The following is a 72,089-nucleotide window of genomic DNA, read 5'->3' on the forward strand; positions in this document are numbered from 1 at the left end:
AATATAATGCAACATTACTTAATTAGAATTGAAAGGTCGATATCCTTTAACCAATTTTATTTTTCAAAATATAACAATGAATATTTATAATAAAAACATGAAATCCTTTTCTTAGAAAATTAAAGTACATGTTTCTTAGTTTTATGATATGATAGCACATGTTTCTTAGACTCATGAATTCGATCACTAGAGATGGACATTTTTCTTTCAATAACTAGCAAGGCAGAGAAATGCATAAAAAGCAAGGGAACAAAACCCATGGAAAGCACAAATGCAACTACATTTATTGAATATTTATGCAATGAAACAAAACCCATGGAAAGTATAAATGCAACTACATTTATTGAATATCAATTTATGGAGCATTTATTGAATCTCAATTTATGCAGTATTGTTAGCAGGACAGAAACAAAGCCCACATAGCATGGAAATTTAATTGAATGGATGCTCAGAGAGATGATAAATCCAAAGTTGAATCAAAAGCTGGGATCCGACTAGCAAGTGCACTCAACTTCATCGTTTGGATTTGATTGAGAACAATTGAATATACAGTTTAGGTCCAAATCTCATTATGCAAAGTTTTTACTGATGAAACAATTTTTTGATGTCCAAGATGTCTGAAATCATTTCTTTCATGGCATGTTGCAAATTTGAAAGGAGAATTGGTTGTTGGAGTTCTTGAAACCCCAGTATCTTTACCTTACCTTTGGGAGAGAAAGTGTGGCTACCTTCTGCCTGCTACTATAGGGCTCAGAAGCACGCGAGGTTGGGTGGCTTCACCACAATCTCACACTCACGGATAAAGAAAGGCATAAGAATCAATTCCCTTTACTATGGTGGGCACAAGGACTGACCTGTTTTAAAGCGTCGCGATCCTTTCAGAGACAGATATTCATTCTGATTCTGTCCCCTCTCGAACCTTATTTGCGTGGGAAAAACTACACTTTGCCCTCTCTTTCTGAGTCAGGTGGGTAATGAAATAATGAAAATATAGGTTTCCTTAATAAAAAAGGCTAAGGTGGACTCTAATGCCTGTGTGTTCAATCTTACGCTAGGGACAAGAATCCACTGATTGATGGAACATGAAATATAAATGTACTAATCATAAACGGATGGCTTCACGCTATGTTCCCATATATTAAAAATGATATATTGTTGGCTTTTACATAACACTGACTCTATATGCAGAAGTATTGATGCAAAGTATCGATGACGCTCTGTGTATATTATATATAAAACACGGACTTTCATGAATGGAAATACTGCTTATCAATTATGTATCCATAACCGTTTAAAAAGGTGGATTTAATGATTAAATTCCATTTTAGAATTAAGATTTATAATAATAAAATACCTTCTACTTGGGAAAGTAATCCAAGCACTTGAATCTAACTTTACATTATGATGACTCTATTTTTAATATTTGTGCAAAGTATGAAACTAAAGTCAAAAATGGATTTCAAATACATACATAACAGCTACAGGAAATCTATAAATTTGCTTATCTTAGGCAAGTACTGGCAGCGCTGCTGCTATTTACTTTGTTTATCAAGGTTCAACATTAGCAACCCACTTGGCAATATCCTCTCTCCAACCCATGGTTTACCCAAATTCATGTCCAACTCCCCATATTGAAAGAGTAATATAACTACCTTTCGCAAAATACACAGATAATTGGTTCAATGTTTTTGAACAATAATAACAATGAAACAAAACAGTCAAAGATATTTATAGCATGGTGGGAGCATTCCATGCTTAACAGGTAAGGTCTCATTCTATTACATTGGGATAATTTCAAAAAGATATCTTATATCAATATTATTATAATAATAATCTAATTTTAAGGTCACAGTCAAGCCAAACACCAAATTGGTGTATAGGTCTATGAAGTTGCAAGGCTGCTTGGAAGCTGGAAGCGGGAGCGAAGAGAGAGTGTGGAGCGACAATTTTCAGAAGCTTCCAGGTTGGGAGCGATTTTGTGAGTGTTCTTTATATAATATATATTTTTATATATTTTGATGCATATATGTCAACAAAAGCATGTGGAATGATGAATTAGTTATAAAAAACATGGATTATAACATCAATCATCTAGTAGTTATAATCTCCATCAACCCACAAGTTACAACATCTCGATTCTCATCAGTTTCAAAGTTTCAAAATTCAATATATAACATTCTTTTCTCGTGGTCCATGAACAATGAACAATGGGAATCTATGAAAAATGGAAGTCTCTTCCGACATAGTTGGACGGCCACATCCAAAACCAGAAGGCACATGACCTCCACGCAATGCTGCAAATGGAGGTGGTGGCAAAGCTGGTGCAACTTGTGCCCTATTAGTGGATGGGGGTGGCATTGTTGTCATTGCTTGTTAAAATTGGCAACTAGGGCCAAATTCCACTTTGGATAGCTCATTTGATGGAGAGAATTATTGCATTGAATTCCTCTTTCCAAGAGGATCAAAATCAACCTAAAGATCACTAAATTTGGACAAGGAGAAATATGTTTTTGAAGTGAAGCCCACATGTGCAAATTGTCAAGGTTGGCCACATCATCATGTAGGCTCATGAAGCCCAACAGACATGTCTTTTGACCCTCATCAATTCATATAAATAAGAGAAACCTCCACCCTCATTTGGCATCATCATCTCACGATACATTCTTCTCTCTAATCATCTAGTTGGTTCATACACCTCATTGGGCAGCTGTTATTTTCACGCGTGTGGCAGAAAGGAGCGCGAATTTCAAGAGGCCGAAAATCTGAAGCTGTTTGCAACATTGACCAGCGTTGAACAGCGTTGAGTTTGACTTTCTGTGCAGAATTTCAGTTTGATCTTTTGGGCATCTTTCTGTTTGGGCAGGCCATACTATTTGTCACAAAACCGAGATGATTTGGGCACTTTGACTTGGGCTGGCCGCAGATATAAATTGCAGATTTTGACCACATAAATTTTCTCTTTTGACCAAGTTTGACTGGACTTTGGAGGACTGTTTTGGGCTGACTTTGACCAGCTAGAGAGGCCGAGTTCCTCTCTCCTTTGACCAAGCTGTTTTGGAGAAGTTTGACCAGACTTTGACTGCTTTGACTTTCTGGTTAGGGCTGATTTGACCGCTGTTGACTAGGGGCGGAATTTCAGATTTGACAAGGCTGTTTTGGACAGTGATTTGGCAAGTCAATTTTGACTTTGACTTTGTATTATTGTACTCTCTCTCTGCTGAACATTTTGTTAAGTTGGTATGTTCCATGCTTAGAGCAATTTATTTCAATTTTCACAGTTAGCTCAATATCTTTTCCAGATTAGCAATCACATCAGCATTAAAGTAAACTGCAGATAGAACATAAACATAAATCGCAGAAGACAAGCCAAGACAAGAGGACACAAGATGTGGTGCTAGCCAGGTACAAACACCAATGTCGGGAAACCCTTAATCAATTCTTCTTATATGTTCTTCAATAGTTCAGCAGAGAAAGAGAGAGATAGTACATTTTCAACAGAAGTCAACACTTTGACTTGACAAGATAAGAACATAGATCTTCTCTAAGAAGATGTCTCGTGAGGTAACTGATATGGACTCATGTGATTCCATCACCTTATCATAGTGCTGCACCATCATAGCATGTCCATCATCACAGAGTTGCACCATGCTGCATCACTGCTGAGTTGTACCTCATCATGTTGTACCCATCTTGCTGTTCTTCATCATCATGTTGCACACATCATGCTGCTGCACCGTATCATCATGCTGCACCTCCTTGTGCTGCATCTTCAAACTGTACCTTACTGTGCCCATCATGCTGCATCCCCTTGTGCTGCATCTTGATACACTTATGTTGCACCTTGATTATGCTGCACTTTGATACACCATGCTGCACCTTGATACACTTGTGTTGCACACCCTGATACACATATGTTGCACCTTGATACACTTGTGCTGCACACCCTGATACACATATGTTGCACCATAACTTCTGTCATGCTGCCATACTGCCTTAGTCATGCTGCCACGCAGACTTAGCAGCTGCCACACAGTCTTAGTAGCTAGATAGACTATGATCCCACAATCCTTGGAAATACACAATGTTTATCTAGACTGCCGATAAGAACCTTTTGTGACAGCACATAGGATCTCCTCATCTGAAGAGACCTCTCTCTTTAATTTGACTGGTCTTTAGGACAATGGACAAGATGTGCACCTAAAACACAACAATGTCTCTTTCTTACAGCAGATAGGAGGTGTAGAAGATTGTGTTTGCTGTTGTTCCTTATTGTGACTGGTTAGGGCACCCATGTGCTACAACAACCCTCAAACAGTCACCTAAAACATCCCTCAAAAACTGCGGCCTTGTCAAGGGAGGGTCTCCTCCATTTGTGTCACTGTTCTGGGTACTTTTCAGCCCAAGAAGCCTCCACGCTATCCCTATTTTAGTTAGGCAAGGCCTGCAGCCTACCACAGGGATTGTTGTCACCTATTAGCCAACCAAACAGTGTCACCCTTACCTTAAAGCTGCCCACAAACAGTCTGCAATTCTCCTTACCTAACTCGGCCTCTTTGTAGCATGGAACAACCCTTCACGCAGTCACCAAGAGGTTCTAACAGCCCTAAACCACCCACGTTGTCCCTACCTTCTTTGCTGGTTAGGGCAGCGAGTTTACTGCCTCTTTTCTAGCATCTAAGGGTTGTCTCAAACAGCGTATAGATTAGGGCATCTAGGGTATGATAAGACTGCGTTTAGGGTCAGTTGTTAGGCCTCCTTCACCGTGCTAGATCTCCCTTTGAACTGCGGCCAAACCTTCACAAGACCTGCAGCTAGGGCATCCTTTTACAGCGAATAGGGTCTCCTTCTAAACCTGCGTTTAGGGCTTCCTCCTCTTAGACTTCTCTTCCACTAAAACCCAAAACAAGTGGAGAGAAATCAAGAGTGAAGTGTGTGTACAAATGACAATCAAGTCACCTCTTTTTATACTAAAACGTTGAGCACATGTGGGGTTTATTTGGTTGTTGGCCGACCTTGACGAATTGTCTTATAACACAAATAAATTCATAACTCCATGAATACTTATCGGAATCAGATGATCTTTAGATCAATCTTACACCCCTCGATGAGAGCAATCCAAGAAAAATATCAGCTGCCATAAATAAGATGACCCACATGGAGTTTGGCCCTAGTTGCCAATTTTAACACTCCCTCTCAACTAGGGAGAACTCCATCCACTGATTCATCTGTCCGACTGTACTATCTCTGCCATCAGTGCCCTGCATTGCTCTGCTCTGCTGAACCATGAAGAAAAAAATTGATCAAGAATGTCTCATACCATTCTCTACTGACCCGAAGTCAGTTTCATATGAGGAGAGTGTGTCATACCACTCTTACTGACCCAAAGTCAGTTCCATTGATCCTAGATCAATATCACAAGAGAGTGTCTCAAACCATTCATACTAATCCAAGATCAGTTTCATTGATCCCAGATCAATGGAGGTCATCCTAGCATAGGGAGTACGGTAGATACAACGATGCGTCCATCGATAGTACTACTATGATCCCTAACCCCATTTCCCTACTCATTGATCAGATGAGAGGTACTTCCCATGAGTCCCAGACTGCATGGGTAGGATGCCTCAACAGGAGAACTAATCATCCTGTCCACAGGAGAACAAATCATCCTGTCCCACAGTGGCCACGGAAGAACTAATTATCCTGGCCCATAGGAGAACTAATCATCTTGTTCCACAGTTGCCACGGGGAAACTAATCATCCCGGCCCATAGGAGAACTAATCATCATGTTCCATAGTCGCCACGAGGTATCACAGGGAAAGGTTGAACATGTCACCCTGTACATAGCGCACCACCAGGGGAGGGTGAGTCGCCCAGTGGTCATATGTCGCTCCGGTAAGTACCCCAAGCCCCCCAGAGATCCCAGAGCTCAATGCATGCAACATGCAGGACCCTTATACGAAGGTCTCTCAACGACTCCAAGTCGTTCAGGAAAGTCACAGATTTGACCTTTCCTCGAGGCTTTGACAAAATGTTTGCGACTTGTACATCAGTCTCAATGCGATGGAGCCTCCTCGCTCATCGACTTACCATATCCCAGATAAGGTAGTATCTGATGTCTATCTGCTGGAGCAATCATCGAATACGGGATTCCTCAACAATCGAATCCCCCCTGGTTGTCACAGAGGATCACGGTGGTATTCATCATGTGTACAAACAGCTCACTGAAGAGCTTCCACAACCAGGCAGCTTCATACGAGATCATACTCGTGGCTATGTATTCGGTCTCGGTGGTGCTTCTAGCAACCGACTTCTGCTTCCTGCTCATCCATGATATCGAAGCAGAACCCAAAAGAACTAGCACTGAGAAGTGCTCTAGTGATCCTCGATACTGCCAACCCAGTCAGCATTCGAATAATCATGCAGCTCCATATTTCCGACAGTGTATCTCAATTCGTGAGAGATTGTGCCACGAAGATATCTCAGAAGATGCTTGACACCAATTCAGTGAGGCTCAACCAAATATGAGCTCACCATGCTAGCTGCAAAACATATATCCAAACAGAAGTTCACCAAGAACATCAATGCAAATGATTTATGAAACTCAGAGGCATTTCCCAAATCTGGTCCAGCATCACCATCATATAATTTCTTAAAGTTAAGATCCTCGAGGTAATCTCGGGCTTGCAGTTTACCATTCCATATCCGGAATCCAACTCCCTCTTACTTCTGCAAGTGAGAGGGTCTGCACCTGTCAAAAATAGGTCGTTCTCAGAAGGTGCCGGTATGAGAGGTTTATCATCCACAACCTTCAAACAATGGTTTGTGTCGGCTTCACTCTTAGTGAATCTCAGCTTCATTTGACAGCCATCAATCCTCTCATATCAAAACCAGGGTGATTTGCTTCAAGCCATAGAGGGCTTTCTTTCATCTGCACACATGAGATTCCCAATCATGAATCTTAGACCTCCTCGGGTTGTTCCAAACCTGTGGACCTGCTATATGAGAGGAATGGTTCCCTTGTAAGATTTTCCTTCGGTACATCTCAGACATGTACCTTCATGCTCCTTTTGAATTCAGGCATCTCTGTCATCATCTGACTCACAGACCTCCGGTGCTATGTGTCAACTAACATGGTCCCCAATGGACTTTCTACAATTTGATACAAATTACCAACCCTAAACCCATGAGTAAAAGAATCTTTGAAAATTTCATTTTCAAACACCTACCTTTCCATCGATGAATGCCACCCTGAAACCTTTGACTTCCATTGTCGAAATGGACACCAGGTTCTTCTTGCGATCAGGTACATAAAAGAGATTATGTAAATGAATCGAGTTACCCTCATTCAATTGAGGGGTAACACCCTTTCCGAGGTAGGTGGCATCGGCCCCAAGTATGATCCCACGAATGTTTCCATCTCTACCAAATTAAAGAGAGAGCCCCTTCTATCCGATGGAGTGCCTTGAAGCACTACAATCAATAAGCCAGATTCCCAAAGAATCTGAAGGAGAGGGCCAATACAAGATAACATTTCTTTATCTTATCAAAAACAACATTTGATTCTTCATACCTAGGGTTCCTTGCTTTCTCTGAAGAGTCGGTTGTTTCCTTGATGACCTGCATTATCATTCCTCTGATCATTGAAGATGTCCCTAGAATGATTGTTATCATCGTCAAGCGATGTGTCCCTGCCATTCAGACACTCCTTCGCATAATGGCCGAACTTATTTCAACCAAGGCATCTGCCTTTTCTTCCTCCCTTAGATCCGGACTTCACATAGAAGTGATCTTCAGGTAGGCCATTAGAAACTTCCGTTGCGCCATTCTGATAATATTCTATACTTAGAATTCACCCTTGGTGAATTAGAAGAGGGATGAGGAATCCATTGATCCTTTTGTCCTTTCCCAATTGCCTTCGGTGATTGTCGTTTCACTCTTGCTTGGGCTTTGTCTTCACCTCAGCTCTGATACCATGTTAAGTTGGTATGTTCTATGCTTAGAGCAATTTATTTCAATTTTCACAGTTAGCTCAATATCTTTTCCAGATTAGCAATCACATCAGCATTAAAGTAAACTGCAGATAGAACATAAACATAAATTGCATAAGACAAGCCAAGCCAACAGGACACAAGATCTGGCGCTAGCCAGGGACAAACCCCAATGTGGGGAAACCCTTGATCAATTCTTCTTATATGTTCTTCAATAGTTCAACACAGAGAGAGAGAGAGAGATAGTACATTTACAACAGAAGTCAAAACTTTGACTTGACAAGATAAGAACATAGATCTTCTCTAAGAAGATGTCTCGTGAGGTAACTGATATGGACTCATGTGATTCCATCACCCTATCATAGTGTTGCACCATGTTGCACCATCATACCATGTCCATCATCACAGAGCTGCACCATGCTACATCACTGCTGAGTTGTACCTCATCATGTTGTACCCATCTTGCTGCTCTTCATCATCATGCTGCACACATCATGCTACTGCATCGTATCATCATGCTCCACCTCCTTGTGCTGCATCTTCAAACTGTACCTTACTGTGCCCATCATGTTGCATCCCCTTGTGCTGCATCTTGATACACTTATGCTGCACCTTGATACACCATGCTGCACCTTGATACACTTGTGCTGCACACCCTGATACACATATGTTGCACCTTGATACACTTGTGTTGCACACCCTTATACACATATGTTGCACCATAACTTCTGTCATGTTGCCATACTGCCTTAATCATGTTGCCACACAACCTTAGCAGCTGCCACACAATCTTAGTAGCTAGATAGACTATGATCCCACAGTCCTAGGAAACACACAACGCTGATCTGTGTGTTATAGGAGCTAGGTATAGGTAGCAGTTCCTTTATCTAGACTGCTGATAAGAACCTTTTGTGATAGCACATAGGATCTCCTCATCTGAAGAGACCTCTCTCTTTAATTTGACTGGTCTTTAGGACAGCGGACAAGATGTGCACCTAAAACACAACAATGTCTATTTCTTACAGCAGATAGGAGGCGTAGAAGACTATGCTCACTATTGTTCCTTACTGTGACTAGTTAGGGTACCCATGTGCTACAACAACCCTCAAACAGTCACCTAAAACATCCCTCAAAAACTGCGGCCTTGTCAAGGGAGGGTCTCCTCCATTTGTGTCACTGTTCTGGGTACTTTTCAGCCCAAGAAGCCTCCACACTATCCCTATTTTAGTTAGGCAAGGCCTGCAGCCTACCATAGGGATTGTTGTCACCTATTAGCCAACCAAACAGTGTCACCATTACCTTAAAGCTGCCCACAAACAGTCTGCAATTCTCCTTACCTAACTCGGCCTCTTTATAGCATGGAAAACCCTTCACGCAATCACCAAGAGGTTCTAACAGCCCTAAACTACCCACATTGTCCCTACCTTCTTTGTTGGTTAGGGCAGCAAGTTCACTGCCTCTTTTCCAGCGTCTAAGGGTTGTCTCAAACAACGTATAGATTAGGGCATCTAGGGTATGATAAGACTGTGTTTAGGGTCAACTGTTAGGCCTCCTTCACCGTGCTAGATCTCCCTTTGAACTGCGGCCAAACCTTCACAAGACCTGCGGCTAGGGCATCCTTCTTTTACTGCGAATAGGGTCTCCTTCTAGACCTCCGTTTAGGGCTTCCTCCTCTTAGACTTCTCTTCCACTAAAACCCAAAACAAGTGAAGATAAATCAAGAGTGAAGTGTGTGTACAAATGACAATCAAGTCACCTCTTTTTATACTAAATCTTTGAGCACATGTGCGGTTTATTTGGTTGTTGGCCGACCTTGATGAATTGTCTTATAACACAAATAAATTCATAACTCCATGAATACTTATCGGAATCGGCTGATCTTTAGATCAATCCTACACCTCTCGATGAGAGGGATCCAAGAAAAATATCAGTTGCCATAAATAAGATGACCCACATGGAGTTTGGCCCTAGTTGCCAATCTTAACACATTTGATATTTATAATAAGAAGAATTGATCAAGGGTTTTCCCCATCTTGGGGTTTTTCCTTGGTATTAGCCAAATTCTTGTGTTCTTCTGCCATGGTTTGTCTTCTACATTTATTTTTTATGTCTATCTACAGTTACTGTCAATGTGAATTAATCGTTTATTCATTGGGCTAATAAAAGGGCATTGAAGTAATTGTCGCAAGCATAGAACATACCATTATTATCTAAAAATAACATGGTATCAGAGCCTAGGTGAAGACAAAGCCCAAACAAGATGGGTTTTATCTTATTTTTACTCTATCTATTACCTCTCCTCAGGATACTTTAGATCATTGGTTAATTGATAGTGGAACCCCAAGGGTTAGCTCAACTGGTCAAGTTCCCGTTGCTAAGTACCTTGCCAATCGAGAGGTCACATGGTCAATTCTCCTTGACGCCTTTGGGGTTAGGCCCTACTAGTTTGGCTAGCGAGATGTGGGTCCCTTTAGAGTTTATGGTCTCTATCAAGTTGGAGGAAGTCCTTTGGGAGCTATGGCAAGTGATACTTCTCTTCAATGTGAGCTATGGCACCAAATATTTGCTCACTTACATTACAAAGCCTTACCTTGGGTAAGGAAGATGGTCACAGGATGCCTGACTTTAATATGAACCATGAGGAGTTTGTCAAGGTTGTGCAGCTGGGAAACCTACAAAGGGACCATTCCCTTCTAGTGAAAGCAAGACAACCGATATTCTTCAATTGGTCAATACTGACCTATCTAGTGCCCTGCCCATAACATCATTGGGAGGATACATATAATATGCAATATTTATGGATGACTACTCACGCAAAACATTGATCTATTTCTTGAAGAGGAAGGATGAAGTGTTCAAATGGTTTCGTTCTTTCAAAGCATTGGTGGAGAATCAAACAAGGAAGAAGATCAAGAAGTTGAAGATCGACAATGGAACCGAATATGAATCAAATGAACTCAATGACTTTTGCAGAGAGGCTGGCATTAAGAGGGAGACAATTGTTCCATACACTCTTGAGCAAAATGGCGTTGCTGAAAGGAAGAATCAAACAATCATGGAAGCCACCTGTGCCATGATATGTGATCAAGGTCTATCGAAATTCTTGTGGGGAGAAGCTCCCAACACTGTCGTATATGTTCAAAATAGGAGCCTGCATCAAGCTTTGAACTTCAAGACACCCAAGGAAGTCTTCACTGGTAAGAAACCCGATGTTTCTCATTTTAGAATCTTTGGTTGTCCAATATACTTTCATGTTCTAAAGAGAAAAGGAATAAGTTGGAAGCTTTTGGGAAGAAAGGTATATTCGTCGGATACAATGAAATTCAAAGGCATATAGAATCTATGTCCCTGGTCAAAGAGATGTGGAAGTAAGCCATGATGTTACCTTTGATGAAAACACGACCCTTGGGAAAGCCAGAGATCTCCCCATCTCAAGGAAGGACAATTATGATCATGCCGAAAAACAAGATGAACCTCCGATGGATGAGCCTATACCCAAGGTTGATGGTCTGATGGATCCTATTGATCCACCTCATATTGATCCCTTTACCTCAAGGAAAAGACCACTATGGCTCAAAGATACTCTAAAAGATGTTGAAACACATATTGCTCCAAGAGGGACATTTCGCGAAAGTAAGAAGCCGAATAGGTATCAAGGGTACTTGGCTGCCATGAGTATTATTGTTCAAGCAAAACCTTGCATGTTTGAAGAAGTTGTAAAGCACCAAATATGGAAAGATGTGATGAATGAGGAATATGAGTCAATCATGAAGAATGATGTCTGGGACGTGGTGCCTAGACCTAAGGACAAGTCTGTGGTCACCTCCAAATGGCTTTACAATATTAAACATGGAGCTTATGGAAGTGCTGAAAAATAGAAGTCCAGGTTCGTAGCTCGTGGCTTCTCTCAAAAGGAAGGAGTGGACTATAACAAAATATTTGCATCGGTTACCCAATATACCACTATCCAATCTATTATTGCTCTCGTTGCCAATCAAGGATGGAGCCTACGTCAAATGGACATCAAAACTGCTTTCTTGCATGGCTTTCTTAAGGAGGAAGTCTACTTGGAACAACCTCAGGGATTCTAAATCCAAGATAGAAGGACACATGTCTGTCCACTGAAGAAAGCCCTTTATGTGTTGAAGGAGGCCCCTAGGGCTTGGTACGAAAGGATTGACAGTTATCTCGTGAAGTTGGAGTTTACTAGAAGCTATGCTGATCCAAACCTATACTTCAAGGTTGAAAATGACATGCCGCTTATTTTGGTCCTTTATGTTGATGATCTCTTCCTGACTAGTGCAGACCCTCTTATTTATCAATGCAAGAGGGAGTTGACTTCCGAGTTTGAGATGAAGGACCTAAGACTAATGCATTACTTCCTAGGCTTGGAGGTCTGGCAAAAGCCAAGCGAGATTTTCCTTTCTCAAGGAAAATACACTGTGAAGCTACTAGAAAAATGTGGGATGGTGGAATGCAAGTCTGTGTCTACTCCAATGGAACTCAACTTCAAGAAGCTATGTAGAAGTGTTGTTGGGCCCGAATTGGCAAACCCTTCTGAATAGACAACTTGTGGGGGCCCTGATGTTCTTGGTAAACACCTGACCAGACATATGCTTCGCTGTAAATACTTTGAGTCAATATATGGTTGAACCTCATCACATACATTGGGTTGCTGCAAAGAATCTCTTAAGATATCTTCATGGCACTATCAACTATGGACTAAGATATACTACTAGGAATTTGAGGCTACATGGATATTCTGATGCTAACTGTGTTGGTAATGTGGTGGATAGAATGAGCACGTAAGGATGTTGCTTCTCTTTAGGATCTGCTTCAATTTCTTGGATGAGCAAGAAACAGAAATTGGTTGCTCTAACCACCGTCAAGACCGAATGTATTGCAGCGAGTATGCCCTGTTGTAAAGTTGTTTGGTTGAGGAAGCTCTTTAGTGAGCTATTTGAGCACGTGTTGGATACCACCGTGATCTATTGTGACAATTAGAGTGGGATTTGCCTTTCATAGAATCTCGTGTTCCACGACTGCTCCAAGCACATTGATATCAAGTACCACTTTATCTTAGATATGGTACAACAGGAAGCAATAAGGCTCCAATACATAAGGACGGATGAGTAGGTTGTTGACATCCTCACGAAGCCCTTGGGGAAGGTCAAGTTCTTGACCTTCCGAGAGAGACCTGGAGTCATGGAAGACCCTCCCATGAGGGTCCTGCTTGAGTTGGACTTTGAGCTCTGGGAGCTCCTAAGGGCCTAGGGTACTTCTTGGAGCTATGTGCAACCATAGGGTGAGTGGTTCACCTTCCCCTATAGGTATGTTGTGTACAAGGTGAGTGGTTCACCTTCCCCTGTGAGTATATGCCCTAGTGGCGGATGTCACATAAGGTGAGTGGTTCACCTTCCCCTTTGAAGGTTGACATGTGAGTAGGGTGAGTGGTTCACCTTCCCCTACGATTGATGATATATGCATAGGATGGGTGGTTTACCTTCACCTATGGCATATGAGCAAGATGAGTGGCTCACCCTATCTTGCGGATGCCCAACATGCATGGGACTCATGGGAAGTACCTCTCATCTGGCCAATGAGTTGGGAAAAGAGGATATGGACCATAGAACTACATATCGACGCATCGTGTATTGTCGTACTCCCTATGTATACGTTGCATGATGTTCAACAACTTGATCACTCCGGATCAAGTCAGATTGGAGTTCTACCCTTGGTTATGTGGACTGACTTTTGTCAGTGGAGAGTGGTAAGGTCTTGTGACTCACTCTCGATCGATTCTTCTTCATTATCTATATCAATGTTCAGTAGAGTTGAGATGAGATGCAGAGATGGTTCATAATGACAGGATGGTATGATGATCAATGGTCAAATATTGGCAGGTGGAATTCTCCTTAGTTCAAAGGGAGTGTTAAAATTGGTAACTAGGGCCAAATTCCACTTTGGACAACTCATTTGATGGAGATAATTATTGCATTGAATTCCTCCCTTCGAAAGGACCAAAATCGGCCTAAAGATCACTAAATTTGGACGAGGAGAAATATGTCTTTGAAGTGAAGCCCTCACATGTGCAAATTGTCAAGGTCGCCCACATCATCATGTAGGCTCATGAAGTTGAATAGACATGTCTTTTGACCCTCATCTATTCATATAAATAAGAGAGACCTCCACCCTCATTTGGCATCATCATCTCACAACACATTATTCTCTCTCCTCATCTGATTGGTCTATACACCTCATTGGGTAGTTGTTCTTTTCACACGTGGCAGAAAGGAGGATCAATTTTAGGAGGCCAAAAGTCTGAAGTTGTTTGCAATTTTGACCAGCGTTGAGTTTGACTTTTGGGGCAGAATTTCAGTTTGATATTTTCGGCATATTTCTATTTGGGCAGGCCATACTATTTCTCACAAAACCGAGGTGATCTGGGCACTTTGATTTGGTCTGATCGCAGAGATAAATTGCAGATTTTGACCACAAAAATTCTCTTTTGACTGAGTTTGACTAGACTTTGGAGGACTATTTTAGGTTGACTTTGACCAGCAAGAGAAGTCAAGTTCCTCTCTCCTTTGACCGAGTTGTTTTGGAGAAGTTCGACCAGACTTTGACTATTGTTGACTTTCTTGTTAGGCTAATTTGACTATTGTTGACTTTCTAGTTAGGGTTGATTTGACTGTTGTTGACTGAGGGCAGAATTGCAGATTTGACAGGGTTGTTTTGGACAGTGATTTGGCAAGTCCATTTTGACTTTGACTTTGTATTATTGTACTCTCTCTCTCTGTGCTGAACATTTGATATTTATAATAAGAAGAATTGATCAAGGGTTTTTCCCTGGCATTAGTCAAATTCTTGTGTTCTCTTCTCTTGGCTTGTCTTCTACATTTATTGTTTATGTTCTATCTACAGTTACTATTAATGTGAATTAATGGTTTATTCATTGGGCTAATATAAAGGACATTGAAATAATTGTTGCAAGCATAGAACATACCATTGTTGTCTAAAAATAACAGCTTCATCCTCATCGTCCAAAAGTTTTGCTTCTAACTCTTCTAAATATAAGGCTCCATCCTCCAAATTACCCTCCTCCAAGTTGTTGTCCCAAGTGATATATGCTCTATCAAATCGAGCTTGCTCACAATAACATGTCAACAACCTCAAGTTGTAGTGTACATAAACCAAGCTTTCTGCATGGTTTTCATTGAGGCAGTTTCTTTTGACATTGTGGATGAAGCTATAGGTGCTCCAACACCTCTCTACAAAAGAAGTATTAACCACTTGTGAAAGCACTAGGGAGGGAGCGAATTTTTTTCGCAGGAGCGTGCTCTCAAAAATCGCTCCCTAAGCGCTTTTGTTCGGAGTGCACATCAAGAGGCTAGGGGGTCCTCCCCCGCAGCCCTACAAAAATGTATGTACTCTACCCCCTTTCAATTTGAACTTGTCACCTCTTACGAAAAAACATATATTCTTAACCAGTAGACCCACTCACCTTGCCTATTATTTCCAACTCCCAAATTAAGTGTTTTAAAAAAATATATAGCTATCCTAAATTTCTTACAATCAATGTCATTTATAAATACATCCACACCCTAATAAGCGAACTTACATCATCATTTCATTGTAAAATCTCATCTGTATGTATCTAAGAAGTTAACATATACAGTTTTTCAATTTTACATGAAAATCCAATTATACTGCAACCATAATAACAATGTAAAATTGAGATGAAAATATCTTAGAACTATGTTAATCGAGATTCATCATTGACATATCACTGAGATGAAAATTTTCTTAAAACTACGTTAATTAGGATTCATCATTGGCATATCATGCTGAATTGTGTCTTTATAATTTCCAAAATGACATCACCTTTGTGGTTGTCAATATTTGTTTGATGGCTAAAAAAGTGTCCTACAAAGATAATTTGTCATCCTAGCTGAACATGAATACAACACATATCGCAACAATGACACTAATTACACCTCAATCTCTATTAAACATCAATGTGACACATGGCTGCAATTATTTAGAGTGCAAATAGTTGTAGACAAATGAAGTAGGTCTTGTTACAACAAAATCTAGCACCCCCAACTCCAAATGACGTAAAGTTCCGAGCATCAAGGGCTAGGCTTTTGCAATCCAGGAAGGCTACCAACTACCCCCACCATAGCTCTTCCTCTTACTTTTGGTTGGCTCTTTTCCAACTCAAGGAAGGCTTCCCTGAGGATAGCTAAGGCTATAGAGTGCAGGGGCAACATAATTTTAGTGAAAAGTAAGCCTAAGCAAAATGAATGGATGTAGTAGACATGGAATAATGAGTGGTGTCAGAAGGAACCTGAACAAAAACCCCAAGACCAAATGTCTAATCACACCTTAGGTAAATGAAGTCAAGGAAGCATAGATCAAAGAGGGAAAATGCATGAAGATATAAGGCAATAAGGGCCATTATGCATGCCAAAAATCAGCCTTAGCTTATTGACTTTTATAGCAAAAAATTACTTTGGAAGACTAGAGGTGCCATACTTAAGTTGTCATGAATGTGAAGCTACATTAATCTAGCAAAAATTGGGTTTATTAGATGAAAGTTTAACACAAAAACAATAGCAATAAGAAGAATAACATCCTCACATTAGTCTATCCAAATCAGTGTTCTTAGAATCGGATTGAACTAGCCAGTCTGACTGGTTTCAAGCAAAAAAAGGGTCCAAATGATTGTCACAAATCAGAAAAAGTTGATTTCGTACCAAACCGGCCTTTTAGCATCAAAACAACCAATTATGTACAATGTCATACAATGCAACTAGGGTATTACAAACATAATAAATATTAATAATTAATAAATTAATCAACTTTTAATGAAAAGTCATAAGTCAAACCTATTCACTCTCATCACCTGTCAATGTCTATAAAGGTATATTGTGAATTTGTGATGAGAGCAATATATATATATATATATTTACATTGGTATTAAAGATGGCTTTAAGGCTACCATTATGTTTTTAGATCATGAAATTACGGAGACTAAGACATTTTTCATTGAATTAATGGAAATCAAGGAATCAAAAAAATAATTGCAAAGAATCAATTAAAAAATGGCCAAAGGATCTTATGATGATGGATTTGGCACCTGCAATAGAAATTGCCATCAAAGAAAGGGAAAGAATTGCGAAGAAAGAAAAGGAAGATACTGCAAGTGCAGGTTTAAACGATGCTAGTAAGTGTTGAGAAATCTAGGGCATCAATAGCTAGGTGATTTCTCTATTATGATAATTGCTTGTGAGTGTCTTTTTACTTCTAGTTATGATCTTCTCTTCTTGTGTTATTATTGTGTTCTTTTCATCAAGACAATTACCAACTCATGAACAATAGAAAGACAAGAAACACAGTGTATAGGTTATGAGCCAGGGCCAAAACCTCTCACTCTTTGAGAGGAAAACCCAAACAAATTCTTCTTATAGAATTTTCAATTGACGAATACCAAGACCATGACAAAGACCCTTGACACTAGAGCCCTTCCAAGACCAAGTCACAAGCCTCCTCTTCTCCCTTAGATCAACGTTGCTCTTCTTCTTCCTCTTCTCAGCTTCCTTCAGAATTTCAGCCTCTCCTTGTAGGTCTGCAACTCCTTTCTTCACAATAGAAACCCTAGATCAGTTTTGCTTCTTGAATAGTCTCCTCAAGAGGGAGACTCTTTTCTCTCTCTTACTCGACTTCCTTCAGTGAAGTTTTTCACCCAAACAAGATCACTTTTTTATGTGACTACAATCTTCGTCCTATCTTTGCCAACTTCAGAGCTACAATCTTCGCACATGTGAGGGTAAATTGGCCCAAGAACAATCCACAACGATGACTCTTTCCTTCGCTATCCTTCCTTCTTCCCTTGTTGACTTTAAGGCTCCTTCTAGGATGATTTGCGCACTTGATTATCTCGGACTTGATTCACCGAATTCTTTTCTCCAAACTTTTCTCCAAATGAGGCCGAGCACTGCTATATATAGTGGTTGGTCCATGACAGTTAGGCCGACATGATCACAAGGGTAGGTCGACTTCATCTTTCTCAAATCATCCTTTCCTTGTAGGCCGACTTGAGTGAGGGCTAGTGACAAGGTCTTGGAGGGTGACTTACAAAACAAATTTGACATTTTACAATGTGTAACATGCCTTCAATACATGACAATGACTCTTTAGATTTTTATGACTAGATGACAAAAGCCATGCCTTCAATACATGACAATGACTCTTTAGATTTTTATGACTAGATGACAAAAGCCCTAAGGGCTCACAATGGGAGCCTTAACTAAAAATAAAATCTCTTGCTCATGAAACCCATGATGCAAGCATTACAATAATTTTATTTTTCTTCTTTACATCTTCTACATAAAATCACAATTTCATGTCATTATGAAGACCAAACCTAGTTACATTTTTCAACAGTAAGGGCCATGTAGACCACTTCACCAAGGATTGGGTTGCAACAATGAGTAGTGAAGATCAAAATCAAAGTGATGACAATGAATAGTTTGACGAGGAGGAGAAGAATCTAGTGCTACTAGAGGATGATGAGGAGCTAAAAAACATGGCATAGAATCTACTAAACAAGCTAACTTCAAAACCATTTAGAATGGAGAGAAGAGTTACAGAAATCGAACAATTTTATGGGACAATGGCTTTTTTGAAATGGATAAACATCACGAGGAGAGCCTCCTCTCTTATTACCAAGTCCACCATATTACAATCATGCCAGTATTCAAGAACAAAATACTTTAGCCAAATTTTTGTGAATTTTTCTGAAAGATGAAGTTGCTAGGTGGCGAGTATTGTGAGGTCACTCAATTTCTATTTCATTCCATGAGTCACTTAAAGGCAAAAAAGAAGAAGAACAAGTACAATTCGTACGAGTTGATTGAATAATTGTATCATATCACCAAGAATATTGTGCCTTTCAAAATACCCAACATTAAGGTGGCCTATTCTCATTTCTACACCAGAGAGGACCTCAAAGATATTTTATGAGTTACAGCGTTTTAACGAAATGAAATTGAACAGCATTATCCATTAAAGTGTAGAAGAAGCTACAAACAACGTTGCTTATGACACCAATCTTAATCAGTTTCTTGGCATCTTATCTTCAATCTCTTTCTTTTTGCCACAATCGGTAACATTTGTGTCCCTAAAGTTGTCAGCCATATCTACTTAGAGCTACTGGAAAAAGTTAGTCATTTCTAAGATGGCAACACTGCCATCCTTACTTTAATCTACTGTGGAAGGAAGAAGTCTTGCCAATTCTATCCTCATCTAGCCCTTAATCAGTACACCATTTCTACGCCTAAGCCACTATGTGTCGTAGAGGAAAATGATTTAAATTTAACGAAAGCAAAGATTGTTTCATCTCTGCAAAGCTTGTGAAGCCGCCTCAATTTCTTTATTAGTGGATGCAAAATACACAATGGTTCAACCTCCCATTGATTACTTAATTTACAAAGAATTTTTCAAATTCAATCAATCACTAGGGAAGCTTGTTGTTTAAGGGATCATGCATGCTTACTTGAAAGACTCGTTCCCCAAATTAATTGTAGAAACATAAGAGACCAAGAAGCAAGGCTTTAGAATGGGCCGAAGCTTGAATGTGGTGCCTATGTGAAAGTAGAAAATAGAGTGGCAAAGTCATTGTGCATGCCTTCCCCAATACATTCTTCCATTATGGAGACATGGGGTTGTTATGACAACTACACTTCATTCCTATTGAAGAATGTTGCTACAGGCAAAGTAGCACTGCTACTCACTACACACAATCTAGAGTCTATGAAAATGGTTGTTGCTAAATCTAAAAGATTCGAAAAGATTAAACGAAGTTGAAGTTAGTGGCGACCTAAAATTTTATAAAGCCAATCAAGTTAATTTCATTTTCAAAGTAAAGAGATTAACATAAAATTGGTACATCAATTACTATTAGTTCAAGAAGAAGATTCATCATGGCAAACAGAAAATTTTCACCAGCGATATCCTTATTACCCTTGCATTGAGGACAAAGCAAATTTTAAGAAGATGGCAATGTTACAAATATAATAAATAATAAATAATTAATAAACTAATAAATGTTTAACAAAAGTCATAGGTCACACCTATTCATTCATTTATGTAATATATATATATATATTGAGCAATTATATTCTCGGTGTTTCCGCTACATCGAGACAAAAATGTCAAAATTTTCAAAGAAATTAATATTTTTAAAGGGGTGGCCCACCTCCAAAATAACTCTTGGCCCCCTAAAACCTATTTAAAAGCATCCCCCCCCCAACAATTTCACTTACACTATTCTTTAGAACTTCTTGAAATTCTTGAGCTGAGTTTCTTAATTGGGTGTGGAAAGATATTTGCAAGGTTGTTTTGGGCAAATTTGGAGAGTTGATTGTGTTGAGAAACCAATAGGGTAGCAAATTAGGATGATTTCTCTTACTTGATAATTGTTTGTGAGTATTTGTTGGCTTCTTATTCTTTTATTATGTTCTTCTTCATCAAACAATTACCAAAACATAAAACATGAAGATCACAAGAGACAAAGAACACAAGATATAGGCTCCAAGCCAGGGAAAAACCCCACAAGGGGGAAAACCCAAGCAACCTCTCTTCTTATAGAATCAGATCAAAGTGAAATATCCAAGACCCAAAAACCAAGACCAGGTCCTTCCACAAGCCTCAAGTCGACCCTCCTTTAAACCTTCCTCAACCAAGCCAAATCCAACAAATTCAACGCTAGTCAACAGTCTTCAAATCTGGTCAAACTCTAAATTTTCAGCCCCCACAATAGTTCTGAAATTTTTGGCCCCTGCAATACTCTGAAATTTTGCACGTGTGACAAAAATAAGGGCAGAAATCTCGCATGTGTGACAGAAATAAGGGCAGAAATCTCACATGTGTGGCAGAATTCTCTCCTTTGACTTTCGCTCTTCTTCCTTAACTTCTAGCTGGTTTTCTCTCTCTTCTTGGCACAAAAATCGAAGTTGTGAATTGGTGGTCAACTAAGGTCGAGTTGCATTGTTTATATACACATCCAAGAGGTTGAATAGGTGCCTTTCTGGGCCGACTTGTCCAGGAGAGCTGACTTGGCCTTGTGCAGGATAAATTGACTATTTTGACTCAAATAAAATTCTTCTTCGTTTCTCTTACAAAATTCCAAATGGGACTTGACACAAATAATTTCTTTTTGACTCATGACAAATTATCTTTTGACTCAAATAACCCTACAAGCATGAAAAACATGCTTTGACTAGTAATAAAAAATTAATAATAATATAATTTATTTTTCTTCTTATTCTTTTAGCTTTTACATGAAATACATATTCATACAAGTACAATGATAATTGTGAAGACCGAACCTATTTACATTTTCAACACTCCCTCTTAACTAGGAAGGTATTCATAATGACACAATAGGATACGAGGATACTCTCAAATTGAAATATTCTCATAAGAAGAGTTTGTATTGATAAGCATTATCATCATCATCATAACCAGCATTGTCAAATATAGCAAGGCCTTGACTAACAAACTCTATCAGAGCACAACGTTTGGAAGCATAAATTTGGACATCACCACCGCCTCTCTTCAAGCACATACCCCATCCAAATGTTCATCAGGTATGTCCTCACAGGAATATTCTTATCTTGGATTCCCCCAATCATCAAATAATATCAATCCTCCTCAAGACTACTCTTATCATGGATAACCTACCCTATCCTCAAAGAGTATCGCTTCTTGGGACTACTTTTGTCTTGGATACCATTCCTCAAGAAGTATCGTTCCCAAATGCTTATCCAATCCTTTGTTTCCAAAAACGGCCGGCTCGGAACCGACTTGACCGAGTTGGTCCGAGCCAGACCCTCCAGATCACTCGAACACAATGTTCAGTTGAATGCAGATCCACTTGTACCAACCTCAGGACTAGCCCCAAGTCCTCCAGTTGCAGGCGCTTCCTCTGTGGAGCCACAACAGAAGTGCATATCTCGTCTATCTCAGCTTGCAGCTGCTGCACAACCTACTAGTGCTACCACTTCTACAGTTGCAATTGGAGATGATGAGGAGGAGGAGCCATGGGGCCCCCTGTCTGACTTTGATCCAGAGGTTGATCCACGTGATCTTGGCTCCTCTAGCAGTAGCCAGCAGTACTGGTCACAGTTTACTTTTGTTGTAGAGGCCATTTCTAGCCTCCTTGGTTATGTGTTTTTGTTTTGATCTCTATATCATCATCATGTATGTATTGGACAGTGCACTAGGTGCCATTTTGATATAATGGATATTTATATGAGCATACTTTGATCATATGTTGTCTTCTATCTATATTCTAATGTTGTGCGTTTGGAAACATGAATGAAAATCTTTAAAATTATGTTTTTTTATAGATAAAAAAAATATTTAATGTATTTTTCACAACAACCGAGTCATCGAAATCGAGTCGGCCGAGTCGATACCGAGTCAGAGTCGACCCTCGGCCGAGTCAGTGTCCGAGTCGAAGTTTTAAAACATGATTCCAATCCTCCATTCTCCCTACCAATGCCTTCACTAGACTTACCGTTGTTAATCCTGGCGTAGTGCATGACACATGGAGAATACGATGTCCACCATCACTACATCATCACTCCCTCTCAACCAGGGACGAAATCTTACTATCTGTTGTTGAAATTTGGTCACTAAAAAAGTTTCTTGCAATCCCAACCCGGTTTTAATTTCACCTTATCACTCACATTCAGTTAAATGCCCTTTCCCATAATCATACATTCAACATACAGAATTCTGGAAATGAAATTTTCAGATTAAAACACATGGGACTGTCAACACATGCTGAAAATAAATATGGACCTAAACAGACCAGCAACACACATAAAAATACACACAGATTTTTGGTCAACTTAAACCCAAGCAAAACCGCTTCAATCTTCTCCGGGGAAAACCTGTTAGAGAACTCTTCAAATTTATTTATCTATCAAGTTCATGAAAAATACATTTGCAGACAAAACAAAACAGCAAAATACAATTTATCTCTTCAGCCCAAAACTCCTTGAAAATTGTGCCCACTTTGCCTCCATTTTCGTGCCCACTTGAAGTTGAAAATATGTACTGTACAGATTGTATTGTATGGATTCCGTATGGACTGTATGGATTTTTGTACCGTTGTACGGCTTTTCTACAAAAAAAAAATCAAAAACTTCTCTCGAACGGCGTGCAACTCACAACATTCAATGTTGTTCGTACTGTACCTTTTATTGTCTTCTATGCCTTGATTTCCATGCCCAACTTTGCCCAGAAATCACTCCTTCAGCTTGCTGCAACAAATTTCTCCTTCAGAACTTTTCTCCAACTCTCAGCGTCCTTTCTCCAATCTACTCATGAAGAATGAATGCAGTCTCTCTTTTCTTTTCCCCCTTTTGTTTCCCTAAATGACTTTTGGGCAACCCTAAGATCTAATGGCTCAGATTCATTTAAATCAAGGGATGAGAATAAATGTGCATTTAGTTCTCACTTTCTATTTTTTAACTCACCCATTAAATAAAGTACCCACATTGTACTTTATGTCTAGTCACTTTTCACTTTATATTTAACATTGACTTTACCACTTATAAAGTCACTCTCAGTTTATAAAGTAACACTTAGGAAAAGAATTATTTTGGACACGTTTCCCTAGGTAGAGACTAACCCATGGGAAACCACTTGTCCAAGGTACATTAAAAATCAACACTCCCTCTTACCGAGGAAAGTGTTTCTCACCACACCCATTTTGTCCCTGAAATGAACATGCTTGCCTCTTGGCAAGGACTTCATGAGAACATCGGCCACCTGCTCATTTGTTGATATATACTCGAGCTTCATTGCCCCCTTCTAAACATAGTCCCTGATGAAATGATATATGATGTCAATGTGTTTTGACCTGTCATGAAACACTAGATTCTCCGAGAGTTTAATGCAACTCTGATTATCACAGTGAATAACCATCGGTCTCAACTCCTGATCAAATAGGAAATACAACAACTTGCGAAGCCAAATGGCCTCACAACTAGCCTGGCTAGCAGCCATATACTCAGCCTCAAAAGAGCTCAAATAAACTGACTTTTGCTTTTGACTGAACCACAACACAACTACCGAACCCAATCCGAAGCAACATCCTAAAGTGCTTTTCCTGTCAGAAGCACAGTCTGCCCAATCCGCATCCTGTGTAACCTGCCAACCTCACTCCATCTCCCCGCCTATAGTCCAGAGACTCCAGACCATAATCAACAGTGCCCTACACGTAGCGAAGAATGTGCTTTGCAGCTACCCAGTGCACCCTCCCAGGCTCAACCATGAACTGGATAAGTGTGTTCACTGCAAAGCATATATCTGGCCTAGTGTTGACCAGATACATCAAGGACCCAATAAGCTACCAATACAATGTGGGATCCACCAAACTAGAATCTGAAGCATGAAGCTTCTTCTAGTTGGGGATCATAGGTGTAAACATGGGTCTATAGTCTGCCATGTGAAATCTGCTCAACGCATCCACAACATACTGCCCCTGCCCCAGAAAAATATGCCCCTCCTCCTACCACACCTCAAGCCCCAAAAAGTAATGCATCAGCCCATTGTCCTTCATCTCGAACTCCATAGTAAGATCCTCCTTGCAACCACTAATCAGTCTCTTTGCCCCAATAATGAACAAGTCATCAACATACAGCACAAGAATGAACGGATCATCCCCTACAACAATGTAGTATAGGTTTGGATCTGCATCACTCTTCGTGAAACCCATTTGCTGCAAGTAAGTATCAATCCTCGAATACCAAGCTCTCGGAGCTTTCTTAAGTCCGTAGAGTGCTCGCCTCAACCAGCATACATGGGTCTCCCACCCAAGTACCTCAAAGCCCTGTGGCTGCTCAACATACACCTCCTCCTCTATAACTCAATTCAGAAATGCAGTTTGCACATCCATCTGATGGATCTGCCAACCCATTTCTGCAACAATAGAAATAAGGGACCGGATAGAAGTGTACCGAGCTACAGGAGCGAAGGTCTCATCATAGTCAACTCCCTCTATCTATGAGAACCCTCTAGCCACAAACCTCGCCTTGAACTTCTCAATGCTGCCATCCGCAGCATGCTTGATCTTGTAGAGCCACCTGGAAGTCACAACTGACTTGCCCTCAGGCCTAGGCACCACTTCCTAGACATTATTCTTAATGATAAAGGCATACTCTTCCACCATAGCCTCTCTCCATACCTCCTGGCTAGCAGCCTCCTCATAGCTAGTAGGCTCAGAGTCAACAATGTCGGTAGCCTTGGCTACATAATTGCAAAATCACTCAGGTGGCACACTCTCCCTGTTCATCCTCTTCGGAGGACCAACGGACTTCGCTTCCTTCAAGGTGTCTTGAAGCCACTTGGGCATCCTCTTCCCTGAAAAAGCTTCCCCATAGGGAACGTCATCCTCTGCCCCCCAGTCTAGTGAACTTGAAGGTCTGCCAACTAACCCTAGTGTGCATGTACCAGCACCGGTCCTCGAAGAACCTATACTGGCACCTATGTCTGTGTCAGCTGAAGTGCCATGTGAACTTTGTACCAGTGGACTCCCTAGAGAAGTGCTTAGTGAACTCGCCACTGGTGCCCCAAATGTCACTGACACTAAAGTACCTCCTGTACCATTTGATCCAGAACCCTGAGGTCTTGCTCCCTATACCTGACCTCCTTGCTGAGGAGAAGTCTGTGACTCTCTCATCATACTCCCGTGATCTCTGATAGGCCCTCTCCTCCTTGAACTTCACATCCCTCCTAATCACCACTCTCCATTTAGAAGGAATGAAGATCCGATAGGCCTTTGAAGTCTCGTTGTAACCCATAAAGATACCCTTCTTTGCCATGGGTTCCAGCTTCGTCCTCTGCACCTTGGGGATATAAGAATATGTGAGACATCCAAAGATACGAAGATGTCCCACATGAGGCTTCTCTCCAGTGAAAGCCTCCTCCGGAATCATATTCCCCAATACTCTGTGAGGACTCTTGTTCTAAAGATAGACAGCACTATTGCAGGCCTCAGCCCACAAAAATAAAGGCAACCCCTGATCATGAATCATCGCTCTAGCAACCCCAACAATAGTTTTGTTCTTCCTTTCAGACACCCCATTCTGCTAGGGGTTGTAAGGAACCGTGAACTCTCTCCTAATGCCCTTCTGTGCACAGAAGTCAAAAAACCCACAATCTGTGTACTCACCACCATTGTCTGACCTCAAGACCCGAATCTTCCTACGTGTTTGTTTTTCCACAAGAGCTTTGAACTCTTTAAAGTGATTGAAGACCACACCCTTGGTCCTCAAGAAATATATCCAAGTCCTCCTAGAGTAGTCATCAATGAATATAACATAATACTCATAACCACCCAAAGACACATGAGACATACAACCACTAACATCAGTATGAATCAAGTCTAGTATACTTGTAGATCTGTTGTCGCTCACTGGGAATGGTAACTTGGTGTACTTGCCCAAAGCACACCCTCTGCAGACCTCATAATGCTCGACACTGAAATCAGGAACTCCAATAGTGATCTCCCTCAATACTCTCAAAGCTCCATGATGCATATGTGCCATCCTCCGATGCCATAACTCGCACAAGTCTCTACTGTTGGTGGTACTAGTGTGAGTGCTACCAGATGTGCTACTCACCAATGCTCTTGCCGACTGAAAACTGAACTTGTATAGTTTCCTAGAGCGAACTCCAATCACTTTGGACGAAGTGATGGAAGCTCCCCTAGGATGCATCAATACCTGCCCTCCTCAGGAAGTGACGTCAAACCCCTTCTCCTCCATATCAGACACTAAAATCAAGTTCTTCTTCATCCCCAGAACATACAAAACATCCATGACCTTCAAAGAGGGCAAAGACTCCCTCTCAAAGGTGACAATCCCCACACCGACAACTCTCACAGTGCGGTCATCTCCTAGTACAATCCCAATATCAAGTGCCCTCTCTGCAAGCTCTAAAAAGAACTCATGTGCACCTGTCATATGGCGTGAAGCCAAGTTATCTATGTACCACACATCGGATGATATACTCCTACTAGATGTAGAAGTAATAAATGCAAAGTCCTGGTCAAACTGTGAAGCAAACTGCTCCAACTCTACTGAAGCTGTATTACCCTTCTTCCCCTTGTTCTTCCTCTCAGGACACGTAGCAGCATAGTGTCCCATCTTCTGACATGCCCAACATTTGACTTTGGACATATCCGTATCTTTCTTCTTCTTCTTCTTCTTCTTCTTCTTCTCCTTTCCCTTAGCTCCATCTGATGAGGCCCCTTTCTTGGTCTTCCCTTTGTTCTTCCCCCTAGTTGTCAAGGCTACATCCTCCTCATCTGCTATCTTCACCCCACCACTGCCAGTCTTCCGTATCTCATGCTGCACACAATCATCCCAGAATTTGTCCCAATTCGGAAGATTCTCCCTAGAGGTAATAGCATCTCCAAAGACCTCCCAAGACTTAGGAAGTCCCGCTATAGCTATCCTGACTAACTCTATGGGTGCAACTACCTCACCAATAGCAGTCAAATCATCACTTACATGTTTGACCCTACCAAGATAATGAGCTACACTTTTAGCCTTTGTCATCCTAATGTTATTCAATTGTTTGAGTATCATCTTCCTGCTCTCATTGGTATTCAATTGTTTGAGTATCATCTTCCTGCTCTCATTGGTACTCTGATAGAGAGTGGTTAGAGTTGTCCACATCTGATATGCATATGTGTTTCCTCTCACCTGCGGAACCACATGATCCTTCCGATTGTCCATCAAAATCTTTTTTGCCTTTGCATTATTTTTTGTGAATTCAGCTTGTTCATCTGCAGCAGTAGGAGGTACAACCACTTGCTGCACTATGTCCCAAACTGTTGCCTCCTGAAACACTATCTGAATTCTGTCCTTCCAAACGGCATAGTTGGATATCCCATCCAGTTTGTCCTCTATCCTTAAGAACATGGCCATGACTGCTGTCCAAAATTTACAAAACCAAGAAAATGGAGAAATGAACTTCCCAACACACCTTGTTGTCCCAAAAGTTCAGTGTGTGTGAAATTTAACCTTGCTGTCCCAAAAAATCAGTTTGTTGTCCAAACTGAGTTTGTTGTCCAAAAATTCAGTTTGTTGTCCAAACCACTGTTTGCAATCCCAAACTACTCTCTGTTGTTCAAACTGCAATTTTTAGCCTGTAGCTCCGATACCATGTTGAAATTTGATCACTAAAAAAAGTTCCCTGCAATCGCAACCCAGTTTTAATTTCACCCTATCACTCCCATTCAGTTAAATGCCCTTTTGCATAAACATACATTCAACATATAAAATTCTGGAAATGAAATTTTCAGATTAAAACATATGGGACTGTCAACACATGTTGAAAATAAATATGGACATAAACAGGCCAGCGACACACATAAAAATACACAAATTTTTTGTCAACTTAGACTGAGGCAAAACCCCTTTAATCTTCTCCGAGGAAACCCTATTAGAGAGCTCTTCAAATTTATTTATCTTTCAAGTTCAAGAAAAATACATTTGCAGACAAAACAAACCAGCGAAATACAATTTATCTCTTCAGCCCAAAACTCCTTGAAAACCGTGCCCACTTTGCCTCAATTTTTGTGCCCATTTGAAGCTGAAAATATGTATTGTACGAATACCAATGTATGGACTATATTGTACATATTTCGTATTGAATGTACGGATTGTATTGATTTTTTTCCAAAAAAAATCAAAAACTTCCCTCGAATGGCGTGCAGCTCACAGCATTCAATGTTGTTCGTACTACACCTTCTGTTGTCTTTTATGCCTTGATTTCCATGCCCAGCTTTGCCCAGAAATCACTCCTTCAGCTTGCTGCAACAAATTTCTCCTTCAGAAATTTTCTCCAGCTCTCAATCTCCTTTCTCCAATCTGCTCATGAAGAATGAATGCAGTCTCTCTTTTCTTTTCCCCCTTTTGTTTCCCTAAATGACTTTTGGGAAACCCTAAGATTTAATGGCTCAAATTCATTTAGATCAAGGGATGAGAATATAAATGTGCATTTAATTCTCACTTTCTATTTTTAAACTCACCCATTAAATAAAGTACCCACATTGTACTTTATGTCTAAAGTCACTTTTCACTTTATAATTTGACATTGACTTTACCACTTATAAAGTCACTCTCACTTTATAAAGTCGCACTTAGGAAAAGAATTATTTTGGACACTTTTCCCTAGGTAGAGACCACTTGTCCAAGGTACATTAAAAATCAACATCTCTCAAACAAAGGAAAACATCCACAGGCTTAAGCTTGTCTCAGACATACTCAACAAGGCATCGGTTACACGTTCTTTTTTGAAAATCTTGTTTGTAGCTGCCAAGCTCCAATCTACATCACATCAATACGAGCTTCGACCTTCTTGGATCTTTGTCAATCTTTACATAGCTTCAACATGTCATCAAGTATTTAATCGAACATCATATGGAGCCAAACATTTTCACATCTGTTTATGCGAACCTTCACATCTTCTTTCTTTGTACTGCAACAGAAATCTGCTTCCAGTCATCAGTAGTATCTCTATCAGTGTTGTCAATCCAATCAATGCATTCCATAATCAAATTAATTATAGCTCCCTCTTTCCGGCTGAGGTGGATGAACTTCTTCTCAATCATTATCGAATCCAACAAATCATCAAGTGATCATCAAATGTCTTCTGACATATTGTATAGGCTTGTTGTCTCTTCCTTATTTTATACTTCTGATATATATATAGCCTGCCAAGAAATCATACCATATCCCGAGTACCATGAACATCATTATCATTGTCATCAAATCAATCAGGATGACCTCTAGTCAAGATGTAGAGTCTTTCATGTCAAAATTTGTTGCTAGCTCTCTCTGAAGTCAATATTTACTTCCTTCTCATTACTCTTGTAGTCAATAGTAGTGTAGTCATAGATTCTGCCAATAATTTGTTTTGCTGCCACATATCAAACAATCATCTTAAGCTTTCCAACTATCTGCCAAGACATATCATGCTTTAGCTAGGTATACCATGTTCTTCTTCCAACTTCCTCTGAAGATATGAGTTTTATTATGAAATTGCTGACCACAAAAACTTCTTCTGGAGTATGTTGCCTTATTTTATGTTGTTATCAAACTACTTTTTCTTAGAAGATGCTCATGATGAGATTCCTTCTTTGTGATAAGAGTAACCTCATTCATGTTGCTCCTAACCTGTTCTTTAATACATATTGATAGACTGTCTATCCCTTTTGTAGACTTCTGCTATGTTCCTTTAATTATTCCATATTAATGCTTGAAACAGAATATCATGCTGTAGAAACTTCTATGATGCTGCATAATGACCTTCACTTTGCTTAATGGATCTGCTTCTATTGTAGGTTCCTGTAATCCTTCCCTGCTAAATGACTGCTTCTAAATCTTCACGAGAAACAGAATATCATGCTGTAGAAACTTCTATGATGCTGCATAATGACCTTCGCTTTGCTTAATGGATCTGCTTCTATTGTAGGTTCCTGTAATCCTTCCCTGCTAAATGACTGCTTCTAAATCTTCACGAAAACTGCTAAATTGACTGTAGAACTTTGTATAGACAATCCAAACTAACTAAATGACATGATGACTGCTTTCAACTTTGTGTGAAGAGATGTGACAGAGCATTCCTTCTAGAACTTCATGTAGACTCTTATTCCTTCCAACACTATATACTTCTTCAATGACTCTTTAATTTGTGAATCCCAATAACTGCTACTTTGAATGTGACTGTAACTGCTACGGTGACTATTTGTAATTGTAGACAACCTTTTGATGATCCAAATTACATGCTTCCTTCACTTCATGACTTCAGGAAAACTTTCAATCTTCTAATCAAACAAATTACTTGCAAACCTAGAATTTTGCCAAATACTTCAATAGTAGAGATCTTTGTTGTCTTCAGTCTTTGATTTCTTCTCGGGTTCCTCTTCTTCTGTAACATGTGCTCCACTTCTTGCTTCCCTCTTATTGTTCTTCTTGTTCCTAGGATCCTTGGGACAATCTCTCTTATAATGTCCATACTCATTGCAACCATAGCATTGTATTTTGGACATGTCACGAACTCCATGTGGCTAATTGTTATTGTTATTGTTAACTTGTTATATCCTTGACAAGGTTCAAACCTTCCAAATCTTCCAAACTTCTTCCTTGATCTAGCAGCAAAAGATTGGGACTGTTCATTGTTGGGTTCGATGTCATCCTTGGCTTTCAATCTTGTTTCTTCTAGGACACATTGAGCCCATAGTTCATCGAATGTTGGAGTATCTTTTCTTGAATAGATGTTGGTCACAAAACTACTCCAATCTAGAGGTAGAGCATTGAGTACACAAGTAGTTATTTCGGAATCGGATATTACTTCTCCAAGCCCTTGAAGTTGATCTTTCAATTTCGAGATTTTACAAGGTATGAGTCCAAGTCTTCATCTTTTGATAACCTTGTTTTGTAAAGTTGATTCCTCGAGGATATTTTTTGCCCTGTAGTATTAACAAAGTATAGCTTCGCCAATTTGTCATAGACTTCTTTTGATGTAGCCAAATCTGCAATAAAAGTAATAAGGTGATCTTTGATAGACTCAACAATATATCTTTGAGCCCTTATTTCTCCCTTATTGTACTTTGCAAATTCTTGAGCATTTTTCTTGCCGGGAATTGGAGCCTTTGCCTCAATGAAATCCATGACATCATTTTCTTTGAGAACCAAGTCAATTATTTTCTTCCAAGCCTTGAAATTCGAGGCTCCATCAAGTTTGTTTCCTTCCTTGTAGAGAGATTCCATTTGAGTAGGAGTTTGAGACATAGAATAAGGTACTTACTTGTCAAAGGAGAGTATGCTTGCTATAAGATTGCTTCAAGAGTGATGATGATTATTCCAAAGGTGATGATGATGCTTCTTGCAAAAGTGATGTCTTCAAGGATGGTTGCTATGAAAGATCTTCAAGTTTCTAAGACAATTCCTTTCAAAGATGAGCAATGAGATTGTTGCTACAAGGATGATGGTCTTCTTTAAGATGATGACTGCTAATGACGATGATCCTAGTGCCTTCTCCTTCTCAAGTTAAGTTGTTGCAAGTAGTGTCCTCCAATGTAGCTAGTGTAGATATGTTTTGATAGTGAGATGACTATTGTAGAGATGACTTTGATTATGCCAACAAAGAGTGATCTTCAAGTTGCCTTCTCCTCACCTTAACTCTGATACCATGTTGAGAAACCAATAGGGCAGCGAATTAGGATGATTTCTCTTACTTGATAATTGCTTGTGAGTACTTGTGGGCTTCTTAGTCTTTTATTATGTTCTTCTTCATCAAACAATTACCAAAACATAAAACATGAAGATCACAAGAAACAAAGAACACAAGATATAGACTCCAAGCCAAAGTAAAATCTCACAAAGGGGAAAACCCAAACAACTTCTCTTCTTATAGAATCAAATCAAAGTGAGATATCCAAGACCTAAAAACAAAGACCAAGTCCTTCCACAAGCCCCAAGTCAACCCTCCTTTAAAACTTCCTCAACCAAGTCAAATCCAACAAAGTCAACGTTGGTCAACAGTGTTCAAATCTGGTCAAACTCTGAATTTTCAGCCCTTGCAATAGTTCTGAAATTTTTGGCCACTACAACAGTTTGAAATCTTGCATGTGTGACAGAAATTCTGCATGTGTAGCAGAATACTCTCCCCATTGACCTTCACTCTCTCTCCTTTGACTTTCATTCTTCTTCCTTGACTTTTCATTGGTTTTCTCTCTCTTCTTGGCACAGAAATCGAAGTTGTGAATTGTGATCTGTTAAAATTGGCAACTAGGGAAAATTCCACTTTGGACAACTCATTTAACAAAGATGATGATTGCATTGAATTCCTCTTTTCGAAAGGAACAAAGATCATCAAATTTGGACAAGGGAAAATATGTTTTTGAGGCCAATCCCGCACGTGCAAATTTTCAAGGTCGGCCACATCATCATGTAGGTTCATGAAGCCCAATGGACATGTCACTTCACCCTCAACGACTTGTATAAATATAAGTGAACTCCAACCTCATTTGGCACCTCACTCACTCACACATTCTTCTCTCCTTCTCTCATTGGTTCGTAAAGCTATTGAGCATACCTTTTCTCTCACACGTGTGGCAAGGAGGACGGATTTTCTGGGCAGATTACATGGCTGAAATTTCAAAGTTGTTGCAAAGTTTGACGAGCGTTGACCAGGCACTCTGACTCATTCTTTCACTGCGATTTTGGTGGGACACTTTCATTTTTGGTAGGCCATACAGTTTGGCATAGAAATCGAGAATTTCTAGGCACTTTGACTTGCGTTGCTTGCAATCCTGTTTGGCTATAGAAGTTGACTGAGTTTGACTGCTGTTTGGATGATTGTTTTCACTGTTGTTTGACTAGTTAAGGAGGCCGATTTTGACTTCCTTTGACTGAGCTTCAAAGGGGAAGTTTTGTTGCTATGTTGACCATCTTTGACTTTCTGGTTAGCGTTGAATTTGACTGTAGATTTGACATGGTTGATTTGACTTTGATTTGGCAAGTCAATTTTGACTTTTTGTACTCTCTCTCTACTGAACATTTGATATAATAATAAGAACAATTGATCTAAGGGTTTTCCCCATCTTGGGGATTTTCCCTGACATTGAAGCATAAAAATTGATAGCTTGTAGACTTGAAAGTAAAAATACACAAGAGGTATTTTAATAAATAATAATTTATTATATAAAAAATGTATAAGTGATATGAATGTTACAATGAGGCCCTGCTTTTATACCTCAGCAAGTTATTTTTCATGATTAGGCATGTCTTTTAGACATGCCTTGCCTTTTCACTTAACTTAATGACTATTTAACATAATCAATTTTTTATTATTTAATATTTACATTTATTTTATTTATTTACTTGTTATGAATTATATTCATAACATAGCCCTTCCCTTCGAAAGCTTTGTCCTCAAAGCTTTAACATTGTGGACTTTCTTCACTTAGTGTCTGCCATCTCGATGTGTATAATTCCCTCTTGTCATATAGCTCTTGAATAATATTCCCTTGGATTATTTTTTTTTTTTACTCTAATTTTTTTTATAACTCTATTTTTTCTTTTTCTTTTTAAATTACTCTAATTATTTTTTTTAAATAATAATAATATTATTATTTATTTTTTTTATATAAATAAATAATAATAATTATATTATTATTATGATTTTTTTATTAATAATTAAATTAATTAAATAATATGATTTAAGTATATGAATATGTCCAAAAGAGCATATGTCTTCAAAATTAAACCACGTATCGTTTGACCCAACCGTCACCTCTTTTGGACTGTGCAGAATATATGCATCGGAAATCGTTGGCCTACAAGAGAAACGTGGAGCGGAAATGTTGGCCAACAGGGACTGAGGACAGGGCAGCGAGGACACACCAGCATGCTATGATCTCCAATTCTTTTTAAAGTTTTGATACATCTCGCGAAAAATCTTTTTGAGATTCTTCTGCACGTTTGGAAAACGTCCTTCCTCAGGTCTGCAACAATCTTCTCTCCATCTTCTTTGTATATTTCCTTTATTTTAGAAATCTCCTCATTTGAGAAAAAAAATTCCGGGTTTTCTCTATCCCTTTTATTGTGTTGTTTGATGCAACTGGAAATCTGCGCATTTAACATATACATTGCAGAAATCTCTTCAAATTTCTTCTTTTTATCATGTATTTCTGCTTCATATTCCTTTGCCTTCTCCTCTAAGGTACTTGAAAGCTTGAGCAGACCATCATAACCATTGGACAGTAGTTGAGATAATCATGGGTCTACTTGTTTTAGAGCAGGCTCCACAAGATCATGCTGGTTAAATTTGATTTCTTTCGTTTCCTTGCCGAATTCCTAGTTTAAGTGGACGTGATTTATTAACATGTTCACGCGTTCCATGGCAGATTTGATCAAAAGAAGTGGTTGATTCATTTCAAATCTGTACTCCTCGATATCTAGAAGCGTTTGCTCTCGTCCCCTTTTCCTGGCGACACTACAAGTCATGCCAAAAGGTTGATGGACGAAATATGTATCATTGAGGCAGCTCTCTTCTGGACCTAGAGTTTTTGTTAATCGCATTGGTGGATTTTCATTCTGAGCTATTATTGCAAGCTCATTAGGGGTAAAGTAATAGCTATCATCTAAATCATTGTTTTTCTCAGCAAACTGTTGTTGATTTTTTATATGTGAAGGCAGAACATAATAGCTTGCTGAGTCATCTAATTTTTTGCAAGCTTCAATATCTATCATGTAGTCATCTTCATGTTCATTATCATCAATTTGATCGAAATCTTCTTCTTTTGCTTCCTCTTGTTTCGTTTCTTCACCATCGCTATCATCTTCTTTTGCATAACTTTTCTTTAGACATGTTGCAACTTCTGCACATGGATTTTCTAATCGTTGAAATGCTTCTTGAATTTTACTAAATTCCTCAACGCATTCAGGATGTGAACGTAATGGCACATTGTGCGGCGAACAACGTTCAAAGACCCGCATGATTATATTTTGTGCCATGGCTCTGATACCACTGAAGCATAAAAATTGATAGCTTGTAGACCTGAAAGTAAAAATACATAAGAGGTATTTTAATAAATAATAATTTATTATATAAAAAATGTATAAGTGATATGAATGTTACAATGAGACCTTGCTTTTATACCTCAGCAGGTGACCTTTCATGATTAGGCATGTCTTTTAGACATGCCTTTTCACTTAACTTAATGACTATTTAACATAATCAATTTTTTATTATTTAATATTTACATTTATTTTATTTATTTACTTGTTATGAATTATATTCATAACAGGCATCCACCAAATCTGGTGTCCTCTTGTCTTGGCTTGTCTTCTGCATTTTATTATTCATGTTCTATCTACACGTACTGTTAATGTGATTTATGGTTAGTGTGATTGCTATTGGAAAACTAAATTGGAAATTGTCATTGGGTTGCTAAAGGAACATTGAAGTAATTGTGCTAAGAATAGAACATACCATTGTTACCTAAAATTAACACGATCAAATGAGGCCAAGTTGCACTGTATATATACATATCCAGGAGGTCGAATAGGTGCCTTTCTAGGCCGACTTATCCAAGAGGGTGGACTTGGTATTGTGGACGATAAATTGACTATTTTGACTTAAATCAAATTCTTCTTCTTTTCTCTTACAAAACTCCAAATGGGACTTGACTCAAATAATTTATTTTTGACTCATGATAAATTACCTTTTGACTCAAATAACCCTAGAAGCATGAATAACATGCTTTGACTAGTAATAAAATAATAATAATAAAATTTATTTTTCTTCTTTTTCTTTTAGTTTTTACATGAAATACATATTGATACAAGTACAATGATAATTATGAAGACCGAACCTAGTTACATTTTCAACAGATTGAAGGGTTGAGTTGAAGAGCTTTTGGGTTGCGTTTGTTAGGGAGATTTGGAGCTACTTCAAGGTTTTTTTTTTCCAAAGATCTTGGGTTGTTTTTGGAGGTAATTGAATGGGTCATTTTCAGATTCTTGAGGGCTGTTAGAAAGTTGTATTTTCCATGGTTTGGAGTTTCTATTCTTATCAACATTTCAAAGGATTTTCAAGGTATGTCAAGGTATCTGATCTTCTTGTATTTTTCTCTTAAAAAGTGTTTTCTTTTTTCCTAGAAATTAAGAATTGTTAGGGCTTTGTATGGAGATTTTTATTTGTTGTTGTAAAAGTTGTCATGGCTCCTAAAAACAAGAATGATCCAGCATGGTTACATTGCCATTTGGATGAAGAGGGAGTAAAAGCATGCAACTATTGTGGGAAGAAAGTTAAAGGTCGAAAGATCCATAGGATTAAAAACACTTGGCACATTGGTGAGGCCAAGTAAAACCTTGTGATAAAGTTTATGATGACCTAAGAAGTAAGATGTTGGGTCTAATCGAAGTTATCCTAGCAAACAAGAGGAAGAACAAGAAAGTTAAAAAAGACATAGCAAAAGTAAAAAATGATTATGTCGTTTTCATGGACTTTGAACTTGAAGGGTATATCCCTAGTTTTGAAGAATCCTCCAATTTCCCTATTAGAATTGGAGATGAACATGTTTCTTCCTCCATCCCTGGTTCATACAGTTTGAAGAAGGCATATAAAGGGATTGAATCTTTCTTTGTACCTCACACCACTCCTACTGCTCAACCCACCAATGACGTTAGATCGAAGAACATAGAGAAGGAGGGTGCTTTGGAATACATTGCTAAATGGTGGTATAATGCAGATATACCTTTCAATGCTATTAATTTTGCCTATTATCAACCTATGCTTGATGCTATAACTACATGTACAAGCTTCGAAGGCCCTAAATATCAAGATGGCACTTTTACAAATGAGGTCCAAAGAATAGATGAGTACCTCATAGAGTTCAAGCAATCATGAATCAAAATAGGGTGCACAATTATGTCTGATGTGTTGATTTTTGTAGCATCGAGAGGTATTCCCACATGCCTAAGTCGGTCTTGAAGAAGAATCCAAATAAATTTATTATTGGGGCATCAAGTTGGCCCAGCCACATGAATGGGTGTGTCCCTTGAGCTAATTCGCCCCCATTCGACTAGTATATATACATGATGTGACACTTCATTTTTATCATCAATCGTTCAACATCTTCTCTCTTCTAGAACAACCGCACGTGTCACAGAAAAACATTGAGTTGACAGGAGTTTCACTGAGTAATCATTTTGAACGTTGACCAAAATTGGTTGTTGACTAGAGTTGACCACAGTGCAGATTTGACCATAGGAGCAGACTGCAATTAACTATAGAATGGTTGTAGGGACCGTAAGGTCGAAGTTTGACCACATTTTGGCTATTTGACTAGCATTGACTTCTGCGAATTTTGGTTGGTTTGACCAGCGTTGACTTTTTTGAATTTGGCCAAGTTTGACTAGTGTTTTGACTTGGTTTTTGGCACCGATTTCGAGACGATGGGTAAATAAACCTTGCTAAAGAATAATTTCTCCTAAAAGAAAAGTTGTTGGGTTTTCTTCCAAGGTTGGGTTTCCAGGGTAAAATTATTGTCTCTATTGTGCACGGTTGCCTTTCTTTGATCTTTATTGTTTCCACTGCATTTACTGTTAATATTTTCTATGTATAATTTCTCAACAATATCAGTGGTATGAGATATATTAATGAAGATCATTAGGTAGTAATTATCATATCATAAATTTGTTTTCTACTGCTCACCTTGTAGAAAATTCAACATGGTATCAGAGCTTTGTTGAAAGAGAAGCGATTGAAGTCAGCCTAAGAGACAAGTGTTCAATAGCTTGATTGGTTTTTGGATCTCTTGTCAAAATGGCACCAAGTCTCAAAGTTGAAGACAGGTTAGATGGTGCCATCAACTTCAGATCTTAGAAGATCAGGATACTCCTTATCTTGGAAGAGAATGAGCTTTAGAATCATGTGGAGAAAGTCATTCCAGAGCCAAAGGGATCTAAGGAAAAAGCCAAGTATAAGAAGAATAAAGCCAAGACTAAGAGAATCTTGGTAGATTCTATAAAGGACCACTTGATTCCTCATGTTGTTGCATTGAAGACTGCCAAGGAAGTATATGATGCTTTGGTAGGATTGTATGAGAACAGCAATACTAGTAGGAAGTTAATCTTGAGAAATCATCTTTGTAATGTCATGATGACTAGATCAGATTCAGTTGTCTCATATCTTATGCGAGTCTCCCAGATTAGAGATGAGCTAGTAGTGATCCCAACCTTATAAACCATGTGAGGTCCAGCCTTAAAAAGAAGTTTGAAATGACAGACTTAGGACACTTGCATTATTTTCTTGGTTTTCAAGTCTTGCAATCCAAGGAAGGTATTTCCCTTTCCCAGTCCAACTATGCCTGTGATCTTCTATGCCATTTTCACATGGAAGACAGTAAGCCAGCCCCTTCTCCCTTTCAGTTTGGAGCCAAACTTTCAGTCACTTGTACTTCCCCTGAAATTGATGATACCTTATACTGTCAACTTGTAGAAAAACTTTTGTATCTGACCCATACTCGTCCTGACCTTTCCTTTGTTGTTGGCCTTATTGCTTGGTTTATGCAAAACCCACATGAAAGTCATTGGAAAGCAGCTAAAAGAATACTTCGTTATGTTCGAGGTACAGTTTAGTTTGGGATTCATTACAGTGCAGAAGCATCTCCTCTATTGGTTGGTTTCACTGATTCTGATTGGGCTAGTGACCCTGATGATCGGAAGTCTACTGCAGGTTATGTGTTCACTCTTGGTTCAAGACCTATTACATGGGCTTGCAAGAAACAAAGTGCCATTTCTCTTTCTTCAGCAGAAGCAGAGTATCATGGTGTTGTAGAAGCTAGTAAGGAAGCCCTGTGGCTTCGTCAAATCCTGTCAGAGTTTGGCTTTCAACAGTAGCATCCGACTACACTTTGGTGTGATAATCAAAGTGCCATTCAACTATGCAAAGATCCAGTCCAACATCAGCGCAGCAAACACATTGAATTGCACATGCACTTCATCCGAGAGCTCATTCACGACCATGTTCTTGAAGTGCAATATTGTTCAACAGATGATCAAGTTGCAGACATCTTTACAAAGGCTCTCACAGAGGCGAAGTTTACTAAACTTCGATTTACGGTTGGAGTTCAGGAAGTTGTCACTAAGGGGGGATAGGCTCTAGTGCCTCCTTCCTTCTCCTATTGTGTCATATTTGTACATCCTTCAATCCTATCCCAAGTTGTTCTTAAGGGGAGATGTTAGGATATTCCGACACATAGGAAATAGTTAAGTATAACTTGGTCTAGTGTAGAGTTAGGTAAAGTGTGTTTCTTTACCATGTACTTTTGTAACTTACAATCTGACGGTCACGATATGTAGTGATCCGACGGTTCATTCTCTCCTCGGTATTACCGACACTTGATCCATGGCTTAACACCCGATTGGTCCATGATCTCTATTTAAAGAGCATGGAGGGTCATTTGTAGGGTAACTGTTCATGAGAGAAGCTTATGTAAATTTTCATTCTTTTTGTACATCCTTCAATCCTATCCCAAGTTGTTCTTAAGGGGAGATGTTAGGATATTCCGACACATAGGAAATAGTTAAGTATAACTTGGTCTAGTGTAGAGTTAGGTAAAGTGTGTTTCTTTACCATGTACTTTTGTAACTTACAATCTGACGGTCACCATATGTAGTGATCCGACGGTTCATTCTCTCCTCGGTATTACCGACACTTGATCCATGGCTTAACACCCGATTGGTCCATGATCTCTATTTAAAGAGCATGGAGGGTCATTTGTAGGGTAACTGTTCATGAGAGAAGCTTATGTAAATTTTCATTCTTTTATTAATAAATTGTCTGAAGTGGCCGCGTTGGCTCAGGTCGTGGACTGTTTCCCTCTTTGAGGGTTTTAACCACGTCAACAATATTGGTGTATTGATCTGTGATCTGTTTGTGAGCGGTGTCCTTTGGTGTTATGTCTGAGGAACTTACCCTGTAAATTCCTACATGGTATCAGAGCGAGTTGAGGGCCGCATCCATTGGTGATCCAAATCTGAAGCCGGTAGAACTGCATCCGACTGTTGTTTCCTAGATCTACTGTTTCTGACTGCTTTCGGGCCGAGAGGACTGCTCTATTGTGTTAGGAGCATCTGTTCCAGTGAGGAACCCCTTTCGTTTCACGCAAAAAGGTTTATGGTAGCCCTAGCTACGTCATTTTTAAGATCTGGAGGTATATAGTGTTTATTTGCAGTGTATATCACTCTTAAACCAGATGTAAGTCACTTTTGTGTTTTTGGAAGTGAAGCATGGGCCCATATTCCAGATGAGAAACATAAAGCTTTAGAACCTAAGAGTGAAAAATGTATTTTTGTTGGATATTCTGAAGATGTCAAAGGATATAGACTTATTCCATTTAAGTCCAAAATGTTATCATTAGAAGAGATGTAAAGTTTGCTGAAAATATATATCGGCCTACGAGCCTAGTTCGGCAGATGTGCCACCTCTCTCTATCTCTTCTACTTATGAAAATATTTCTTCTTCAGATGATGAAAGCGAGGATGACAATCCTCCCCCACCTTCGCAGGATCCTTCTTCAGCTCCTCAGCTTCCAAAATGGGTTCGTGCTACTCGAGATGCACCAAGCGCTCTTGCCGGTGATCCTATAGATCAACGACGTACACGTTCTCAGTTCGAGAGAGCCTCTTCTTTACTGACTCAAGCTTCAGTGAATTATGATCCTGACACCTTTGCAGAAGCTTCAGGCCATCCAGATTGGGACGCAGCTATGAATGAAGAATATCGTTCATTATTGGCAAATGATACATGGGATCTTGTTCCTCTATCAAAGGGACGAAAACTTGTTAGATGCAAATGGGTTTACAGAACCAAGTATGGACCAGATGGGAAAGTTGATAAACATAAAGCTCGTCTTGTTGCTAAGGGTTTTTCACAAGTTGAAGGCATTGACTATACTGAAACCTTCTCCCCTGTTGCCAAAATGAACTCTATCCGCCTTGTTCTTTCCCTTACTGCCTCTTTCAAATGGGAAGTCCATCAGATGGATGTTAAATCTGCCTTCTTGCATGGGGACTTGCATGAAGAAATCTATATGGAACAACCTACTGGCTTTATACAAACAAACTCCAACCTTGTATGTCAGCTTAAGAAATCCCTTTATGGTCTCAAGCAAGCTCCTTGGGCTTGGTATGCCAAAATGGATAGCTTTCTTTTAGAAACTGGCTTTTCTAGGTGTCATTCTGACAATACTGTCTACACCAAGAAAATGGGCAAGTCTCTTATCATTCTTGTTCTTTATGTTGATGATCTTATCTTCATTGGTAGTGATCCCAACCTTATAAACCATGTGAGGTCCAGCCTTAAAAAGAAGTTTGAAATGACAAACTTAGGACACTAGCATTATTTTCTTGGTCTTCAAGCCTTGCAATCCAAGGAAGGTATTTCCCTTTCCCAGTCCAAGTATGCCTATGATCTTCTACGCCATTTTCACATGGAAGACTGTAAGCCAGCCCCTTCTCCCTTTCAGTTTGGAGCCAAACTTTCAGTCACTTGTACTTCCCCTGAAGTTGATGATACCTTATACTGTCAACTTGTAGGAAAACTTTTGTATCTGACCCATACTCGTCCTGACCTTTCCTTTGTTGTTGGCCTTATTGCTCGGTTTATGCAAAACCCACATGAAAGTCATTGGAAAGCAGCTAAAAGAATACTTCGTTATGTTCGAGGTACATTTCAGTTTGGGATTCATTACAGTGCAGAAGCATCTCCTCTATTGGTTGGTTTCACTGATTCTGATTGCGCTGGTGACCCTGATGATCGGAAGTCTACTGCAGGTTATGTGTTCACTCTTGGTTCAGGACCTATTACATGGGCTTGCAAGAAACAAAGTGCCATTTCTCTTTCTTCAGCAGAAGCAGAGTATCATGGTGCTGTAGAAGCTAGTAAGGAAGCCATGTGGCTTCATCAAATCCTGTCAGAGTTTGGCTTTCAACAGCAGCATCCGACTACACTTTGGTGTGATAATCAAAGTGCCATTCAACTATGCAAAGATCCAGTCCAACATCAGCGCAGCAAACACATTGAACTGCACATGCACTTCATCCGAGAGCTCATTCACGGCCATGTTCTTGAAGTGCAATATTGTTCAACAGATGATCAAGTTGCAGACATCTTTACAAAGGCTCTCACAGAGGCAAAGTTTACTAAACTTCGATTTACGGTTGGAGTTCAGGAAGTTGTCACTAAGGGGGGATAGGCTCTAGTGCCTCCTTCCTTCTCCTATTGTGTCATATTTGTACATCCTTCAATCATATCCCAATTTGTTCTTAAGGGGAGATGTTAGGATATTCCGACACATAGGAAATAGTTAAGTATAACTTGGTCTAGTGTAGAGTTAGGTAAAGTGTGTTTCTTTACCATGTACTTTTGTAACTTACAATCTGACGGTCACCATATGTAGTGATCCGACGGTTCATTCTCTCCTCGGTATTACCGACATTTGATCCGTGGCTTAACACCCGATTGGTCCATGATCTCTATTTAAAGAGCATGGAGGGTCATTTGTAGGGTAACTGTTCATGAGAGAAGCTTATGTAAATTTTCATTCTTTTATTAATAAATTGCATGAAGTGGCCGCGTTGGCTCAGGTTGTGGACTGTTTCCCTCTTTGAGGGTTTTAACCACGTCAACAATACTGGTGAATTGATCTGTGATCTGTTTGTGAGCGGTGTCCTTTGGTGTTATGTCTGAGGAACTTACCCTGTAAATTCCTACATTGCAGGCATCATTTGTTTCTTTGATCACTCTCTCACATACACACACACACATATTGATGATATATTTCCAAACCCATTCTGATAATGCATAAATGGACCTGCTTACCATTTTCATCTGATGGCAGTCTGGCACATGCCTTCAGAATAATAGTGAAGATCACCTAGTTTGGATTTATGCCAAACCAAAGCATTTCTGCCACAAATTGGAAAGCATCCATGCAACAGTTGTGGTCAGCATATCCTGCTGTCATTGAGTTCCACGAAACCGCATACCACGCAAGCATCCTATCAAATACAGTTTTGCAGGTCAAACTTGTTCCCTAACTCTATATTGCCATATTAACATTGCAAGCATCATTGTTTGTCTGATCACACTGCTATAATGTCCATCCTTTTCCATGCTTCCAATTTCTCTTCCTATGCTCATCTTTCATTTTATTTTCCAAATCCAACAGAATTTCGGACCTTTCTCAATTGTTATTTTCCCTGTTTGACCCTCAAACACAAGTCCCCAGTATTAGCTACCATAAAAAAGAGTGAAGATATTAACTATTGCTTTATATAGACAAGCATAACATATGTTGCTTGATGCAATTAACTTATTCAATTTAGAGCTGCACCATATTTTCATCCAAAAATGAAACACATGAAATCAATACAAAGCCAATTATACAGCTTGCTGGCAAGCGTCTTTTGTCAAGCCAACATATGGAATAATACGTTACAGCGATAAACTATAATTCTTGTGTGCATCTCTCTATGTCCATTAATGTCTGTTCTCTCTATGTCCATTAATGTTTGTCTATGTGTATGCATCGATTTGTGTGCATACATCTACATCTTATATGTATTTATGTGAGATTTGAATTTCAACCCTTTTCATCATGAGCAAAAATAGAACAAGAGTGTCTCTGAAAATGCCTTTACTGCTATTTATAAGTCATTACCTGAAGCTCCAAGGAAAAAAAAAGGTCTCTAACTGAAGCCCGATCCCTATTCTGCCCAGACAAGCTCTCTGCAATCATATATCCAAGGAGGTCGACAGTCCACCCACATCTTTTGTTCACTTGAATATCTTGATGTAACTTCAACCTAAAAATTTTGAAAATACCCATGCCACTTCAAACTTGTTGTATGGGCTCTTGTCCTTGAGAAATGCCCTAGGGAGATATAGCCTTTGGCATGATACATGAAAACAGTAAACAGTCCTCAAACCCCCACTCCCTTTGTAGAGACACCAACAGAATAATATAGCACTTCCAGCTAACTTATTTTACTTAAGCCTCAATATAAATCCCAAAAAAACAGAGTTGAGGAAATAATGAAGTGGATTAAATCACTCAGTATGGTTTCCTGCATGGTGACCTCATTTATGAACTTGGCAGAATAGTGGCAATTACGACATATGCCCTTCTTGCACTTTTGATGAGACTTCAGTGGTCTTTACAACTTGCTGAAAAGCACAAACAAAATATAAGCTTCTTCCTCTTGTAAAACAATGCAGATTCCCACCACTCCTATTGCACATCATGTGATGATCACTACCACCTGCTCCTGTTTCTTATCATGCAGCATAAAGTGCACATCAGGTACATCCCCTGCTTCCTTCATCAACCCTGTCAGTCACTGCAATTCTGCATAGATCTCCTCTGTCTGTGGGTGTGATCTATCTCCTACAACAAATGTATGCACTTTGTTCTTAACCTCAATCCAACTAAATCCAGGCTTCTTTTTCAACCCCACATCCTTCATCATTCTCCTCATTTTGTTTACATCATCCCACCTGCCAGCTGCAGCATAAATGTTTGACAGCTGAACATATGTTGTGACATCTTGTGGTTCCAATGCAAGAATGCATTTTGCAGCTTGTTCCCCTAACTCTATATTGCCATATACTCTACAAGCAGCCAGTAGACTCTGCCAAATCACTGCACTCAGTTGTAAAGACTTTTCATGGATATAGTTATGTGCCTCATTTAGGCGCCCTGCACGACCTAGAAGGTCAACAATGCATGAATGGTGCTCCACTCCTGGTATAATGCGATAAGCATGACTCATTAAGTCAAGTATTTGAAAGCTTCATCCACTAGGCCTGCATGGCCACATGCAGAGAGAAGGGCAATGAAGGTAATATGGTTCAGTTGCATGCCAGCATGCTCCATCTGTTGGAATAATTGGAAAACATTCTTCACAAGCCCATGGTTGGCATATCCTGTGATCATTGCATTCCATAAGATCAGGTCTCTATTAATCATTTTGTTAAAAACTTTTTCAGCATCCTCTATGCACCCACATTTCGCATACATGTCAAGCAATGCACTTCCCAAAATTACATCCGACTCAAATCCTGTTTTGATGATGTGACAATGGAAATATTTGCCCTGTTCCATTGCTGCTAGACCTGTACATACTGTGATAACATTGTCAAAGGTGGACTGGTTTGATTTTATACCTGCCCATAGCATATCAATATAGGGTTCTAGTGCCCCCTCACAACTTTTAGAGTGACAAAATCCCCCCATCATTGCATTCCATGAAACCACATCACGTTTAGGCATTTTTTCAAATAGATTGATCGCATCTTCAATGTTATTGCATTTAGCATACATATCAACAAGGGCACTACCCACGAAAATATTTGTTTCCAAACCCATTTTAATAATGTATACATGGACCTTCTTACCATTTTCCGCTGATTGCAGTCTGGCACATGCCTTCAGAATACCGGTGAAGGTCACCTGGTTTGGATTTATGCCAAACCAAAGCATTTCTGCCACAAGTTGGAAAGCATCCACGCCACAGTTGTTGTCAGCATATCCTGATATCATTGAGTTCCATGAAACCACATCCCACGCAAGCATCCTATCAAACACCAATGCTGCATCATTCATGCTTCCACATTTGGCATACATGCCAACAAGTGCATTCCCTACAAACAGGTCTAAAGCAAATCCACTTTTGACAATGTCGGCATGGATATGCTTTCCTTGTTCTTGTGCTGCTAGGTTGGCACATGCAGTAAGAACACCAACAAAAGTAAACCCATTTGGAATCATCCTCTCCTGTCGCATTTCATGAAAGAGATCCAGGGCGTCCTCATCGAGTCCATGACGTGTATATCCTGCCATCATTGCATTGCACGAGATGAGATTGGGTTCATCCATTTCATCAAACACCTTACATGCATCCAGTAGACTCCCGCATTTACTATACATGTCAACAAGAGTGTTTACCACAGAGGCACTTACCTCATACCCAGTTTTAATAATGTAGGCATGTAACTCCTGCCCACTTTCGAGAGATGCTATGCAGACACATACCTTGAGAACTAAAGCAAGGATAAAATTATCAGGCTTCATTCCAGACCAAGTCATTTGCGAAAAGAGTTCCAGAGCTTCCTTACCATACCCATTTTCAGCATCATTGGCATATCCTGACATCAGTCCAGTCCATGTGACCATGTCTAGTTCAGGCATATTGTCAAACAGTGTGTTTGCATCTGGCATGCTACCCCATTTTGCATACATGTCAACAAGAGCATTCCCCACAAAAATATATGAATCAAAACCAGCTTTGATTATCTGTGCATGAACCTGCTTGCCATGTTCTAATGAATCTAGCATTGGACCCACCCTAAGAACGCTGGAAAAAGTGAAATGGTTTGGCTTCACTCCCGCAAAGAGTAATCCTTTAAATAATTTAAAGACCTCGTCCCCATGCCCACGCTTAGCATATTCTGATATTATCACAGTCCATGAAAATACGTTCTTCTCTGGCATTTTGTCAAACACTTGGCGTGCATCTTCTCTAACCCCAATTTTAGCGTACATATCTACAAGGGCAGTCCCCACGATTACATCTGACTGAAAGCCCGTTTTTATTACATGGGCATGAACCAATTTACCAAATTGCAACTCTGCTATTTTAGCACAAACCCGAACCACACTAACTGCCGTGGACTGACTAAACTCCATACCTGCTTCTTGTTTCAATTGGTAAAATAGTTTTAGGGCTTCTTCACAACGTCCGTGGTGAACATATTCGCCCATCATGAGCGTCCAAGAATAGACATTTCGCTCATGCATTTGATCGAACACTTTGCGCGCATTCTCAACGCTGCCACATTTGCCATACATGTTAATGAGGTTGTTTTGGAAAAACACGTCTTCTTCGAAATTGCTTTTGACAATGTGTGAATGAACCCTCATGCCCTGCGAGATAGATTTCATGTTGATGCACTCTCGGAGGAAAAAATTACATACATTGAAACCATATAATTCCTCGTTGGCTTTCTTGTTACCTTCTGGTTTTGCTACTAACTTTCCTCCTGCAACAATAGAAAGAGTGAGACATGTATACCCACGATACAAGTGCATTTGGTTGCACACTTGAGAACCGCCAACTCTGGAAAATGGGTACATGTACATTGTTGTTGGGTTACTGGAATACCACGTGGGTATCGGATTTTAGGCTTCATTGACGTCGAAACAAGAAACGAAAAAGCAGCTTGCAGCTGTCACCCCACTGTAACGAAATGGTTTTGTGACAGGTTTTCAAATGTCTCGAGGACTGTGAAGGGATGCATGTCTCTGTATTGGTGGTCTGTGCAATAGAATGGGAAGAGGCGTCGAATTTGAACAATTGAATCCAGAGCGTGGGTGTGGGCTTGTCACTCTGAATATGAGGTAGAGCTTATTTTCACGGATACGGGTGAATCCCGGGGAACAGCCTCTTTGATCCATTGGATAGCAAACCGACCCACAATTGTAACAGTTACATGCACACCCAACGTTACAACATAGTTGTTATTTGGAAATATTAATGTACGTGGTATGACATTGAATTTCAAAAGCGCAGCTACAGAGAATCCATCTCGTAAAAGTGAGGATGAAAATACTAAGACCATAACGCAACTAGAGATAATCCCTCGTGTAAAAGTTAAGATGAAAATACTAGGAGCATAAAATTGTCATTGTGAAAAATTGTTTGCAATAATTAGTTAACATTTATATTAGATAATATCTTATTTTAAAAGACTTTGTATCTCAAGAGACTTGATTTCTCTTAATGTCTCTTAATGTTGGATAATTTTAATTAAGATAGATAAAGGCAATGTCATATAGTTTGAGTTGGAGTTCAACAATAATAAAATTCAATTTGAATTCGAATTTGTCTATGAGATTCCAATTTGAAATTGTTTATGAAATTCGAATAAGGTTCGCCATTAAGTTTGTCTATATACATATTTTAAATTCTCAAAACATATAAAATATTTATAATTATATACAAATTTATATTAATTTATAACTTACATATATTATAATTAATATTATTCCCAAAATATATAAAAATATTGTTTATAATTATATATAAATTTTATATTGATTTATAGTCTATATATGTTTTCCATGACGATATTGAGGTAATGCATGGGTATTCGTGAATGCCACATGGCCGAAGGCGCGAGGACCGGCCTCTTCATCCTCTCAATACACCTTGTGTACGAGAGATGGTAATGTAACTTGTGTGAGACCTAAATTAGTCTTAAAACTCGTGGGAGGTGGCGTCCGTTGACGATTTATGGAGGGTGGCGAGGCTTGTTATCATACATTCTGGGTTTGGTCTTGTTATGATAAATGCAATTTGAGCTTTGAGCAAGGGAGCGGTTGTTTCTGAGGGCACCCTCTCTGGGAGAGGTGGCATCTTCGTCGCTGGCGTCTCCTCCTCCGCTTACCGGTGTGCATTCTTGTTAATTGTCAGTTTGGTATTCGGTTTGTGGTCATCACGCGCAAGGAAGGATTCAGCCTTCTGGTTTTGTTTTGCTGGTCCTATTGGGGTCTGGTGGCATCCCCTGCGCGCTGGAGCGAAATTTGGCTCATTGCCTTCAGTGGTCCCCTCTCGGGGTCCTGCAAGGTCAGGCAGTGTCTGTGGAGCATGTGTGCTGGATTTTGGGTGGTTTGGCTAACAAGGGTCCTATTCAAGGAGAGGGACTATGAATTGCAGACCCAGGTCCTCGTTGCTGGTTTGGAATTGTGATTCTTTGTGTTCATCCTGGGTTGGTTGGTTGTGGTCCCGTTGGCGGGGGTGGGTTGTTTCTCCTTGGTGACAATTGAGGTTTGTGAAGTCACGCGTTGGTTAGCTTCAACTCATCCCAGCGGTGTAGGGTCGGTCATAATGCGTCCAGCTCCCCGTTTGGCTCGTTCCTCTTCGCATCTTAAGCCCAATTCGGGCAGCCCGGGGGTTGTGCGTCTCCCTCACAAATGGAAATGGCGACCACTAGCTCTGGGCGGGGCGATATTAATGTAGGTTGCTCAGAATGGGTGGTCTCTGACGATCATGGTGGCAGCAAGGCGAGTCGTTTTGGTCGGGTGGCTTCTGATGATTGTGGTGGTCGCGGTCGTGGTGGCTCGATAGCTAGTCGTGGGAGTCGCACCCCACGAATCCAACGACAAGGTGGGACGATTCATCGCGACAATTCGGGGCGACAAGGGAAGGCTCGTAATTTGGGACATGGTCAGAGACAAGATTGTTGTTTAGAACACTACCGAAATTTGAATCAGTTAGTACTTGAATGCTTTGAAACCTCAGAGCAGGTGAGGCAAGAGGAGCATGCAGATCTCATTGCCACTTTGAACAAAATGCACTACTTCTAGTGCCATGTCCAGGAGCGCGTAGTGGTGGTTTGGAGGGGCCAGAATATGTTAACTGAGAAAGTAGAGAAGCTAGAGGCTTGGATGCCCACTTTGAAGAGCACGTTCATTGCTCCTTCTGTCCTTCTCCTCCTCCAGGAATAGCTCCGGACAACCTAGCCTCCATCACTTCTGATGACTAGCATGGTTACAAGTGTTTTACTTGTTTTATGTGTTTACTGGTGCTTTTGGCCTCCTAAGTTGTGGACTGTGTCTTTAGATGTTTTTATGTTTCTTTGTCATATATTGATTGTGGTAGTCAACAAACCTAGTTGGAATCAGACTACCTACATTTTGCGAATGTTGTATCTCTTTTTAAAATAATGAATAGACACTTGATTTACAAAAAAATCTATATATGTTTATAATTTATAATTAATATTATATATTAAATTAATAATTTTATAAATTTTTATAAATTTAAATTAGATTTATATTTTTTTTTACACATATAAGTGACATGTAAATTAGATTCACATATATATAGTGGCCTCACCCACGTTAGAGATAGAATAACCCAAAGGCGGTGCCACTTGCTACGTTTTACGTGGTGAAAGAGGTTGCAGCAATGAAAATGAAACCTAGTTAAACGTGGAGGGACAAACCTTATATATTCGAAATTTGGCACTTTTTTATAAATCTGTAACTGTACCCTGTAACGCAGATCCTAACTCGCACGTGATTTGGCCCATAACCCAGATTGATTTGTCCCATAGTCCTGTTGTCAATAGGTTTCAATAGTGAACAAAACGACGAGATGCGTAGACTTCCTCTTACAAAACTCCACGTTAAATTCTCCGAGGAATCACAGGTATGATAAGGAGATTTTGACGATGAAACCCACTGATATCGTGGACAAACAACTACGTTCCACAGTAATTTTGCGATCCAAATGCGTCTTGTCGGGTGCACAGGATTAAATCAAATCTCAACGAATGGAATATTTTTGAGGTTCATCCACAGAACCTCAAGTTTTGGGTTTGACCAACCCTGTGTGTGAAATAGGAGGGAGGTTGATTGTTGAATATTATTTTTATAAATTATAATATATTAATAGTAATTTATGTTGAAAAATATGAAAAAAATACAATAAAATAAATCATTAAATTTTAGTTGTTGAAATTTAAATTTGTAAATTAATAAAAAATAATCATTATCTTAAATTTAATTTAGGGTAATTTAACTAATAGACCAAATGATTTTTTAGTGACAATATATTTTCTAGCGAGATTGTGATTGTCTTGTTATTTAAAATACACTTTTGCATGTATAAATGAATTCTACACTTTTAAAAAAGTGTAGGCGCTTCATCTTTGCAAATTAAACAACTTAAACCTATCATTTTTGAAATTTTGTACTAGATTTTGAATAAAAAATTGACCATGAAATGCTCTAAAAGAATCATTTTGTCTATTAATTAGACTACTCGAACTTAATTTATAATCTTAATAAAAAAATGTCATAACTTTCAATTATTAATCCATTTATAAATTATAGTATTTAATTATTGATTTATTTATTTATAATTTTTGAATTTCACTTAGAAATTGAGAATGACATTTTCATATATATTAGAAAGAAAGAAAGAAAAATATTTTAACATCCACGAGGCTAAAGATAGCCTATGAGAAAGATTGTTTCTTCATCTAGTTGATGTATTCAGCCCTTTTCCTATGAAGCCTCACAATAAATGCTTCCAGCTTCTCGACAAACCCCTCACTAAATATATTATCCCAAGAGCTAGCTGCCAGAATATCTGCATAACTTTCCCTGTTGTCTTTGAAGGCCTCGCATTCTAAAATGAAATGTTTTTATGTTTCCACTTTTCCGGAAGAACAAAAAATACATACTTTTTCCTCCCACACTTCTTTTGGCCTTTTCTAGCGCCATGTTTCACAATGGAGTTGATGAGAATTAGTCTTTAACTGAGCAATAAGAATTTTGGCTCTCCAAGAAATATTGGCCTCTATGTACGCTTTTTGTTGATGATTATGAGTGGGATTAAACACTTCAATATAGTACTTTTTCTTTCTCCCTAACTCCTTATCCCAAATACGCTTGTGGAACTTATCCATAACAAAAGCTTTTATCTCTTCACTGTTTATGGGACACGTGTTCAAGCAAATACCCCATTTACTAAACCATTTGTTATTTTGTTGCATCCAAGTCTTCTTTCTTTTGCACAATATATCATTAAAGACAACCTTAGGCCATCTGCCCTCTTCCATTTGCTCATTTTTTTTTAAATACCTTATGACTTGCACCATAGCAATTGCTTCAATAGGAGTAGCCCCTGTTTCACTTAACAAGATAGCATAAGGAACTACACTTTTAATTTTGAATTTGTTTGTAATCAAACGCTTCTGAATTTTCTCAATTTGTTTCCATTGCATGTTGGATGTACTGTTGGCCCATAGTTCACAACTATAGAGAATCACTAGAATCACTAGAAACTCAAAAAGAGTTTGAGTGGTTTTCCAGTCCCATAACTCTGTCTCTCTATACCTATTTTGAAAAGCATAAAATGCTTTCCAACCCCCCAAAGTTCTTTTCTTTCTACAAACAACCCAACTTAGATTTTTGTTGAAGTCAATTATGAGGTATTTGTAATTCACAACTTCTTCCAGAATGTTGCCTTCAAAGTAGAACTTATGTTGGTTATGTTTTCTTTTTTAGAGAAAACCACTACTTTTGTTTTGCTAATATTGACTTGCATCCCCACCCTTCTACAAAAAAGCTTAAGGGATAGTAAGTGCTCTTGCAAACCAAGAGCAGATTTAGCAATCAGAATAAGGTCATATGCATACAAAAGAAGCCTTATAACAAACTTGCCCAAATGGATACCATCACCCCCTTGCAAATTTAACCACTCCTCAAGCTTATCGATATATAAACCAAAAAGGGTAGGAGACCATGGGCAACCTTTCTTGACCCCAATATCGCTTCTAAAACTTTCAGAAATGTCTGTTGAAGTTCTAATTTTGACTTTCACCTCTTCATACAGCCTATACACAGTTGCTCTCAAATGTTTAGGAACCCCAAGTTCCTCCATTATGTGCCACAACTTATCCCTAGGAACCATGTCTAACGCTTTTCTGAAATCAACAAAGCAACAAAAGCCTTCTTCCTTTTTCTCCCAAACTTTTTCAATAATGTGCCTTAAATTTATACAATGATCAATTATGGAATTTTTAGGTCTAAAACATGCTTGCCCTTTAGCACGCTTATCTCTTTCCTCTGTGCACTTGTTGATTTTATTTTCTAACATGATTACAAATAACTTTGCAAACAAGGGGTTTATCATTATGGTCCTATAATTGGAGGGATTATTGACACCACCAGTCTTGAAAAGAGGTATTACCATACTAGTTGTCCAATCTATGGGGAACCCCTATTGTATGATGATGTTGAAATTTTTTGTAATGTGAGATGCAAGAATCTCTAAGCCCCACTTTAGATACTTTCCTTGGAGTTCATCTAAGTCTTTTGCTTTTCCAACACCCAACTTCTTGATACCCATCTCTACCTCTTGCATCGTGAAGAGTTTAGTATCAGTGTTGACCAAGGGGGGAGGGTCAACCTTGGGATCCTACTCATAGAGTTGTCTTGCATAGTCAAATCATTTAGAAGTTGTAATATTATTTTCAGTTTGCATCTTTCTCGTTTGGAGCTCCTCCCAAAATAATTTTAGGTTATTTTCCCAGTGAAGATTAGCTCTTCTCTCCTTGAAACCATGAAATCGACCTTTTTCTTTCTTAATATCTGCTTGTAAGCTTTGAGCTTTATGTTATCCGTGTTTAACTCTTTCCACATTCTCCTTGCCTTTTTGCATTCCTCATCAAACCAAGCATTAGCCAGAAAGCAATTAGTTTTAGACTTCTTAACTTTTGCTCTTTTGCACTCTGTAAGTGCGCTTTAAATTAAATGTGTTAATTCGTGACTATGAAGTCCATGAATTGAGGGTTTCTCCTTCTCGAAGAACCTCTCTAACGTCATTTTAAAGGTATTACAATTTTCTGGAGTCAAAATAATTCTTCCCTTTAGGAGATTTTGTTGAACACACTGAGTTTTTTACTCTATTTGCTTCTTTCCAGTCCAAGAGAAACTTAAATAAATTGGCTTGTGATTTATTTTAAGTCCCACAATTGATCTCCAATCAAAATTTCCTCCATTTTCTCACACAAACCATGTGAGAAAATTACATAATATACTACACTTGCTCCATTGTAAGTATTGCAAGTGAAATTACCGGACTTTGCCCATCTAGTCAAACCATTACAAATGACTAAATCGAAAGCCCCACATAGAGTAAGCAATTGTTCACCAAAGAGATTGCAGCCCTTGTCCTCTGAAATTTTTTCTCACTGATGATTACTCTCTTCTGTAAACCAAATAGGGTCGTAGTCTTCTTTACAACAAAGAATGCTAGCTTGCTCACTTGCAGTCCTAGCATTGAAATCACCCACTATAAGGACTTCACCTAGTTGAGAATATGTTGCAATATCTTCTTTTAAGGCTGCAAAGGGATCTTTGTGGTCAAGCCCTCTACTTTTGTAGATTTTTGAAACTTGCGGTGCAAAATAGCATGCTACAATTCTAATGTGATTTCCATTTTCTGATATTTTAAACCAAATGAATTGTTTATTTGAGTCTTCTTTTTCTAACTGAATGAGACGACCTTCTTTTTCCCTCACTAATACCATGATACCCCCGTGTCCTTTGCCATTCCCTGTTGCCTTGTTCCACACTACCATCTTCCAGTATCCTTCAAACAAAGGTGTCTTGCACCCTTATGCTCACATGTTTCTATGAAGCAAAATATGTCTCTATCTTCTGCAATAGGCCCTAACCCAGGTCCTCGTCTCCATGGGTAACCTCTACAGTTCCAACAAACTAAACTTAAGGAAACCTGGGTATAAATATATATGTTAAAGTGTTATATATATATATATATATATATATATATATATATATATATATATTGTGAAGGTGTTTAATGGGTCTCTCATATATAGTGGATTTATTACTATGTTAAATTTTGATGGTCAAATTTAACTACCTACATTAATATTAGTTATTTTTTATTATCTTAATTAATTTTAAAAATATTATTATATTAAATTAAATTATGATTTTTTAGTATTATATATAAATATCACTTGAGTCTATAACTTATTAAACCATTCATTTTTAGTCGCTTAATTTGATTGTGTTAAAGTAGTTTTTGAGAAAAGTGTTATCACTCATTATTTTGTTATAGCATGTGATTTTGTACTTTATATTTATCCAATTTATTAATTTTTGTTTGTTAAATTTTCTTTTATTGTCTGAAAAGACACTTTATAGCTCAGTTTGGGGGAAATGTGTAGGCGTAATATAAGATTGTATGTCAACATTTTTTAAATGCGTAGTCTAACTTATAGACGAAATGACCTTTTTCATGACATTTTTTCTGGTTAATTTTAATCAAAATCTGATAGAGATTTTTAAAAACTTGAGTTTAAATTATTTAATCTGCATAATTTGAGTGCCCCGGGAGTTTTTCAGGGTGTTGAATCCATTTATGCATTCAAACATGTATTTTAAACAACAACAAAAAATTGAAATTTGATTGCCAAATTTTGGTGAAAAAAGGTTATTTCATCTATAAGTTAGACTACGTCTTTTTTAAATGTTAGAGGAAAAAAGTTTAAATGTCGGATTTAAATGTTTTAATTAATATTCAAATAAAAACATATACAAATGTAAAATGTAAGTAAAATAATTCCACAATGATCTACCTCAGTCATCTTAATTTGTTAAAAAAAAAATAAAAAAATTAACAAGAAAAAAATTAATAAATTAGATAAATATAAAGTGCAAAATTGTGGACTATAACAAAACCATGAGCAATGAGATAAATGATTGTCAGATGGAATTATTTGACATGTGTTTACATTTTACATTTTATATTTATATATATTTTAGTTTGAATATAGGAGGAACCCAACAATAATGTTTAACATTTTGACTAAGTCAAATTACATAAATACAATAACATAAAATAAAATAAAATAAAAAGAATAATGTAATGTAATGTAAACCTCTTAACTCTGTCAAAACAAAATAAAAATAACATAATAATAATAAAAATAAAAATGGCTCATGATATTGACCCATGGTATTCGTGTGGAACATAGCCTATTTAAAGGGGGAAATTAAACTAGCCTAGATTCATCTTAATCGATCAATTTCAAAGTATCTCATTAAGTGGAATGAATTACCCGCTGAAGATTCCACATGGAAGGATAATAATTTTATACATAATCATCCACAACTAGTCAAGCATTGAGGACAACACGTTTTTGAAAGACAGGGGCATGTTAGGTCCCTATAATACTAATGTAGCCCCTTATTGTTATTATTGTGCCCATGTAGCCCCAATATTGTTATTTTTGTGACCCATAGAAGCCCACTATTGTTATTTTTGTGCCCTTACATTATTATTGTTATGTAGGCTTTAATTATATTGTGACCCCTTAGACTCCTATATATACCAAGGAGGTATTTTCATTTGTATCATCCAAGAATTATTCATGTATGTGATGTAAAAGGGTGTTGCCCCCTCAAAGAGGCTTATTTTCAATTCATTGATCTAACTTTTCTTCTGTTTTGTGATCTGGTTACATAATATATACCTTGTTTTTTTACATATTGATCACTCTACGATCTGTTATGAAAAACTAGTTACGCATAACAGAGTTACCAGGTGGCTTCTCCTCATATAGGAATTTTATATTATTGTTATTGATAAACCTGGGAAGGAGAATGTTGTTGCCAATTTTTTGTCCTGACTCCATCATGCTAATGAGTCTGTTCCAGGAGAAGATGATTTCCCTAATGAATATCCAAGTGCATTACCTACTAATATACCTTGTGTTATGCGAAATTTATGATTGCGAACAAAGATGAATTCCCTATACCTAGTGGATTGGTCTATAACAACAGAAGAAAAAAAAATAGAGTATTCCTTAGAGAGGTTAAAGAATGGGAAAAAGGCCTACCTCGAATCCGTAGCAAGTTTTTTTTCCTCCTCGCTTGTAAGCTCCAATTGTAGCTCTAAGTGCTATAATTAGAACCTATGCACACGACTAAAACAAGCAAAGGATCCACAACATCCATGTAGCATAATATAAAATATCTATTCAATGAATCAGCATGGCATTGAAATGCATGAAAGCAAACAAAACACAAGAAATATAGGGAAAAAAGATACTCTTTGTATTAATAGAAATAGGAGAGAGTTTACAACCATAAATAGTAGTTGATTTTGTAGATGTCTCCCCAAGTTTACTTTTCCTTCCTTGTCACAAAGCACACCTCAATATCATCCCTAATGCATGAATATGGTGACTCCTTTAGGTTCAAGGCAACAACATGAGGGTATTATCAATCTCCAAAATCCAACCATGATGCTATGGATGGTAGTAAATGTATAGGAGAAGAATGGTAGTTTAAGATTTACCATTATGGGCTTGAGATCCAAGTATGATGGGAGGGTGAGATCAAGGGATAAGAGGTGAAGTCTCCAAGATAGGATTCGAGCTTCTTATCCATGGTAAATAATTAAAACAACCCTTGGAAGCTTCTAGAAGAGGAAGCTTCAAAATTATTTTTAATTTTCCCGAATTTCTAGAATCAGCGCACCTACAGAAAGGAGTAGCTAGTGCTGGCCAACATTGGTGCAGAAGGGAGAAACCAACACTGAACGCAGGTGTCTAAAGGGGCAAGGTGCACTGGGGCTAAAAACATTGATTTTGAGCAATTAATCCCATAAACTTAGATTTTTTGGAAAGGTCATTCTTACAGCTTTGTGAAGGGATGATGACAACATTTTCACAAATTTTGATTGATCCGATTTGTAGACCTATTGACTAGATGTGAAAAAATGGCCTATAATGGATTTCCCCCTAAAGTACAAAGTTTGAAATGATAGTTGATGATTGAAGTGATTTACCTTGTGACAAGTTTGGATAAAGAGCAACTAGTCGTGATCGGCATCTGTTACAATCCATTTTCATCATGATATCTTTGTTGAGGGAGTCATACCCATGCTTAACACATAAGCTAACATTACATGTACAATGATCAAGAAGTATCATCCACTGATGACAAGGAATGGACCCATGCTTGGATGAATGTTTTAATGATCATGACCATCATTCTTTGTAATCTTGCATTAATCCTGAAATCGCAACCCGGATGGATGAAACTAGATCTAGGGTCTTTTATCTCGTTCACTCGATCGTCCAACGTACAAGTCTAACCACACAAATAAATGAGTTGAAGTCGAACATGGTAGACACCATCTGATTACCTACCAATGATGCAAGTCATTAACAGACATGAGAGAAACCATTGGTGATGTTAACGACTCTCAAGGTACAATAGTACAATTGGTATGGTGTGAATAGATGAAATGAAGTTGAATAACCACACAAAATCTTTCAGTTGAAGTTCAATGATGAAAACTTGTCGCTGAGAGTGAGGAAACTTGCCATTGATGTATGAAAGCCTCAAGGTATTGAATGGAGTTTCTAAGTCAAATTCCTGGATAATGAGTTGATGTCAACAGGAAGTGATCCGTCGTAGGAGGGCCTCGATGTATCCCCCATCAACAACATGAAACGGGTATCAATGTTTGAGACAAAACGATGTTTATTTAGAGTTGGTCTAGGAACAACATACATGAAATGAAGGCTTAAGAGTATTGCAGCAAATATCAACCGAAGAAATTCTCTTGAACATATCGGCCACACTTGATGGAGTTGGCAGCATTAACCCAAAACCGAATGCAAAGGCTTTGAAATGGTGTGATGAACCAAAAAGACAAGCATATTTGTTATGAAACCAGCTCAAGAAAAGATAGAAAAGATAGATCAACGCCTTAGAATTTAGCCTCTTCGAGGGGGCAACCTCCTTTACATTACATAAATGAACAATTCTTGGATGATACAAATGACAAAACCTCCTTTCTATATATAGGAGTCTAAGGAGTCACAATATAATCCAGCCGACCTAACAATAATAATATAAAGCCACAAAAATAACAATAGAGGGATTCTATGGGCACATTAATAACAATATGGGGGCAATGGGGGCACAACAATATAAATAAGGGGTATAACTACAATAGTAATGGGGTAATCACTAGTATTATAGGGACCCAACATGCCCCTCTCCTTCAAAAAAGTGTTGTCCTCAACGCTTGAGTAGTTCTGGATACTTCTGCATAAAATTCTCATCCTCCCATGTGGAATCTTCAGCGGATAAGTTCTTCCACTTGATAAGGTACTCTGAAATTGATCGATTTCGTAGCTGTCGAGTTCTTGTTTCTATAACTGCTTCCGGTTCCAATATAATTTTTCCTTCCTTGTCAAGTTCTGGCAATATTGTTTGAACTGGGAGCTTGTCGCGTATAACCTTCTTTAAGCATGAAACATGGAAAACTGGGTGCAATCGAGAAGCTGCAGGAAGCTCCAATTTGTATGCCATAGTACCAATCTTTTGCAACACCTTGTACGGACCATAATACTTTGGTGATAATTTATTATCCTTCTTAGCTTGCTTGAGGGACATTTGCTTATATGGTTGTAGCCGTAGGAATACCCAATCACCTACATCAAAACTTCTTTCACTGCGATGTTGATCTGCCTGTTGTTTCATTCTATTCTGTGCCAACACGAGGTTATCCTTTAAGAGTTGGAGGACTTGTTGTTGATGTTCGATGTGATGTTCCACTGCCTGAACCTTAGAATTTTCTCTTAAATATGATGTGATGGATGGTGGTTGATACCCATAAAGTGCCATAAATGGGGTCATTTTTGTTGTTGTATGAAAGGAAGTGTTATACCACCATTCAGCCAGAGGCAACCATTTGACCCATTGTGTCTGTTTATCAGATACAAAGCAACGAAGATATCCTTCCAAACATTTGTTTACTATCTCAGTTTGCCCATCAGATTGAGGATGATAAGATGAGCTATGAGCTAACTGAGTACCAAGACAAGAAAATAATTCTGTCCAAAAATTTCCAGTGAAAATGGGATCTCTGTCACTTACAATAATCTTTGGGTTTCCATGTAGCTTTTGAATTGTTTCCATAAATGCAGTAGAAACTGTACTGGCTTTAAATGGATGTGATAATGCACAAAAGTGTGCATACTTGGTAAGTCTGTCAACTACCACCATGATGACACTCTTTCCCTCAGACTTGGGTAAACCTGTGATAAAATCCATTGAAACCTCCTCCCAACGTTGGCTTGGAATGGATAAAGGTTGTAATAGACCTGGTGTCTTAATTGTTTCAACTTTATTTTGTTGGCAAACCAAACATTCTGCCACAAACTTTTGAATATCTGATTTAAGGCCATCCCAAAAAAATTCCTTCTTAACCCTGTGGTAAGTTTTTAAAAATCCTGAGTGCCCTCCTAAGGGAGAAGTGTGCAATTCCATAAGAATCTTTTGTTTTAGCTGGGAATTCTTACAGAGGTATAAGCGATCTTTGTACCATAACGAATCATTTTTCCAGCTAAATGTATCAGACGTACTGGAATCTTGTTGTAGCTTTCGAATAAGTGCCCACACTTCTTCGTCATTCTTCCATTCCTCCCTTGCTTCATTTATCCAATCTGGTTGGATAATAGAAATGGCGCACAACAATGCTTCCACATCCTCATCCTTTCTTGAGAGTGCATCTGCCACCACATTTTGCTTCCCTTTTTTGTAGATGATTTCAAAGTCATAACCCAACATCTTTGTGACCCACTTTTGTTGCTCTTCAGAGGATAATCTTTGTTCTAAAAAGTATTTAAGGCTATCATGATCCGTTTTTACCTTGAAGTGTCTTCCCATTAGGTAGGGTCGCCATTTCTTAAGTGCATGGAGTATTGCCAACATTTCCTTCTCATAAATAGCTTTGCTTAAAAACTTTCCCTTGATTGGACGACTTTCAAAAGCAATGGGTCTTTCATCTTGCATTAGAACAACACCAATTCCATTTCCTGAAGCATCACATTCCACAATAAAGGTTTTTGTGAAGTCCGGTGTAGCTAAGACCGGTGCTTGGCACATTGCCTCTTTAAGATGTTCAAAGGCCTTTGTTGCTTCCGAAGTCCATGAAAATGCATCTTTCTTCAATAATGTTGTTAGAGGTGCTGCTATTCTCCCATAATTCTTAACAAACTTGCGATAATACCCTGTCAACCCAAGAAATCCTCGCAAATGCTTTATGGATGTGGGGATTTTCCATTCCTTAATGGCTTTAATTTTGCTAGGGTCTACCTTAACTCCTTCATGAGATACAATATGACCCAAATATTCCACCTCCTGGACTCCAAAGAAACATTTGGATCTTTTTGCATATAATTGTTTCTCCTCCAATAGTTGTAGCACCCTGTCAACATGTTCAACATGATCCTTCCAAGACTTGCTGTAGATTAGTATATCATCAAAAAATACTAACACAAATTTTCTAAGGAATGGTTTGAAAATTGAATTCATCAAACCTTGAAATGTTGAAGGTGCATTGGTAAGGCCAAAAGGCATGACCAAAAATTCATAATGACCCTCATGAGTTCTAAATGCCGTTTTCGGAATGTCTTCAATCTTCATTCTGATTTGATGATATCCTGAACGAAGATCCAACTTGGTGAAGTAAATTGATCCATGCAATTCATCCAGTAATTCATCAATGACAGGAATGGGGAACTTATCTTTAATAGTGAGCTTGTTGAGCTCCCTATAATCCGGACACATGCGCCATGATCCATCCTTCTTGTGCACCAATACTACTGGAGCAGAGAAAGAACTTTGACTCGGTTGAATTATACCAGCCTCTAGCATTTCTGCAACCATACGTTCAATTTCACTTTTTTGGACATAGGGATATCTGTACGGCCTGATGTTTGGAGGAACACTTCCTGGAATCAGATGAATAGCATGATCATGATCACGCATAGGTGGGAGACCTTTGGGAGTCTCAAATACCTTGGAATGATTGTCCAGGACTTTTTGGAGATCTGGAGAAATAGATGATTCCAATGTGGAAACATCTAGCGAACATAATTGTGCAATTACACCCTTTGCTCCTTTTTTAGAAGCTTTGTCATACCATTAGAGCTGATTATCTTTCCTGGTTTCCCTGCAATACCCCTTAATTCAACTTCCTTTCCTTCCGTAGAAAATTTGATGAAAAGTTCTTGAAAATTAAAAGCTATTGTACCCAAGGATTGTAGCCATTGGACTCCTAGTACAACATCAACACCTCCCATTGGAATGGAAAGCATTGGGCTAGTCAATACATATTCTCCCATGGATAGCTTGATATTATGGCACTTTCCAGAGCAATTTATTGTTCCTCCATTTGCAATCATCACTTGACACTCTGGTGCTGGATATAGGAAGCAATTCAATTCTTTTGCTACCCTACAATGAATAAAATTGTGGGTGCTTCCTGAATCAATCAACACTATTACCTTTTTCTTCTTGATTTGTCCTTCTATCTTGATGGTTTGAGGAGTGGTAATTCCTGCCAATGCATTACAAGATATGGTCGGATTTATTTGTTCTTCATCTAGGCTTTGTTCCTGGAGTATATCCTCTTCTTTTGACCTTTCTTGCTCCTTTTCTTCTTCCTCTTCACAATCTATGTAGAATAATTTCTTCTCAGCACACTTATGACCTTTAGTGTATTTGCTATCACAACTGTAACAAAGCCCTTTTGCTCTTTTTTCTTCCAATTTTTGTGGTGTCAACCTTATAGGTTGTGGAAGACTAGGGGCAACAACACTTCCGTCTTTATAGTTGTGAGTGGTATGCTTCCTGGTTGCCATAATTTTGCTTTCCATTTTTCTTGCTAACCTGAATGCCTTCTCTAATGAATCAGGTTCCCAAAGTCGAACATCATGTTGGATATTATCCTTTAAAGACCCTATGAACACATCAATCCTATGCTCCTCTGGAATATCTTTTACCCTTATGTTCAATTTTTGGAACTCCTCAATGTGCTCCATTATTGAACCCTTTTGTTTGAGACTTATCAATTGGCTAAAAAAAGTGTTGCTTTTTGTATCCTCATAATGTGCTATCAATTCTTCCGTAAAAATTGCCCAAGTGATAAATTGTTTACGAGAGAAAAGCCATTGATACCATACAAACTGATTTGGTTCCAAATATAAAGTTGTCATACGTACCTTTTGTGTGTTTTGCACATTATTGAGATCGAAGAATTGCTCCATCTGTAATATCCATGTGGCGGGATCCTTGCCATCAAACTTCCTCATATCGATTTTTGGAATATGGTGGGTCTTTGATCCAACATTAGAGTCTATGGAATCATGATTAACATTTCTTTTGTTTACATCATGAGTTTCCTTTACAACCTTTTCACCATTAGTAAGTATTTCTTGTAGAAACTTTGTCAAATCTGTCTTCAAATCTGCCATGTCTGTCTTCAAATCTGTCCTCAAATCTGTCTTCAGATCATCCATCTTAGCTTCCATGCCCTTTATCTTAGATTCCACGCCATTTATCTTAGCATCTGTTAGCTTTTGTGAGCGTGACATTTGTTGCACTTGTTCTTGTAATTTTGATATATCATGTAGCATTTCTTCCTCTTCTTCATGAGTCATGCTAGAGCTTTCAGGTTCCTTACTAGGTGTTTGCATTTTCTTTCCTCGGGGCATCAGTTACCGATAATAATGCTTTACTATGCCCTTTGAATTCCTTCAAACCAAGCTTATGCAAAAATTAAAAAAAAAAACTACACACCTTTTTTTTACTTTGTAGAAGCCTGATATTGAATCTGATGTATCTCTGTAATTTCGAATCATCCAGTTCTGAAATTGTGACCTGTAGTAGCCTTCTATGTCCTCTTTCCAATGCCACTAGTCTGATCCAAATTGGATTCTCCAAGAAAGAGTTATGCACAATCTCCCGCAGTGACCTGATTATAGACTAGTTCAGTAGAGCGAACTTGTATGAAGTGCCACGTGTCACTGTTTCAACCTTTGACTCTGAAAAATATATAAAAGAAAACTACAGTCCGTCCTCTTTCTGTACCTTCTTACGAAATTTCAATCCGATGCTCAGAAAGAAAGTTATGACTATTTTCCCCAGGTCACCTGTTTTGAGTGTAATTCAGGAGTCTGCAAAAAGACCAATTTCCTCAGATCATATCTCCGAAAATATCACGCGAAAAGCTCTGAAATTCGGACCCAAGGTTTAGCGCGATTTCTTCTCAAATATGTTTTTTTTGCGACTTCTGAAACGTCAGAGAAAAAAAGTTATAGTGAAAATGCCACGATGACCTGTTTGGAGCAGCGAAACCCTAGAATCCAAAGCTCTGATACCAAATGTTATGAAACCAGCTCAAGAAAAGATAGAAAAGATAGATCAATGCCTTAGAATTCAGCCTCTTCGAGGGGGCAACCTCCTTTACATTACATAAATGAACAATTCTTGGATGATACAAATGACAAAACCTCCTTTCTATATATAGGAGTCTAAGGAGTCACAATATAATCCAGCCGACCTAACAATAATAATATAAAGCCACAAAAATAACAATAGAGGGATTCTATGGGCACATTAATAACAATATGGGGGCAATGGGGGCACAACAATATAAATAAGGGGTATAACTACAATAGTAATGGGGTAATCACTAGTATTATAGGGACCCAACAATATTTCTCATCCCAAAAGTCATAGAGATGAAGTGAAAAATGTCACATTCAAGAGTGAATCACTACCATTAATAAGTTAAGTACCTTGTTTTCCCAATTTCCCCAACCATTTCTGGTCAGTACCACTTTATTTTTGACAAACTTGAGGAGGATAACATATGCTTGATCTGTAAGTTCATCCTTCAGATGAATCCCTCAGTATTTTTAATGAACCCTAAGAAGGAGTGGTTCAGTCTCGTCATCTTCGACAAGTCCATCGTTGTTTGATATTTTTACAAGTCCAACAAAGGTGTAAATCAACTTCTTTTTCATGTTTAGAGAGTTTCAAAAAGAGGCGAAAAAGAAAACTCCAAAGGTTCATTTTCATAAAATTGTCTTTAGTCCGATAAGGTAGAAAATGATACTCAAGAGAACCTTTTAGCCATGTTTGACTAAGGTATTCCTTTTTTCTAAATAATCTATCCTAGTGCGGAAAAGGGTTAAACTTGCAGACTTCTCTTCATTTACTTTAACGAGTTCAAAAAAATAAGTGCTCGACAATCTTTTCATGTTTTGGGAGTCTAAAAAGAGTTGGAAGAGAACTCCTCCTAGGGGAATGAGTGGTATAAAGGGTAGAAACTAGTTCCGGTCATGATGAAACTGCTTAAAACATGTGGAGGTCAAGAGGCTGGCTAATAAGACCACTCATCATAATTTTTCCTCAGGAAAGGTAAAACAACCAAGTGAAAGCATATGATTAGCCAAGCAGATGGTGACGATGGAATGAGAAAACCAAGGCTCATCTGGCAGAAATAGGTTGATAAAACGGCAATCACGAGAGGTAAAGTATGAAGATAGTTTCATTTTTACAGAAGCTTGAAATATGTGGAAACTATGCTTGAAAACACTTGAAGATGGTTTCATTTTTTCACAAGCTTGAAACATGAGAAAAAACTATGCTTGAGAGTGGTTTCATTTTTACACAAGCTTGAAACAGAGAAAAATTATGCTTGAGTAATTTTTCATGCCTCCAACATAATAACTCAATTCTAGGCACATGCTCCCCAAGATTCATTTCATTCACTTAAGTAGACTATTGGCTACTAACAAGTGGATGGAATGAAGGTTAATTTACGAGATCAAGTGAAAGACTCGACTTGGAATTTACGAGATCTAATCAAAGACTCGAATTGAAAAGGGATCTATTTCATTTTTTAACGATATTGACACAATAAAAGAACTATGCTCATGGGAGATTGTTTCATTTTTTAACAAGCTTGACATGAGAAAAGGAACTCTGCTCTGACACCTTGTTTCATTTTTTAACAAGCTTGACACAAGAAAAGGAACTATGATATTCAACCTTGTTTCATTTTTTAATGAGCTTGACACAAGAAAGGAACTTTGCTCCGAGGAACCTTGATCATGGCCCCTAGGAGGCCATGGCTTCCAAGAGGTTCTCATTAGATGGAAGAATATTGCTCTAAAAGGGATACATATCAAAGGATCCAATGGAAAGATCAGGTTCCACTGCTCCCAGTACATGATGCACTACACCACCTACTAGATCATCAGTAGACACGGGCATGGAATAGGTTGCTGCATAATTAATCTGGGGCGGGGGAGATACCACTTGCTTATAAGGACCATTTAGGGGAGCTGGTTGATTAGGATTCAAATTAGTACCAACGAACAAAAGCTGGTCAATGGTCATGATTCTTCCTTCATGCGGGAAACACATCACACAAAAGAGAGAAGAGATAAAAGCTCCCATGTCATAAACATAGTCATGCCCAAGGAGTAAATTGAAATTCAAAGGGCCTTGGACTACCATCACATTGATATAGACAATCTTTCCTCCCAAAGTAATAGGCAACTGAGGAGGGATCCCTAACAAATTGTCCCCCTGTGTCATTGGAACAAAATGATTGCCCTCTAGTTCATTGGAACCTAAACAAATGAGAATAACCTTAGTGGTATGAACTTCACTCTCTATGAGAAGGTAATATCAATTGAAGGTGGAATCGAGTTAACCATTTTCTCAACCAAAGGTTGGTCGGGAAAGGACTCATGGGATTCACATTCAGAGAGAGTGGGATTGATTGGAGACATATTCTGATCAATCACTTCATCAACTAATGGAGGATTAGGGGAAAGCTTCCAGTATCCAGTCGAAAGTTGTGGTTTAGAAACAATAAGATTTCCCAATAATTTGGATGCTTCATCCATATAAGGGAAAATGTGAATGGGATGATTCCCTTCACATAACTTACAAGAAAACTTGACTTTGCCCTTCTTCCCGTGGACCTTATGACCACTAGCCGAGGGTTTGTCACTAGCATGATCTCTAGAAGTTGGTGATAAAGGCTGATGTGAGCCTATGGACAACACTTCTAATATTTTTGGAATACCAAGACAATCTCTAAGAAAGTGGTCACCCTTACATAACTTGCAAGGGAATTTAACTGTGGGGCTAATTAGAAGGTTCCTCCATACTAGTTGCATTGGTAGCAATGGTTGCTTGGCTGCCCCTTACTTATTTTTCTTCTTCTTCTTAGCATCATGGTTACTAGAATCAGTACTTTCACCAGGCGAGGAGGAAGAAAGGAATGAAGAAACAATAGGTGAAGAAGGCAAAGGTTCAACTTTAGGATCAACTTGAGGTTGATGTTGTTCAGGTGGAAGAGGACTTGCTTGAGGAGAAGTTTGGACATTTAGAACCATAGGGGTCAAAATAACCAAACTAGCAAACCAATGGTAAATCTGGGAAGGGACAAACATTGCCATATAAGGAGCACTAGTATTTCCAAAAGAAGGAAAAGGACCATGGTTCCCATTAGAGGGGTTTCCTTGATTGGTAGGCTCGGTAACTATCACCATTAGTCTCAACCTAAGATCCACTAAGGAGTTTTTCCATGGTAAGGATGTTATTTCACGGTTAATTAGTTGATCTTAGAAATGAAATACACAAAATAAAAAAAAGGGGTAACTAGGCAAAAGGGTTTACCAGGCCACTGTGAACTGCAATATACCACCTTAGTAAACCAAGGATTTATGTACGTGTAGGAAATATTCTTGAATGTTGTGTTCGGTGTATCACAGTGTACAAAGCGGTCGACTCGGTTACCTATGGCAAGATAGCAACCTAGTGGGGACTTCCGAAATATCCCCAAAAGTACGTGGAAGCACAGTATGTAGCAGTGTTGTCTAATGTGTAACCATATGAGGAGCGCATTCCCATATAATTTTCATGCATGGAGCACCATTTGATATACCCGAAGGTACGTGGAGAACAGCCCTATACACTTACATACATGGAATGAGATATCACCCCCGGAATGCAACCCTAGCAAAAAACGACAAATTCTTATAAATGCTAGAACACGTCTCTAGCCTAGACCTCTAGATGTTTGTGTTAATGTTTCAAATGCGCCTTAATATTGATTCAATCAATTTTAAATTTTATCTTGAATTATGTTTTAGTTTTCAAGGCTCATTGCGAATTTCATGAACATCCTAAAGATTCAATCTAGCATGATAAAATGAAATCTTTTCCTTTCAATGAAAATCTATGTACATGAGGGAAGAAACAAAGAATAATGCAACATACAAAATGTAGCAAACAAAATTTGTTAAGTCAATTCCCCTAATGCAACTGTCCCATTTCCAATTTCAAACACAACCCCAATTGCAATGAAAAATGCAAAATGATGAGATTTTTCTTTTTAATCCTCTTAATCTTTAGATGAAATGAAAACTAAGATGCTTACTAAATCACTGATGAGAGAAATCACACAGAATGATGACTACAATAAATGATCAAGCAAAAGTTTGCAAAATACCTAATTGACAAGAACAAAGAAAAATCCAAACAAATTCTTATCAAAGGATAATAAAACCTAAAGCAAACAAAGTGAAGGATTTTTAGAGACAAGGACACACTCAAAGACAGAAGGAAAACAAGATGGACCAAAGAAAATCATAGAGCAAGGCAAGAAAAGAAATTTTTTGCATCTTACAGGGATCAACGCAAGTGCAGAACAAGCACTAGTGCTCTACATCGCAAGTGCAAAGAAGGAGAGGGTGTGTTGAAGAACTCTATCTCTAGATCAGGGGGTGCGCTAAGGCAGATTCAACCAAAATATAATGCAAAAAATCAAATCAAGCTCAGAGAAGGGTTTTCCTAGGGTCAATCAATGTCTGAGTGAATCAATCAAGGTTTGAGTGAATCAATCATGGTCGGTTTAAGAGGTGAAAAAGGTGCTAAGGTCAAGAAAACCACTAAGGGAAGAAATAACTCCCTAGTGGAGTTGCCAATTTGTTATGCGGAATTTATGATTGTAGACAAAGGTGAATTCCCTAGACTTAGTGGATTGGTCCAGAAAAACAGAAGACAAAAATCATATACTTTTCCTTAGGGAGGTTAGAGTATGGGAAAGAGGCCTACTTCAAATCTGTAGAAATATTTCTTTTCCTCCTCACTTGTAAGCTCCAATTGTAGCTCCAAGTGCTATAATTAGAACTTGCACACACGACTAAAACAAGCAAAGGATCCACAACATCCATGTAGGATAATCTAAAATTTCTATTCAATGAATAAGCTTGGAATTGAAATACATGAGTGCAAATGTAACACAAGAAATATAAGAAAACAAGATACTCTTTGTATTAATAGAAATAGGAGAGAGTTTACAACCATAAATAGTAGTTGATTTTGTAGATGTCTCCCCAAGTTGACTTGTCCTTCCTTGTCACAAAGCACACCTCAATATCAACCCTAATGCATGAATATGGTGACTCCTTTAGTTTTAGGGCAGTAGCATGAGGGCACTATCAATCTCCAAAAGCCAACCCTGATGTTATGGATGGAAATAAATTTATAGGAGAAGAATGGTAGTTTAGGATTTACCATTATGGACTTGAGATCCACATATGATGGGAGGATGAGCTCAAGGGATAAGAGGTGAAGTCTCCAAGATAGGATCAGATAGGATTCAAGCTTCTTATCCATGGTAAATAGTTAAAACAACCCTTGGAAGCTTCTAGAAGAGGAAGCTTCAAAATTCTTTTTAATTTTCCCAAATTTCTAGAATCAACGCACCTGTAGAAAGGAGCAACTAGTGTTGGCCAACACTAGTGCAGAAGGGAGCAACTAGCGCTGAACGTAGGTGGCTAAAGGGGTAGGGTGCATTAAGGCTAAAAACATTGATTTTGAGCAATTAATCCCAGAAACTCAGACTTTTTGGAAAGGTCATGCTTAGGGATTTGTGAAGGGATGATGACAACATGTTCACAAATGTTGATTGATCCGATTTGTAGGCCTATTGACTAGATGTGACAAAATTATGTATAACACCTTGGTTCATAGATATCGTTAATTACTTAGCTGTAGGAAAACTTCCACAACATTTGTTTCCTAGAGAACGACAAAGGGTCAACAGACAATGCTATGTACTCCTGGATACAAGGGTACCTATTCAGAACCAAACATGATCATGTGATTTAACAATGTGTTCGAGAAGATGAAATTTATGACATCCTGAAGGCATGTCATGATGAACCTTGTGGGGGTCATTTTGTAGACAAAAGAACTATAAATAAAGTTCTATGGCAAGGATATTATTGGCCCACAATCTTTTAGGACGCTAAGAAGTGTGTTTGAGTTTTGACAAGTGTCAAAAAATGGGGAAACCAACACAAATGGACGAGATGCCACTACAAACCCAAGTCATGATCGAACCTTTCGAAAAGTGGGCTCTTGACTTTGTAGGCCCTATCAACCCACCATTAAGACAAAAAGCATACATCTTAGTATGTATTGATTATGCAACTAAGTAGGTTGAGGCCAAAGCCCTACCAAAAGCAACAAAGAAAGTAGTGGTCGACTTTTTGCATGAAGAAATTTTTGTTTGGTTCAGTGTACCTCGAGAAATTGTTACTAATAAAGGAACTCAATTGACCTCCAAACGAGTTCAGTGTATTATCGAGAAATTCAAGATAAAACACCAATCCACTCTATGCCATCCTCAAGTAAAGGGACATGTGGAAGTTCTTGACAAAGTTTTGGAAGCTATCCTAACAAAGACAATCTAGCATCATAAAAAAGATTGGGTCAAGAATCTTTAAGAACCCTTATGGGCCTATAGAGTTACTTGAAAAATTCCAGCAATTTCAGGCCATATGAGCTAGTATATGGTAAGCAAGTTGTCCTTCATATTAAATTTGAAGCGAAAGCATTGAAGATTACCTTGCAAGTTGGGATTGACCTCTCCAAAGATTAGAAGCATCGGTTGGACCAATTGAATGAGTTTGATTAAATGCACCAAGACATCCAACAAATGACTATCATGCAACAATAGTGGGAAAAATGGCATGATAAGTTCATAAAAAAGAATTAGTTTAAAGAAGGTGATTGGGCCCTTTTATTTGATTCAAGGCATAAGGATTTTAAAGGAAAATTCCATACACGGTGGTTAGGACCTTATGAGATTGAGATTGTGTTTGACAATGGATCAGTGAGACTTCACACAATCAAAAATGCATGAATTCCACTAATGGCCAATGGACATTGATTGAGACTATATTGAAAGTCTAAATCTAAGGAAGAATTTGTTGAAGAATTGAAGAAGCAATATGATTTAGAAGTTGTAGAAAGGTTGGCTAGTCCACCCTATTCTATGACTTCATAACTTTCGGTCCTAGCATGAAAATAAAAACAAAGAGAGAAAAATATATGGCAGTGAAAATGTAGTCTCGGGTACCTATATCACTTAGTCGCATTAGAAAACTAGTTTTGGCCAAGCCACTAGGAAAAGAGATCCTTATTATTGTGAAAACCTCCTTTGAGGCGCAATAAGACTGGCTCTTGTTGGAAACTAGGAAACTGGCCAATATAGTCTAAAAAAAAGAAGAAGAGAAAAAAATATGTAATAAAAAAAATAAAAAATTATTTGGCTATTCATGCCTATTTTTGTTGAATACATGTGACTATATGAAGGCTATCTTTCTTTTCAAGGCGAATTGTGGGATTACATTCAGTAACATGGGCATAAGAATTTTGCACAACCACAATTTTATTGCAATTACCTCGACCACTAGGTGTTCTCTTTCTTAATCTTTTTGTTTTTATTTTAAGCAAAGAGTGTAAGTTTAGTTGTAAAGATGGCATGTAGACCTGAAATACCTAAACTCTTCCCCATATTTACCTAAGCCCTTGTCATCCTAACCTTATCCTTTATTGCAAGAATTTATTTAAAAAACATAAGGGTTTCGTAGTTTTATCCAACCCTTTGTCTCCCTTTAAATTATCCATCCCTTGCATT

The 72,089-nt window shown here is 38.5% G+C and overlaps 1 protein-coding gene across 1 annotated transcript; it reads right to left on the minus strand.

The window, feature by feature from the left end:
* Positions 1 to 45,269: 45,269 nt before the first annotated feature.
* On the minus strand, positions 45,270 to 48,259 carry LOC149167021 (pentatricopeptide repeat-containing protein At4g39530-like). Its single transcript, XM_089432844.1, has 2 exons — positions 46,777 to 48,259; positions 45,270 to 46,494 (listed from the first exon to the last, which is right to left on the minus strand). The coding sequence occupies exons 1-2, from the start codon at positions 47,798 to 47,800 to the stop codon at positions 45,431 to 45,433; spliced, it is 2,088 nt and encodes a 695-aa protein (XP_089288970.1). The 5' UTR covers positions 47,801 to 48,259; the 3' UTR covers positions 45,270 to 45,430.
* Between the last annotated feature and the right edge of the window lie 23,830 nt (positions 48,260 to 72,089).

This window comes from Pinus tabuliformis, chromosome 5_1 (genome assembly GCF_031772625.1).
Source record: "Pinus tabuliformis cultivar Carrire ecotype Pingquan chromosome 5_1, CPIR1, whole genome shotgun sequence".
Lineage (NCBI taxonomy): Eukaryota > Viridiplantae > Streptophyta > Pinopsida > Pinales > Pinaceae > Pinus > Pinus tabuliformis.

Excerpts from the sequence above, each read along its gene's own strand:
- LOC149167021 (XM_089432844.1), bottom strand. The coding sequence starts at position 47,800 with ATGTACATGTACCCATTTTCCAGAGTTGGCGGTTCTCAAGTGTGCAAC. Across the intron at positions 46,495-46,776 it reads TGATGCTGAAAATGGGTATG|GATATACACGTCATGGACTC; the intron begins GTAAGGAAGCTC and ends CAATGATGGCAG.